General features: G+C 44.0%; 2 protein-coding genes across 9 annotated transcripts in view; both read right to left on the reverse strand.

Moving 5' to 3' along the window:
- Window positions 1-27,894: 27,894 nt before the first annotated feature.
- WNT5A (Wnt family member 5A) lies at window positions 27,895-51,035 on the reverse strand. Of its 3 annotated transcripts, none has more exons than XM_004615159.2 (5): window positions 50,564-51,035; window positions 44,254-44,387; window positions 42,768-43,018; window positions 37,856-38,148; window positions 27,895-33,921 (listed from the first exon to the last, which is right to left on the reverse strand). In XM_004615159.2, the coding sequence occupies exons 1-5, from the start codon at window positions 50,567-50,569 to the stop codon at window positions 33,463-33,465; spliced, it is 1,143 nt and encodes a 380-aa protein (XP_004615216.2). In that variant the 5' UTR covers window positions 50,570-51,035; the 3' UTR covers window positions 27,895-33,462. The 3 variants fall into 3 exon arrangements, with proteins under 3 accessions (XP_004615216.2, XP_054992882.1, XP_004615217.2); XM_055136907.1 differs by lacking the exon at window positions 50,564-51,035 and adding an exon at window positions 45,769-45,837; XM_004615160.2 differs by lacking the exon at window positions 50,564-51,035 and adding an exon at window positions 44,796-44,823.
- A 19,945-nt stretch (window positions 51,036-70,980) lies between these two features.
- The window catches only part of ERC2 (ELKS/RAB6-interacting/CAST family member 2), a 1,118,394-nt gene continuing 1,117,285 nt past the window's right edge, over window positions 70,981-72,089 (reverse strand). For all 6 annotated transcript variants that reach the window (XR_008629737.1, XR_008629734.1, XR_008629735.1 and 3 more), the window contains one exon: window positions 70,981-72,089. This exon is cut by the window's right edge and continues 1,874 nt beyond it. The gene's annotated coding sequence lies outside the window, so the exon portion shown is untranslated.

The following is a 72,089-nucleotide window of genomic DNA, read 5'->3' on the forward strand; positions in this document are numbered from 1 at the left end:
CTGTAGTTACTAGATGAGAAACTAAGGGCAAAATGCATAACATGGTAACTATAGTTGATGGCACATTATTGTATAATTAAAATATGCTAAGAGTGGAGAATGCAAGTGTTCTCACAAAAAAAAATAGCACTGTGTTCATCAATTTGCTGGCACAGGCACCAGTAACGTCTCCATTTTGAGACTTGTTGTTACTGCTTTTGGCATATCGAATATGCCACGGATAGCTTGCCAGGCTCTGCCGTGTGGGTGGGATATTCTCCATAGCTTGCTGGGCTCTCTGAGAGGGATGGAGGAATTGAACCCCAGTCAGCCATGTGCAAGACAAACGCCCTAACCACTGTGCTCCCCCCAAAAATCAAATCGATTTTTAAAAATAAATTAGTCCTTCATCAGCAAATAATTCCCATGTTTTTAAAGAATATACTTTGGGTCATGGTTTGCTGAAAATTGTTTAGTTCTTATGTAACTGTCTTTATATATATGTATGTATGTATATACATATATGTATGCATATATATATATGTATGTATACATATGTGTGTGTTGCCTGGCAAGCTACTCATGGTGTACTCTCTATGCCAAAAACAGTAACAATGATGGCCCTCATTCTCCTGATCCTGAAAGAGCCCCCAATACACCATTGAGCTACACTAGTACATGACAGGGAAAACAAATGGAGACATTACTGGTGCCCAATTGAGCAAATTGATGAACAATGGGATGACAGTGATACAGTGATGTGTGTGTGTGTGTGTGTGTGTATGTGTGTATAGTCTTAGGAAACATGTTTGAAGACATTGGCATTTACAATATGTTTTAGTTCATTCATCTTTTCTACCTTTCGGGATTTTGGGTATGAAGTAAGAGGTAGAATCTAGGGCTGTTTTTCCCTCAATTCAGTTTCCTGAGTTTTCTTTAAGTCTTCCACATGACTCTACTGATATTCAAAGACACAAACCAAATGGCTTCATTCTGCTGACCAAAGCATCAAATGACCGCCAGTAAAATGACCACAAGGCAATTAACAGGTTCCATCAAAAATTACAGAGGAGAGAGCCAAATATTTTCCCTCTGAGAGTATTATTAAGAAAAGTATTTTGTCTTTAGCTATAGCAAGAGGGGACAAATGCTACTGGAAAAAAAAATCAGAGAAATGTTTATTTTGAGCTAGTGATCATGATGCAGATTAAGAGACACAAATTATACAAATGTCAGGTGGGACTCAAGGGTTGATTCCCATTTTTAAAGACCAAGAATAACTTTCCTCTTAAAAGCACATAAATATCAGCTAATTCACATGCTAACTTCCTTTGCCAGGATGAAAAGTCCATGACCTTTCTGTGGATTAGATTTCTGACAACCACACTCAGTTGCTACTTAAGAAGGTTGTACAGGGGAGCTAGGGCATCTTGCTTGACTCAGAAGTGTCTCTGGGCCTTGAAAAATACAGGCCAGCCATACCCCAATGTTGTCCTTGCTACAGGCAGAATGAACAAGTCAACACTCAGATATTCTTGCTGGCAGGTCTCCACATACATCTCAGACAGCTCTTCCATTCTTTCTTGGTTGATCAGTCCTTGTTTTCAGAAACTTGGATGGGTCTAGGTTTGAGACCTGTCTATTTATCTCTAGCTAACATCTCCTTTCCCTTATTTCAATCCTCCAATAATCTGGGCACATACACATGAGAACAGTTGTGGCATTGTCCTACTGTGATGGACGAGACAAATCGGTCCCCTGATCCTGGAGGGCCTACATTCACAACTGAGGCCAGATACTACTGTCTGTACAGCCTCTCAGAGTGCCCCACTCCCCGTGAATTTGGAAGTTCCCAGGATTAGAAAGGGATTTCTTTTTTATTCATCTTTAAAGATTTTTTTAATCAAAAGAATATTTTGTAAAAATGTGAAAATTATATCCATTTCAAATTTCCGTGCCCACAAATAAACTATTGGAACAGAGCTGCCTCCATTCACTCACGTATTACCCAATTGTGCTCTTCACATGGAGACAGCAGAATTGAATCATTGTGACAGAGACCTTATGGGCACAGAGCTTAAAATATTTTCTATCTGGAAGGGTTTGCTGTTCTAGAAGACAGACTAAACAGGAAAATAAAATGATTACAGCCTGGGGAGACACTCTGGAGGACGCCATGGGGTGGGAGGCAGGGAGGTGCTCATTGCTGGGCTCAGGGAAGGTGTCATTGGAGAGACGTGATTTGAACTAAGACCCCCAGGCAGCAAAAACTTAGCTTGTCCAGGGGAGAAAAGTCCAGGCAATGGAAATAGCAAGGATAAGAGCCTGAGGCATGAATATTCAGAGGCAGGAAGCTACAGAGATGAGACTCAGACAAGACTTAGTTACTTAAAGAAAGGATAGCTGAATGAGGAATATAAAACAACAGAATGGGAGACTAACACCCAAGAATAGTAGCAATATGTACCAGGAGATTTGCTCCATGGCTTTGAAGCCAGCCTCACGTGCTGGGGGAAAAGACAGCTCAGATAAAGAAAGGAACACCAACTAAAATGTGGTGGAGGATCCACTCGGATGTGAGAGACGGGTTGAAAGCAGACTATAGATTGAACACGATAGCCACCCTGTACCTCCATTGCAAACCACAACACCCAAAAGGAGAAAGAGAACAAAAAGGAATTCCTTATCACAGGGGTTGGGGGGGGACAGGATGGGGGAATTCGAGGGACTCTGGGGCCATCGGTGGAGGAGAATGGGTACTGGTGGAGGGATGGGTACTCGAATAATGTATGACTGTAACACAAGCATGAAACTCTGTAACTGTGCCCTCACGGTGACTCATTAATAAAAAAAAAAAAAATTTAAAAAAAAAGAAAGGATAGCTGAATACTCCAGCAGGTCAGAAGGAAAGAAGCATGCAGGGCTTGGGTGGTATGGAAATGTAGACCATAGTGAAACCACAGCATATTTTAAAGGTGGAGCTCATAATATAGTGCTAAGCTAGGTTAAGAGCTAGAAGCCACTTAAACTCGGCAATCAGTGATAACTTCAACTGAGGAGAGAACAGGGGAATCTCAGTCTGCATGGGGGTAAGGGAAGAAACTGCAAAGTTGACTTTGAGATACTTATAGAAAGATGTCAGATGGAGTGGAACTGAAGGGTCTGCCACTCAGGGGAGAGGGTGAGGATGAAGCGAAGAAATCTGCCCCTCTGAAGTGGTGGATTTAAAGAAATTCATCCCAAAGATGCTGGTCAGAATCTGGTATCTTCCCTGCCAGCAGTCCAGTGTGAGGTCTCCATGGCCAGTGCCGCCCGCCCAACTCGCTAACCCTCGCCTTTCCAATCAGAGGAATGCTCTCTGCACATCCATCTGGCCATCTGACAAACATTTATGAGCATTTTTTTAAAGCCCCATTATCTCTTCAAGTCCTATACGTCACTCACTGCCTTCTGTCCGCAGGCATGAAGCAGGGCTCCTGGAGGGAGGACGAGTTTTTATTACAAGAGGTCGCCACACCTCATTATACAGGGCTCATGAAAAATGCTTCCTGCTCGACTGAAGCAGCTCTGGGCCTGTGAAAACCCACCTCCTGATTTCAGCAGGAGAGCTTGACTTGGAAATGCCAAGGTAGTTAGGTAGACCAGAGGGCTCTTTAGACTTCTGCAAGCATTTTGAGTCACTGGGTCACTGAAAAACCATTAGCAAGGTCGCCTCTCAGGCATCACTGGCACCAGTTCCCCATCTTTTTGGCAAGTTCCATCTTGTAAGTATGCAAGCATAAAATTACCTAATTTGTACCCCCAGAGATCCCCTCTGCATTCTTTCTGTCTGGAAGGACCTCCCAAGCGCTCCCTTAGAGAAGTGCTGACCGGCAACCAAGGTCCAGGGTAAATCCCGAAGGCACAAACCTACCACCCCCCAAGTCTTGGACACTCAGTGAAGACTCCCAACAACCAAGAGAACCTTCAAGTGACTGTCCTAACAAAAATGGGAGATTTCATGGGCTGTCTGAAAAAACACAAACTTGATCAAGATTAGCTGCTATTTCCATCCTCCTTCCCCCACCAACTCCTCTCCCTCACAGCGCCTCTCCCTCCCGCTGATCTCAGGCTCCTTATCTATCCCAGGAAGGAGTTTGTTTCCTCTTTCCGAGGTACCTGATGAACGTGGTGCTCTGCCAGCCTTGGGAACGTAGGTATGAGTGGAGCTCAGTATTAGGCACATCACAGGGTTTCATACTTCAGTCCCAAGGAGGCACCTTCACCACTCCAAATTTACATGGGGAAACTAAGGTGCAGTGAGATTAAGCAACACATCCTAGGAGGTCCCATAAGCATACCTATGCCATTACGTCCTTCCCCGAACTGGCAGACACAGCAAGTAGAGGCAATGCCAAGGTTCAATCCCAGAATTCATCCAGTTGCCTCATTTGAAGGGCTACTCAGTCAGGCATATCTCCCCAGAGAGGATTCCTCCTGCAACTCTAGCACCAATTTTATTTATTCAGGCCCTTATGTATGTACTGAGTACTTTCCCTTTCCTCCTTCCCATCCCTTCAGCAGCCCTGCTGTTGAGATGAGGGGCATTGCACGTGGAGTGCTTGCACACAAGTTGTCCAGGGCTCAAACTCATTTGGTTGTGTTTTTTGTACACATACTTGATTGCAGAGCTCACTGGGGGCCATCAGGGTGCACTTATGCTGGAGAGTCCCTGGTGTTTCTTGAGATCTGATACTTAAGCGTTCTGCAACTTTCTTATCACCCCTGGAGCCTGGGAATAACATGGTTAGACTCTACAGGGAGCAGGTGAGTGATGGCCAGAATCTTTGTGGAAGTTCCACACGGTCTCATTCTAGCTCGCAGGCTTTGCAACAGATCGTTTATTTTATTTTATTTTATTTGTTTAAATGTATTTATTTTTTAATTAGTGAGTCACTGTGAGAGTATAGTTACAGATTTACATATTTTCGTGCTTGTGTTTCCTTCATACAATGTTCAAGAGCCCATCCCTCCACCAGTGCCCATTCTCCACCACCAATGAACCCCGTATCCCTCCCACCCCCCAATCCCATCCCCCCACCCCACCCTGCCTCTGTGGCAGGGCATTACAATTTGTCTCTCTCCTTTTGAGTGTTGTGGTTTGCGATAGGGGTATTGAGTGGCCATCATGTTCAGTCTCTAGTCTACTTTCAGTATCCCTTCCTTCGAGGGATCTCCAATCACATTTTACTTGGAGTTCCCTTCTCTATCTGGAATGACTTTCCCCCAGCATGTGAGGCCAGCTTCCAAGCCCACCTCCTGGTATTATATACTACTATTCTTGGGTGTTAGTCTCCTACTCTGTTATTTTATATTCCACAGATGAGTGCAATCTTTCTATGTCTGTCCCTCTCTTTCTGGCTCATTTCACTTAGCATGATACTATTAATCTGGCACCTGTCCTTAGGCAAAAGTAGTGCAGCACCTCACTGGACTATTGTGAGGATAAGAGAGGCACCCCAAGGGTTGGGTATTTTATTTGTTGTGGTTATAAAGGTAAAATAGCTTACATTCATATTGAAAGTTGCTTTATAATGCTTTAAGTTGCTTTATAATGCTTTAAGACTTATAATGTTTCTGTGCCATAGCCACGTCCAAGTGCCCCAAACCCTCTGTAACTGGTCCCTAGGTCAAGTTATCTTTTTAAAAACACTTATGAGGAGCTGGAGCAATAGCACAGCAGGTAGGGCATTTGCCTTGCATGCGGCCAAACCGGGTTCGATTCCCAGCACCCCATCCCAGACCGTCGATGCTCAGGCGGTCCCCTGAGCACCGCCAGGGGTAATTTCTGAGTGCATGAGCCAGGAATAACCCCTGTGCATCGCAGGGTGTGACCCAAAAAGAGGGGAAAAAAGTTAAAAACACTTATGAGAACTTTCATTTTTTATTAAATTTTTTTAATCTGGGCTGGGTGAAGCACAGGTGCTGAATGCATGCATGGATGGGATCCCGAGTTTAATGCCCAGAATTGCCTGTCCTTCCATTCAGCTCTACTAGGATAGCCCTGGTGATTCCACAACACTAAAGGGTCTGAACATCACAGAATCACACATCTGAGTACATAGCCATCTGGCTCACAGCACCAGGCTACATATTGTTGGGAGTTTACTCCAAGGCCATAAAAAAAATCCACTATTTTTGCCAATTCTTTTATTATGTATTTACTTGCTTTACTTTGCTTCCCATCCACTTCTCCTCAAGTAACATTAATTCTAGTTTCTATCTACGCTAGCTTCTCCCTCCTTTTTATTTTTAATTTAGTCACTATGAAATTGCAAAATCATTCATGATTGAGTTTCAGCACCCAATGTTTCAACAACAATCCTTTTGCCAGTGTCCATGTCCCTCCACCAATGTCCCTTCATCGCATTTACCTCCTATATGTATATATGTACATATATACACGGTATATGTATATATGTATATATACATATATATGTATAATGTTTTCACTATGGTTTACAGACATAATACTACACCATCTTTTAACATCACCTTCTCCTCCCACTTGAATGCTTCTCTCTACCCTAAACATTGTCCCCTCCTTGTTCTATCCCCCACCCCTTCAAATGGCATATTTTCTACTAAATACCAATTCTCAAGTTATTTATTTCCATTGCCTCTGGGTATTCCTTATTCTGCTGTTGTGTTTCTTTATGTTCCATATATATGAGAGATCATTCTGTGTTAATCTCTCTCCCTCTGACTAATTGCACTTAGCATGATATTTTTCAGGTCCCTCCATGTAGCAGCAAATATCTTTTCTTATGATGAAGTAATATTCCATTGTGCATATGTATGATAGCTCTTTTATCCTATCATCATTTTTGAACACCTGGGTTGTTTCCAGATTTGGGCTATTGTGACTAGTGTTACAAAGAACATAGGGATGCAAATGTCTTTTCTCCATTTAGTTTTTGGCCCCTTCAGCTATATTCCAAGAAGTGGGGTTTCCGGATCAAATGACAATTTGGTTCCTAAGGACTGAACTCATTTGTGGAGTATAGAATAGTATCACATGAGGCTGACACCTAAGGACAATAGATACAAGGGCCGGGAGGATTGCCCCATAGCTGGAAGACTGCTTCACGAGCGGAGGGGAGAAGGCAGATGGAATAGAGAAGGGATCACTAAGAAAATGATGGCTGAAGGAACCAGTTGGAATGGGAGAAACAGGCCAAAAGTAGATAATGGAACAAACATGATGACCTCTCAGTGTCTGTGTTGTAAGCCATAATGCCCAAAAGTAGAGAGAGAGTATGGGGAATATTGTCTGCCATGGAGGCAGGGGGAGAGTGGGAAAGGGGACGTATACCGGGGATATTGGTGGTGGGGAATGTGCACTGGTGGAGGGATGGGTGTTTGATCATTGTGACATTGTAACCCAAACATGAAAGCTTGTAACTATCTCATGGTAATTCAATAAAATTTTAAAAAGGAAGAAAAAAGAAAGCTTGATTCCTAGATTTTTTTAGGAATGTCCATTTTATTTTCCAGAAAGGCTTGGCCAGTTGACATTCCCATCATCAGTGAATAAGAGTCCCTTAATCGATGCACCCACACCAGCACTAGCTGTTTGTTTTTTTAGATGTGTGCCAATCTGTGTAGAGTGAGTTGGTATCTCATTGTTTTGACTTGCATCTCCCTGATGAATAGGGATGCAGCTTATTTTTTTTCATTTGCCTTTTGGCCATTTGTATTTCCTCTTTGAGGAAGTTTTTTGTTCATCTTTACTCATTATTTTTGCTGGAGTCTGATTTTCTTCTTGTAACATTCTACCAGTGCCTTATAGATCTTTGATATTAACCTCTTAGTAGATGAGTGTTGTGTAAATAATTTCTCCCATTCCATTGGCGATCTTTGTATCCTGGTCATCCTTTCCTTTGAGTTGCAGACTCTTTTTAATTTAATGTAGTCTTGTTTGCTTATCTTTGCTTCCACTTGCTTGGTCAGTGGTATTTCATCCTTGAAGATGCCTTAAGTTTTGATGTCATGGAGCAATCTGCCTATGTTTTTCTCTATATACCTTATAAGTTCAGGTCTGATATCAAGGTCTTAAATTCATTTTAATTTGTCTTTTGTTCATGGCATTAGAGATATGTGGGTTTTTTTTTTGCATGTAGCTGAACAGTTTTCTCAGCACCACATATTGAAGAGGGTTTTCTTGCTTCATTTCATATTTTTTGCTCCTTCATCAAAGATCAATTGATTGTGTACCAAGTGTCTGTCTCAGGATATTGAACTCTATTCCATTGATCTGGGTGTTTGTCTTGATTCCAAAAACATGTTTCCATTATTACCACTCTGTAGTACAGTTTGAAGTTGGGTACAGTGATGCTTTTCATCTTTTTTCCCAAAGATTGTTTTAGCTATTTAGTGGCAGCATGGGGGTGGGGGTGAAAAGTGAGGAGATGGTATTGTTCCATATGAATTTCAGGAGTTTTTAGCTTCTTTCTTTGAAAATTGTCATGGGTATCCTTATGGGGACTGCATTGTATCTGCACAATGCTTTGGGAGTATCTTCACTTTGATGATATTAATAAAAGGAATGTGTTTTAATTTTTGTGTCCTCTTTTACTCCTTGAAGTAGTATTTTTGTAATTTCCTTTATAGAGGTCTTTTACATCTTTGGTTAAGCTAATTCCGAGATAATTGATTTTCTGAAACACAATTGTAAACAGCCTTGTTTATTTTAATCTCTCTTTTCTTTTATTATTTACATATAGAAGAGTAAAATCTTTTGCAGTTTAATTTTGGCCTGTTACTTTGCTATACAAATCTACTGATTCTAAAAGGTTTTTTGTACTCTTTGGGATTTTCTAAATATAATATCATGTCATCATAAATAGTGAGAGCTTGACTTCTTCCTTTCCTATCTGGATGCCCTTACTATCTTTTTTCTTTTCTAAATTCTATGGCAAGTACTTCCTATACTATATTGAACAGAAGTGGTAAGAGTGGACAGCCTTGTCTTGTGCCTGATCTTAGAGGGAAGGCTTTTAATTTTTCCCCATTAAGTATATGTTTGCTATCAGTTTGTAGTCAAGTGGCTTTGACTATGTTCAGAAAAGTTCCTTAAATTCATGTTTTGTTGAGAAATTTTATAGCGAATGGGTGCTGGATCTTGTGAAATGCTTTCTCTGCATCTATTGATATTATTATGTGCTTTTAATTTTTATTTTATTGATATGATGCATTATACTGATTGACTTTTATATATTAAACCATCCTTGCATGTCTGGGATGAATCACACTTGGTTATATGATATATGATATATGGTATATGATTATATATGGTATATGGTTATATGATACATGGTATATCATATTTTTTGATGAGTTGCTGTATTCTATATGTGAGTATTTGTTGAGGATCTTTGCATTTGTGTTCATCAGAAATATTGGCCTGTGATACTGTCTTTTTTGTGTAATGACTCTCTCTGGCTTTGGTATCAGAAGGAGGAAGAGGTATAGGATAAGGAGGAGGAGAAGGAAGAGGAGGAAGAGGAGGGGAAGAGGAGGAGGAGGAAGAGGTAGAGGATGAAAAGGAGGAGGAGGAGGAGGAGGAGGAGAAGGAGGGCAAAGAGGAGGAGGAAGAGAAGAAGGAAGAAGAGGAGGAGGAGGAGGGCTAGGAGGAGGAGAAAGAGGAGGAGAAGAGGCAGCCTTCCTTCCCTTAGAACAGTCCTCCATTAGAGTAAACCTTTAGACCCAACATGGTGCTATAAACACACAGCTTTCGCCTTGATCCTGTGCTTTTCTGAAGTCTTGCAAATGCATCTGAAACACATTAAAAAGGGGTCTGATTGGTTTGCAAAATGCATGAGTAGCACTGGCCATGGAAGAGAGACCTGGAAGCTTGTAGGGAAGAGTATGATCCCTGAGAGAGCTCAAGGCTCTGGCCAGTAAACTACTACCTACCACCCATCCAAGTCCAGGACCTGGGGCTCTGGTTCTATCTTCAGTCCTCAGAGACCCCTTCAAAACTCAATTTCATGCAAAGACATCACATCCTACTTTCTCCCCATTAACCTTCTTCTGTTGCCTTTCTTGACCCAAACCACAAATTCAGACCGGGCCCTGCTCCCTAAAAATTAAGAGTCATGACAGGAATAATAACTATAAATTGTTTTCCATCTATTGGCCCCCCATGTTTTAGGTAAAGTGCTTTACACATATCCTCTAATTTTATCATTTGAATAAGCACACAGGTAATACATAGTCCATGTTTCCACTTTACAGGTAGGGAAACTGAGAGGGAGATGGGTATTTTAACTCCCCATGCGTATAAAGCTGAACCACAAACCTGAAATTTTGTTTGCCAAACAAAACCTTGTTTGTTCATAACTTCTATCACTATCACTGTCATCCCATTGCTCATTGATTTACTCGAGTGAGCATCAGTAACGTCTCTATTCCTCCCAGCCCTGAGATTTTAGCAGCCTCTCCTTATTCATCTTTCCCAATGATTGGAGGCTCTTTCAGGGTCAGGGGAATGAGACCTATTGTTACTGTTTTGGCATATGGAATAAGCCACAGGTAGCTTGCCAGGTTTTGCCCGTGCAGGCGGGATACTCTAGGTAGCTTGCCGGGCTCTCCAAGAGGTATGTACACACACACACACACACACACACACACACACACACACACACACAGATATGTGTGTGTATATTACTCTCTATGATTTGTTGACTACTGTCTGAACTCCATCAAATATGGTGTGCTAATTATGGAAAATGGGTAGGAAGTGTTTATAATATGTCGCGCAGCCCCGAGTGAAAACAGCCTGGCGCAGAGTAACTTCCATACCATGCCAATAACTCAGAAATGAAGAAGCCTTGTCTCAAAGTATATTCCAGTTCCCCCAAATCAGAGGGATTCATGAGCAGCTGCGAGGAGGGGCCTGAAAGCAAAGGAAATTTCCTGCCCTTGATACTGGGTTACTGTAACAGAGTAATACCCTGACAATTAGCACAACCATAGTCTCTCAAACGCCCACTTCCTCTCCTGGCCCAATCTCCCAGAAGCCTGGAGTCCTTCAGAACTGAATGGAGTTCACTTTCAAAAACAATTCCCCTCACGTGGGTTCACCCTAGAAATGCAGGATTAATGTTTAACTCTGGGCATGCAGTGGGCACAGCCCAGCCCCACAGGCTCAGCAGAGCAGAGAGGAGAGGGCGGTGTGCCCCTGCCAGGGATCCTGACTGAGGGGGAGCACAATCCTCCAGGCCCTCACTTCTGAAACTGTGGTCCTAATCCCAATAGGGATCACCTAATAAGTGAGGTGAGGTCATGAAAAATCTTGACCACTTGTTTTATTTTTGGGGGAGGCGGTCACACCCGGCAATGCACAGGGGTTACTCCTGGCTTTGCAATCAGGAATTACTCCTGGCAGTGCTCAGGGGACCATATGGGATGCTGGGAATCGAATCCTGGTCAGCTGTGTGCAAGGTAAATGCCCTACCAGCTGTGCTATCACTCCGGCCCCTTGGCCACTTATTTTAAACCAAATTTCTTTATATTTTATCTTCAGTAAATGTTTGATTTATATACCTATTTGCCTATCCAGCCAGATCAGAGTAAAAATATTCTCATGTAAAAGATGGTTGAGAGTGATAAAAAGTTTAAAGGCTGTTCAGGGCCACATAGTACAGGGTGATAGTGCTTATAGTGCACACTGTCTATCTTAATTCATCCCTGGCTCCACATATGGTTCCCCAAGCACTTCCAGGGGTCACTCCTAAACTCAGAGCCCAGAATAGACCCTGAGCATCATCAGAAGTTGTCTCCTCCAAAAGTAAATTTTAAAATGGAGCGCACTTTAAAAAGAAGGCTTATTCTCACTAACCCTCTGGTGGTATGAAAAACTTGGGGGAAAGTCACAGCTTCAGACAACTACAAAGACACTGATCGCTGGTCTCTATCTGAGTTCTGATGTCCCAAGCAGAGCAGATGCCTTGTGTGAAAGATACTCTGGACCACGAAGACTTCACACAAGAAAGGTATGAAGTGCAATAAATACATTCATGTTGAAGAAATGTTAAAAATCAAGATTCTTTTCTTACATATATTGGGGTAAATAAAATACATGAGGAGATTTTCACTTTGTTTTGGGGCATGGTGTTTTTGTTTCTTTTTTGAGGGGGTGGAATCACCACTTTTGATGGACCACTGCATGGTGGTCCTGCTTCCACTGGACTGGAGAGCGGGCTCTGCCACTCCCAGGGACTAGATGCCACTGGAGACAGACATACCTGGTGTTTCTTCCTCCCTACTTAGCCCCACCTGCTGTCACCAGACACACCTTCTCCCCTATGAAGCCTGCCCCTCCCTGGTTCCATTGTTCACCAGGGCTCTCCATTACGGGTCACATCAACCTTAAGCCACCCTGCTCGCCTGTCAGGCCGTGAGGGTGACTCCTGACCCTGCCCTGGCCATAGTGACCTGGGAAGTCTCACTCTTTTCCATCCCATCTGCTTTCCTGTAATGTCAGCTGGGGCCCAGGCTGAGAGAAATTTCTCTGTAGCCCCCACTCTTCCTAGCCTTTTCCTTCATAACTTTACATGAAATTGCTCTTTCCCCTCCTCTCTAATGAGCTCCTGGCTCCCGGGTTGCAGGTACACTGACTCAGACATGTCTGGGTGTGCAACAGTGGTGACCCAGGCATACCCACCTCACCTGGAGCAAATGCCCAGCAGCTGTGAGCCCTCTCCCCCTCACACCTGCGAGCCACTGACAATTGCACCAGCTACAGAACCAGCCTGTGTTCCCCACTCCCATTTCTTCTCACTCGGATTTCCTATGTTCTCACGCATCCTCCTGCCTACCGGCTTTCCAAGATTCTGGCTCTGCCTCCTGCCACTTCAAGATTCAGTTCCATCAGATCTACTGAGACCATATTGTATCTGGGACCACCAAAAACACTGACCACAGCAGCAGGAGTAAGTCCCTGCTGTATTCACCATGCACTTTCACCTGTAGTATTCAACCCTTGCAACAAATCTATGTAGGAAAAAACCATGCCCATTTTACAAGTGAAAAAACAAGGCTGAGAGTGAAGGGATGTTACTCTGGGTCAGGCGGAGCCATGTTCTGAGCCAAGCTGTCAGTGTCTACATTGTCATACCATTTGGTGTGGCTAGAGAGAGCAGATAGAATCCCAGATTATCTTTTCAAGGTTCATGACTTTGTCTTAGCTGCTTTAATCCCTCTGTGCTTCACTTTTCTCCTCTGTATAAGTCAATAATTATCTTTGGGTTGTGAGAATTCAGTGTGGTAGGACTTTGAGAATGGTGCCTACCAGTGCCAATACCCCATGTTCACCAACAGTAGCTGTAGGTGGGAATGAGTGCCAGGTACATTCCCAACTTGGCTATAATTTCAGTGTGGTCCAAAATAAAAGATAAATAGATAAATAATTTATTTGCAAAACAAATTTTAATGGGAGAGTAATAGTTCATGTTCTGGTTATATCATACTTCACCCATTTCCCTATTGATTGCCATTCAGTCATTTCTAATAACACATTGTCACCAATAATAATGCAGGGGGCATTATACCTCTTAGTATACCTTTGTCCACCAACCCCTACCCTTAAGAATATCCTTATGGTTGTTTTCTAGAAGTAAAATTACTAAGATTGACTACATAAGCCATTCTGTGGCTCAAGATCCATCCTGAGTGGCCTACACAGGAGAGTACCTATCTCATCACAGACACTCAACAGTGACTGGGCAGCCAGGACTAAGTTTTCTCTAGAGCCCATTTTCCTTCCACTCCCCAGGCTACCGTGTTGCCAATGAGTGGACAGAAAGATGCCTTGATTTGCAAGTCCCTTAGCAATAAAAACTATCATGTTCTTATTTCACAAGACTCTTCAATAAATGTGTTCCCATAAAATAGAAGGAAAGACCTTCCCTTGGAGTTACCTAAATTATCTTTTAAAAACAACAATGAATTGCAAGTAACCTTTCATAGTTGTATGTTTTAAAATTCTTAAAATGTATATGAAGGCTAGATGCCAAATTTAAAAGTCCAACATAGGATAAAGATGTAATAACAAGGAATTCCATTCACAGAAAATGAAACAGAAAAGAAAACGTATTTCAGAATTGTAACTGCTTTTTGAAATCTGTTTGCTCTATGATAAAAGCATGACTATTTATATTATATCTAAAACTATATCTATATCTATCTATCTCTATATATACATACTTTAAAGGCTCAGAGGGACTGGGAAGATAGTTCAAGTGGTACAGAAGGTAGCAGGCAGGTGTGTGGCCCTAAGTTCAATGCCACATGGTTAACCAGGGACCCTCAGGGATAGCACCACTGCAGCTCAGCCTTCAGCAGAAACACCAATACATCAGGTTCACATTGCTAAGTAAATAGCCAGGAGGAGTCCTGTACACTCTTTTCTCAGGACCACTGAGAGTGACCTCTATGAAAACAGTCACAGGCTCATAGAAAATAAAAATGACTTTTCTCTGAAATAATTTGGAACCACAAATGTGAGTCCACTTAGATTATTTGCAGATACATCCCAGAACCTCGAAAACATTGATTCCAGAGAATGGGAAGAGGAACACGTTGGTAGTTACTCTGAAGAAATGAAACAGGCACCTGAGAGAACAGAACAGCGAACGGCTGGCACTAAATTCAACACTTTTTGTTCAAGCACTGTGAAAACTAACTCAAGAAACACATCTGATCATCCATCTTTCTCTTGGTAAAGTAAACCTCAGCAAGTTATCTTCCTTTCAAGAATGTTCCAGATAGGGAGCACAATTATAGTTCTGTCTACAAGAAAAAATTAGCCTGAGAGCATTGGAACCAGATGCTTTGTTCATATTCTCTTTACCTTAGGAATCAAGTTGGTCTGATTATCTACCTGCCTTTCCTTTTTTCCCCTTCTTTCAATGATTCTACGATGAATCACAAATAAAAATAAATAATTTTTGTCTCAAACCTAAAATTTTATACATAAGTTGCAAGTTCTTCATCAATGTCAGCTGACCCCCTTGGCTCAACTTGGTCTTTGGCCACATGTAGCATTTCTCAGGCTCTCAGGGTGCTGCTTCCCTTTTAGGTCTTCACCTGCACTGTTTCCTAGGGGTGGAATAATCTTCCCTGACCCTACACTCTTCCTAGTTTGCCTTCTCCAAATACCTCCAGCTTACTTACTAATCTCATAGTGAGTATAAATCTGAGCTCAGTTTTCATCTCTTGGAAGAAAACATTCTCTGGTTCCTCACATTGGATCATACTCCCACTTTCAAATACTCAGAGTGTCAAGAGTCCATCCTGTCTGTCTCCAGCTCACCTTGACATTTATCTGTATGATAGTTTGATTGTTTTTCCAGCTCTCTGGTTAATCCCATGAGAACAAAGTCTACACTGGCTTATCCTAATTCTTCAGTATCTAGCACTAAGCGTGGCTATCATAATATTTGGTCAGTAAAGGGAATGGATGAATAATTGTCATTTGATACCCAGGAAAACTTCACTAGAGATTGATGGTCAAATGAAGATAAAGTCAATGAAACAGAACCTGAGATAAATCCTACCGACTCACTAAAAGAACTCTGAAAACCTGCTCTTCAGGCAGGAAGAAAAATGAATTCAAATCACAGGAACATCTAGGAGACTAGAGGTTGGAAAATGTGTTGAAAATAAAAATCAACATTTATTATATAAAATAATAATCGCAATGTCTATTTTAGGGTGTCAAGTAACTAATATATTGGAAAAATAAGAGTAAATATATTTAAGGTCAGAAAGATAGTACAAGATGTGTTTGGCTTGCACACAGCTGACCCTGGTCCAATCCTGACACTTCATATGGTCCTTGAGCACCCAAGGAATTGTCTCTGAGCAAAAAATCTTTAATAGCCTCTGAATACTGCCAGATGTGACCCCAAACAACAACAAAGAAAGAAGTATATTTGAAGAACAGTGGGAATTTAAAGAATCATAGAACCTTACATTTTTTAATTTTTTTCATTAGCTTTTTTGATTTTGATTTTATTTTTATAAAGTAATTCACAATATTTGATTACATTTAATGTTCAAACACCAATCCCACCCACCACCATTACACCTTCCCACCACCATATTTTGGATGTTTTCATCCTGAACCCCAACCCCTGCCCCAAAGCAGAATTGAAATAATTTATTTTGTACTCTTTGTTATGAATAAAGCAATATAAATGATTCAAAAAAAAAACTTTCTTTAGAGGAAAGTGTGTGAAGATTGTTGCATTTCACCCAGGGGCATTAAGCCCTTCTATAAGAGATTAGTAACATATTGTTAAACATTGAGCTTTGTGTACTTTTATATATATATATGTATACATATACATATATATATATTCCTCAAAGATTGGTTGCCTTCTACTTTAAACCCCATCAAATGTGGTGTGCTACTCTTGAAATATTACTGGTGTGATGTATGAAATGTCACACAGTCTCATTTGTGGCGGTGCGGTCCAGGAATACATTCACTCGTGGATGAGGCTCAGCCCCAGTGTGTAGAGAGCAGCGGTGAACATGGTGATGGTTGAGTTCTGGGGGTTTGGGGCGGCTAGGGCTGGGTCTTTACATTGTTTTAGATCAAGGTATTAATATTAGACTTCTATTAAATATAAATTCTTAAGCACCTAGAGTACACATTTTTCTAAAGATACAAAATATTGCTTTCACTCTAAAAAAAAAAAAAAGCAAAGAAACTTTAACAGAAGAAAATCATGTAAAAGGATAAGAGAATGTGATAAACAAAAGTAACTAAAGGGGCCAGACAGATAGCACAGCAGGTAAGACATTGGCCTTGCACTTAGCTGGCACAGTTCAATCCCGTGCACATCCTATGGACCCCTGAGTTCATCAGGATTGATGCCTGAGTGTAGAGCCAAAGTAAGCCCTAGCAGAGTCTGGAGAAACCCAAAGTAAAAAAGCAATAATAATTCATTAATTAAAAGGTAGGACAGTAGGAAAAGTATCTCAAGCAAAGGTCCTAATCAATAAAATGAAGTATATTTTCTAGCTATAAACAAAAATTGCCAGACTAAAACAAAAAAATCCAAATCTTGAAATTTCAAAGAAATAACCAAAACCTAAAAGTATAGAACAGTGGAATGAAAGAGCAGGAATAGATTAATGTTAACATAAAGGAGATGACAGTAACCACATTCATGACAAACTCAAAAAAACTGCAGATGAAAAACATGATTAAATAGAACAGAGACACCATACAATCATATAAACTTTAATATTAAAAAAAAATCTTCTGAGACAACCTGAACAAAGAGCTAGCAATTCATTTCACATCTTAACGTCACCAGAAAAAAACTCTGTATTGCATGGGACAGCTAGAGGGAAGCCTAGAGAAGACCTATACCCCCAACTAAGAACAGACCCCCAGGCCAGGAGCACCATATCCCTCTTTACCATGTGCCTCCACGGAAAAACCCACCATGCTCACCCCGGTTCACTAAGTAATCCAACTTTTGCTACTGTTTGGCTTAGTTCCTTCAGTATCCTCTCTTAATGCCACAGCAGTTGACCTACATGTCAACGTCCTTTGTTCTTTGAGTTGAAAGAAACCTAAATAAATGCTCTGTATTAAACATCCAGCCTCTGATTGGCTTTCTTCCCCAGGCTTCACTGTGTGAGTCTGACAATAGTTCTTCTTCCATTCATTCAACGCTTTTGCATACTTACTAGCTGCTGGGCACTGTCCAAGATATACAGGAAAAGCTTCTTGAGAGTCCCAGTCTGACCCTCAGAACTACCTAGAAGATCCTGTTCCTATCACTCCTGGGGCTGGAAATGTGTGATCCCAATTGCCAAATTGTTGACAGTCCTCCACCCTTGGAAACTAAAACTTGTCCAGGTTTCAAGTATGTCAGTTAACAGAGATCTTTTTCCATAGTTTTCATCAACAGTCATTATAAATATGTCAATCATTATTTCACTTTTCTATTTTTTATTTAAAAATGACTTTTATTGCCAAAAATTTCATGTTCTTCATTTAAAAAAATAAAACTAAATAACATTAAAAACTTATTCCGCCTCTTCAGGAGAATTGCATAAATGCTTTTATAGAATGCTGCTCTAATCTTTTATTTATACACACACACACACACACACACACACACACACACACATGCAAGAGATAGTTTTACCCATCCCTTTCTATTATGAAAGCAAGCAATTAGTTTCAGAAAAGAAAAGAGACAATGACTCTCGTATATCACCAAGTCAGGAACTTGAAATACCTTTAAAAATAAGGACACATCCAGGATCAGAAAAATAGTACAGTTTGATCCCTGCATCACATATGATATGCCTAGAAGTGAACTCCTGAGCACAGAGCTAGATTAGTTCCTGAGCACTGTAGGCATGGCCCAAAACCCCACTCCAAATAACATATTCCCAGAATTAAGTGTTGTTTGCAGACTCCTGACCCTGTGCCTGGCTGTCTTCACCAGGGCCCCTTGGATCTGGGGAGGTTGAGTTTCCCTCCCCACCCCAAGCAGAGACCCGGCAGCCAATGACCTCCGGAACCCAGCCACAGCCATGCTCAAGGTCACTCTCCACATGCTCAGACGAGCCTCATGCATGAAGGAACCAGCAGAGGAACCCAGGTGTTTGGGAGCCAGGGCTGAGATCTCCAAGCCTGCTTGGATTGGACTGGGCCTCCTCCACCCAGATCACCCATTTTCCAGTAGCTTGGCAGCCACACCCACAAACTGCCCCTGGTGTGATGTAATCCCATCAAGGGCCAAGATCCAGAGACTATAAAACAATGCTCCCGGAAGATCAAGGCCACGACTTCTTATTGTCTAGAACCCAGCAAGCTACTGAGAGTATCCTGCCCATATGGCAGAACCTGGCAAGCTCCTCATGGCGTATTCGATATGCCAAAAACAGTAATAATGATAGGTCTCATTCCCCTTACCCTGAAAGACCCTCCAATGTGGCATTGCTGGGAAAAACAAGTAAAGAGAGGCTGTTAAAATCTCAGGGCTAGGACGAATGGAGACATTACTGGAACCCACTCGAGCAAATCGATGAACAACGGGATGACAGTGATACAGTGAAGTGTTGCTCACTGAAAAATTACCCAAAACATAAATTAAATAGTAAGAGAAATACTTTTATGTGTCTCCAAAAGAGAAAGAAAGCTTTTTGTATGGGTTAGATATTGCTGCATAACAATTGCCTCACCACTTCCTATAAGTCTCAGAATAAAGCAATGAAAATGGCATTGCCTCTGCAGTCCTATGTTCTCTGAACACCTCAGCAAAATTATCTTACCTCTTCCTTTCCTTGATTTAGCACACTATCCCCTCCCCTCCCTACTCTCTTTTCCTTCCCCTTCCCTCCCCTCCATACCCTCTTTCCTCTCCTCTCTTCCCCTCTCCTTCCCTTCCTTCTCTTCCCTTTCTTTCTTTAGCAGTGCACAAGGGATCACATACTCTGTTAAGGTACCAAGAGTCACCGTGGCAGAGTGGAATTTGCTGTGATATTAGGAATGTGCCAAGACTGGAACTTAGAGATATGGCTGGAACATATTATGGATATGCCAAGGCTAGAAATCAGGGATATGCCAAGCCTCAAACCTATAAGGTAAAGGCTGTACTACTTAGTCACATTCCTAGGCTGTCTCATCTTTCTGTGTCTTTCTCACTCTCTTCCTCTCTCTCAACAGAGGAAATAATTACTAACACGAGTGACCCCGTTAACAAAAATTATTAGTGTGTTATTATTAAAAATAATAAATTATTGAAAGGCATTGTTATTAACTCTGGGTAAAAATTGTACAGAAGATCTCTAGAATATACTCCTCTTTTTTGACTGAAACTACATCTATTGAACAGAGAACTTCTGCTTGTTCCGCTCTCCTCACATCACCTGGAAACCACCATTCTGGTTTTTCTGTCTGAATTTGAGACCATGAGGAGTAGTCATGCCTTATACATCCTTCCACAGGGGGCTTATTTCACTCTGAAGCAAATTTACAAGGTTCATACATTTGTAGCATAGGGAAGGACTTCATTTCCTTTTTGAGGCTGAATAACATTCTGTTGTGTGTTTCTACCACACAATGTGCTAAATGTCCTTTCTCCATTCATATGTTTTTTTTCTTTCTGCTATGGTTGAACATGCTTCAGTGAACATGGATGTTCAGAGAGGTCTCAGAAATCATGAATTCAGTCTTTTGGATAGTCTTCTGGAACTGTGAGTACTGAATTTGGATTCCACTCCCCCAAGCCCAAACTCGGGCTTGAGCCTTGAGATTCCACTCTCACCCCCGCCCCCATACTGATTGGAAAATGAGGAGACAGATGAACCAATCAGATCCTCTGGTGCTAAACACGCCATTCTATCTAATAGACACTACAAAGAACACAGGCCTAGAGATCAGGGAACTCAGGTTTCCAGATGGCTGTTCAGTCTCACCCAAGGGACCTAGAAAAATATACATTCCCAGGACTCACTCCAAGCATAAGGAATCTGAAAATTCAAAGGGGAGATATATGCTCTGTACTGTATAAATATCCCAGTTGATTATGCAGTTGTGTCAAATTTGGAAAGCACAGCAAAATGTAGGTTCATGAATTCCCCCAGAGCCACCTCCAGGACTCAGTTTGTTCGTGGATTTCAGGGGTTCTCAGCATCTTCTAGTGAGCTCTATTTGGGATGAGTTTGGTCCCAGCTGGAGTTGGATTTTTCTGATTTTACTTAAAGCAACCTTAACGAATACCATCTAGAACTCTTGGCACTCTGAACACCTATTGATGATAGCACTATATTTTGTGTATATATATATGTACATATATATACACATATATACATATATATAGGGAGAGAGATATGTATATGATATATATATGTATATATATATGTGTGTGTGTATATAGAGCTACCTTACTGTAGTGTGTTCCCCACCTTCGGATATTTTACTTACAGGAAGATGTATCCTTAAGAACCAAGACAACAGAACTGTAAATTTCTAATTCTAAATTCTGGATGAATGATTTTCCATAAGAAGTACTTCTCAATTCAGCTCCCTAGTAACTGTAAACCCTTGGTCTAGTTAAAGGTGTTGGTCACAGTTTCTTTTTTAGAAGCCTACAGAGCATTTTACAGATATAGGTATGGCTCTGGGCCAAGGCTTGCAAGAGAATATTCCTTGATAGGTGACCAAACACTCTCTAGCTAGCCCCATGGTTATTTCAGATATATAGCTGTTGAGCTCTGGGAATGTAGTGTGAACAAATAAAGAACTCAATATTTTACTTTATTTTAATCCACTTAAATGTCAGTAACCAGGTTCATCTAATGGACTTTAGCCAGGTATATAGCTAAAGTCCCTGTGTATAGCAAGTGCAGTGTCTAGGTATTTCACGCAGCTCTTTACTCCAGGCAAGAAACTCCAGCTGTGTTTCACTGATGAGAAAACTGATACTCCGAAAGAGAAGATGACACACCTCCAAGGGTGAGACGAGGCAAAGATTCAGACCCAAATTCCAACCTCAAGTACAATAACAGCCTCCCCACCCGCACACATACACACACACTCATGCATGTACACACACTTATATTCGCAATGTATGTGACGGTAGATAGTGTATGAAATAGAACTGAACCTCCCATCTCTGAAGCATCAGCTCTGTTTTAGTTACAAAGCCAAAACAAAGAGAAAAGCCACAGAGCAGGAGGCACACTATCAATTCCACTAACCATGGAGACGTCCGGCCAGCAGGCTTGGCTGTCTCCTCCCGCCGTCCTGGCTCGCCTCTGCCTTGTGGTGGAGCATGTTTTATTGCATGCCGAAAACTCCAAGATAGCTCGGCCTCTAAGAACAAAAGTGATTGTGGGGTAAAGAGGGAAGGGGGCCAAGAGGTTGTCCCTGCCTTCTCCCAGGGTGGACACCCTCGTCTGACAAGCCCCATTCAAGCCTTTAAAATACTGCAGGACGTGGGGCGCCCGCTGTGCTGGAAGCCCCCAGCCGCCTCCACTGATCCCACGCCCAGGGAAAACTCATGTCTAACAGTTACGGTCAGCCCTTTAAATCACATTACACTGTAAGTGGATATACAAATTGTCAGCCCTAATGAAATTTAGGAGGAAGCAGTGGGAGAGGTGAAAACACTTAGAACTGGTTTCTTGGTTTTCGAGACCCGGATTCAAGTGGTTGAAACTGTTCCTTGCAAACAGCCTTGGAGTGTGGTTTTCCCGCCAGGCAAGGAGGCTCTCATGGGAATCCACAGTGGCGTCCTCTCCCTCTGCTTAGCTCGGAACTGCCCCACGAGGCAGAGGTGGACACCGAGCCACTAGAGAAAGGAGAGGGTCTTGCTGACTTCTGCTCCTCCTCGGCAAAGGCCAGCCCGGAGAGGCATGTGGAAAAGGGGGGATGACAGACTGAAAGCAGACAGCCTCCCAGCCTCTGCAGAACCCAAAGCACAAAAGAAGCATGCAAGTTAGAAGAGCCCCCAGGGACAGAAGTAACCTCCATGCCAAAAATCCTTCCTTAAAGACTGCTGGGGATGGGGCAGGTAGAAAACACTTAACTTGGAGAAAAAACAGGGCTGAAAGCCTACTGAATTAATGAATGAATTAGCAGTCATTGAATTAATGAATAATTATCAGACTTTCCTCGGTAGGGGAGGATTTGTGGGGTGGAGGAGGGCATGGGGTTGAGGATTAAGACAATAATATAACGTCCATGTTCAGAGTGGTTATCTTCTACCTGTCCTGCACAAATTATATCCTCATCCCCATCACAGAGTCCCTGCAGTGGACTATGATGTGCCCCTTTAGAGGTGAGGAATAAAATGCTCAGAATGGTCAAGAAATGTGCTCAAATGTACCAGAACATTGTACTGGTGTTCCTGATGCCAAAGGTTCTCCTTGTCCACACTCAGCTCATTTTGCTTTGCAAGAAGGGGCATCTGCTGAGCTAGCTAAAGAGGGGTCTTGTGGAGTACTCAGGAAAGCATACCAGGCAGAAGTTGCCTCTGTGTTTGGTATCCCCTACTCAAAGCAGCTTTGTCCAGATTTTCTTTGCGTTTTTTTTTTTCATGCCCAATAGCATGAAAAAAAATGACACCTTCTCCTCCTCCAAATGGAACTTGATACTTCTAGATAGCAGAACACCAACTTCCAGTAATGTGGACTTGCTGAATAGGCGACTACACTCACTCACTCCAAGGACTCCCATCCCAACCCTTGTGCATGTGTCAGGGCATGAGGTCCAGAGAAAGCAAAAAGTTTGTTCAAAGTCACACAGCAAAGTGGTAGCCAGAGTGGAAGTAGATTCCAGTCAATGATAATCCTAGGGACTGATCAGAGTGCCCATGTCCAGGGTTCTCCTGGCCTTGGTTCAAGTGCAAGGGAGACTCCTCATAGTTGTACATGCACAAGTGAGCGATAATGAGCCAGAATAATAGTAAAGAGGTCTGGCACTTACCCTGCATATGGCTGACCTGTTTCATTTCCCAGCACCCCATAACCATAGAGCACCAGCAGGAGTGACCACTGAGCAAAGAACCATCCTGGTGAGCCCCAAGCACCACCAGGTGTGGCCCCCAAACAAAAATAACCAAGAGTGAGATCTTAAAGAAGCCCTACAGTGGCCTCACCCTGAACACCAAGAGAGTAACTAAACTGGAAATGGAATGTGGGTTTGCTAGCATCCAAATAGTTTCTTTCCTCTTCCTAGAGGTGCGGAGCTAGGATTCCTGAGCTTTATAGCACCCCTTTCTCATGCTCACCTTCCCAGACTAAGAGGAAGGATGGCAGAAATCAGAGAGACCTGGCCTTGCTTCTCATTGGCTCTGCAGTACAGGGTGGGAGAATTTCCTGGGGCTTCCCTTCAGTAAAACTGGCCGAGTCTTCCCTGTTAGCATCAGATGCATGGGATGAAGGGCATTTAAGACACATCTAAACCACGCAGCACTTTTCCATGCTTCCGAACAGAGAGCATTTCAGATAAATCTGTTTGGGAATTTTGGAACTGTGTTATGACATTCACAGGGCCTATTTCTTCCACTTTAAAGATGAGGCCTCTTAAACTAGTGGAAACTCCCTGGCTCACCCAGGGGTGGGGGCCACAGGGAAGCAGAATAGAGTGGCCATGATGAGGATGGGTGGGTAAATACTCAGTAGCAGAATCTGCTCTGCAAATAGTGAGTAGTCCCCACTATCCCTGCTCCCACTTTGAGGCCAGAGAAATAGTATAGTGGGCAGGGAGCTTGCTTTGCACTGCTAACTCATATTTAATCTCTATGGTCCTCTGAGAATGGCCAGGAGGGATCCCCAAGTGCAGAGCCAGGAGTAAGCCCTGAGTGCCACTGGATGTACCAAAAACAAACAAATAGGAGGTCCCTGTCATGTCTGTGACTGTCTAAGACATGGGAAAGTTTGTCACAGTGTTTCCCAAGAACAGGGGAGTAATTGGAGTGTCTGAGCTGAGACTAATTCCACCCTCTGCTTCCCCAGACTCCACCCAACCAGGAAACTTCAGCAGCTTTCTCCAAGGAAGCACCCTGCAGTTTGCTGAATTAGGGAAGGTCCTAAGTCCTTGAAAGCAATAATGGACGCGTGGCTGGCCTGTCCCTATGCCAGTGAATGCCGCCACAACTATCATCATCCTGACTATTGCTGTTCCATGCCAGGCCCTTTCATTTATTTTTTGATTGATTTTTCTGTCATTCTATAATGTCATAGTCTCAGGTTACACAAAACAATCCATGTAGCTCAGAGAGGGGAAGTAACTGCCCCAGGAACACACAGCCAATAAAAGTAAAGCTTGGATCTAGGTTTTCTTGAAATTTTTTTCATCCTACCTCTGCACCATCTCATGGTGGATTGCTAGAGATGAGAGTGAATACCCTACATGAAAGATGAAGTCTGTTTTGTTTTTGTTTTTGTTTTGCTTTTTGGGTCACACCCTGCAATGCTCAGGGGTTACACCTGGCTTTGCACTCAGGAATTACTCCTGGCGGCGCTTGGGGGACCATATGGGATGCCGGGGATCGAACCCGGGTTGGCCGCGTGCAAGGCAAACGCCCTACCCGCTGTGCTATCGCTCCGGCCCCCAAGATGAAGTCTGTTAATCCACCTCTTTGCTTCTGAGCTGTGCTGAAGCTCACTTTAACACACAGAACACAGGCAGAGTCATAGAACATGATTCTGCATTCAGGCCTCAAGAGACCTTGAAGCCCCCATTTCCACCTTCATGGGATGTGGAGCCATAATGTGAAAGATCCCAGGCTAGTCCCTCTAAGAGACCACATCGAGAGCAAGGCTGGCCCACAGCCAAATGCAGCCACTGAGGTATGAGTGAGGCATCTCGGGCTCTTCCACCCCTACGACTGTCTGCCACGTCACAAAGACAGTCTCCCATGAACCCTGCCCAAATGCTGAGTTCACAGAATCCAGCCCCCAGGAGAGATGTAGGAAACCCTCCTTCTTCCTCATGTCTAAGTGGCAAAGCTATAAATAAGTTGGAAGGGTCCCTCCAGAAAAAAACGTAATGAAAAGGAAACCAGTGTCTCAGACTTGCCCAAGTTCCACACTAATGAAGTCAGAAAAGCAGGAAAAGGCTCCACCTTTACTCATGAGGCCTCTTTTTCCTAGATGGTTGGGGGCGACCCAAGCTGACGGGTGGAAGAGGCCTCTGATAATAAATGCGGAAGAGTCAGTGCTGGTCAATGCCTCACAGATGGTGGAGTTCCAAGGGGAAGTGTATGCTTCTTAGGAGCCAGTGGCCCTTGGCAGTGGGGTACAAAGACACCCCTTCTTGGCCCAGGAATCTGCCTATGGAATTCCCATTGTGTGCAGGGTCTCCACGACAGGACTGGATCCTGACTGGGGGCCTAGGAGAAGAGAGGCAGAGTGCTATGTAAAAGTGTTTCTCCACCAAGGGCCACAGAGCCTCTGTGAGTCCCCAGGATGTGACAATGTGGGACCATGTGAAAATTGTGTATATGAGGGATCACAGCACAGAGGTAGAGGGCCAACTGGAAAGATGGGGTGCCAGAGGAAGGAAGGTCAGAAAGGGACCAGGGTCAGACAGAAATGGACTGACATCGAATGATCAAAGTGCTGAACCAAACTCCTCTGCTTAATCCCCTCGGAAAGAGATCATTTAATCACACGAACACTGAGGGAGCATCTTTGGCAGGTGAAAACCAACCGGGGATTCTTCCACATCATGTCTCCCCCAGGCACGAGCACTTCAGATCCCTCTGCTTCTGACTGAGGAGGGAGGAAGGAAATGGAGAATTCACACCAACTTGTCTGAAACCTCAGCTTCCAGAGGAACGTCCACCACTTCTGTCTGCTTTCCGTGCGTAGAAAGTAGTCCTTTGGCCACATCTGGTGCAAGCAAGCCTGGGAAATGGGGCTTGACCTGGGTCACCTCCTACCACATCCAATCTCGGTAAATAAAGAGCATGAATTTTGGGTGGACCTGTGGCCACTTGGGTCTGATTTAATCTCTGCAAACTTCCATTTCTTCCTTTATAATGTGAAAACATCACCTCAGAAGATTCTAAAAGTCTAGCATAAATTGGTTGCAAAAATTCTTTTAAATCCCTCTATCAAATACCAGATATAAACAAATGTCAAATATTATGTTTCTATTCCACTTTTTATTATTTTCTGTTTGTGGAGGGGGTCACACCTGACTGCTCAAGGATTTACTCCTGGCTCTTCACTCAGGGATCCCTCCTGGAATACTCTGAGCTGAGCCTATAATCTGGATTGGCTGTATGCAAAGCAATCCCCCTACCCACTCTACCAACTCTCTATCCTATTCCCCACTATTATATTAAAAAAAGAAAAAAAGACTAGAAATGCAATTTTTTTCTAAAGTGATCGAACACATCTGTTTTTTCAGAAGTTCCCATTTCCTCCTTTTGCTTTTTGCATCTCTCTCTTGGCTTCTTTCTACCCTTCTCTGTCTACCCTCACTCTCTCTTTTCCAATTTGTGATCTCAGGATGCCTCAGAACTTTGTTTGTTTGTTTGTTTGTTTTGCTTTTTGGGTCATGCCTGGCTATGCTCATGGGTTACTCCTGGCTCATGCACTCAGGAATTACTCCTGGCGGTGCTTGGGGGACCATATGGGATGCTGGGAATCGAACCCGGGTCGGCCGCGTGCAAGGCAAATGCCCTACCCACTGTGCTATCTCTCCAGCCCCACCTCAGAACTTCTTTGAACACATTCTTACCCACCCTGCAACCCAGGCTATTATTTGTATACCTGTTTTATTTACCTATATACTTAATGTTACATAAAAATTTCTTGGGTCAAATGGGGTTATTACTTGAAAAAGTTTAAGAAGCAGAGTTAGGTGACACAGTTACTGCCCCCAAAACAGCTTTCTGGACTCCACTGCTTGTTACTGCAGGAGACTCTGTATACCACGTATCCAGGGGACCGGCTGGTCCCAATTTTTAAACCAGAAATCCAAACCTGAGAGAGGAAATAATAGTCTAAAGGTTAGCAGCTCATTTTGTGTCCTTTTTGAATGCTTTGTCCATCAAGCAAAACATATCTGGAATGCAGTGGAGACAGTCAAGAGCAGGTGGGCAAGTGTTCCCCAAAAGTTTGGGGTGCCTCTTGAGAATGGAGCTACCTGCTCTCGGCTATGCTCAGCATCACTGCCCATACTTCTTGGGCTGAGTCTTCAAGGACAGGACATCCTGCCTCACTAACATTTGTGAGCTCTTACAGTGTACTAGATCAGTGATTTGCAATTGCTGATTTAAGGAAAAGGGCTAGTCTGTATGGAGAAATTCCCTCCCAGTCAGTAAAACAAAAAACCTATTGCTCCTTAACCTATTGCATTTTAATACTTTTCTGGCTCATGTAGCAGCAGTATTATAGTGAATAAATATACAATCATAGCAAGCATATCATATCATCTCATTTTATCAAATGGTATTTATCGTGTCATGATAGATATAGGTGAATATTTTTATACATAGTTTTTTTGCCTTCATGGTCCAAAACCACATTTCTATTTCCACTGGTCAACTGGTGGAAATGTTTGAAAACAGATAGAATATGCTCTAAATACTCTGTACACATCAACTCAATTTGAACTTTACAACAACCCTAAAAGATAAGTATAATATAAAATACTCTCCTGTTTTAAAGACGTAGAGCTCAGGGGTGTTGTACAGTTTTTCCGAGGTGACACAGAAAATGACAGTACCCAGACTCGAACCTCAGTAGTCAGGATTGAGGGTCAATGTTCTAAGCCAGGTTCCCCTGTGGAAAATGTCACATCTCCATCCTCTGCACAAGGAATCCTAAAGGGACCTATCCATCTCTTTAGTAACCCAGGGAAGTAACTGTCTATCATCATCATTTAGCCTGTATTCCCCAAATGCTCCAAGCCTAGGTCCCTTTACCTAGTCCCATTATTCCCAATTGAGGGTGGTTTGCAATCTAGGATACATTCTGCAAAATATGGAGACATGTTTGGTTATCATGAATGGGGATGGGGTACTCTTGGCATCCACTGGATAGAAGGCAGGTATTCTGCTAAACATTGCACAAGATAAACTTCCATAATAAATTAACCATTCTCAAATGCCAGTGGGGCTAAGACTGAAACACCCTGACCCAAATATCTGACTGGTAATCATTACAACATGCAAGTTGCAGAATATTCCAAGGGATTTATTTTATCTAGACTGTTATTTTATTTCTCTCCTCAAAGAAATCCATCTATTTCCTCTTTCCCTGGAACATCCTATATCATTTGCTATGTTTCGACATGGAGTAATTTGCTCCATACCTCACCAAAGCAGAACACAGAGGAATGAAAAGATTAGTAATAGCAAAAGAGGAGTATTAAAATGTAAAATAAACCCTTGAGATTTGACCACATTGCCACCTAGGTGCCTGATAAAGTTATTTTTTGTCACTCTGGATGCCTTAAGCCATCACATATGCTCTAAATACCCTGTACACATTAACTCAATTTGAACTTTACAACAACCCATGCTCCATACCCATATCAAATTTCTATTGTCATAAATACCATCTCTGCTAAACACACACATGACTGCACCAATTTCATAAAATTATTTTAATAAAAAATTACAAGATATGAACAAAATAAATAATTTTATCTCATTTCTAGCCTGGCAAATTGTACACTGCATATAAAACTGGTCTAAGATGCAATTTTTCTTGTTCCCTTTGAGATACTTAGATAGCATTTTAATCACCTAGTTCCAAACTGATATCATTTAGCTCTTAAAAATCACTCCAAACATTAACTGTTCTACACCCATTTATTTTGAAAGCTGACTAGTGATGTTTCACTGAAATACTTTCCAATCATCAGATTTAAGTATGAAGATTGTGCAAACAGGTAAACCAGAAGATTCCTTTACTAAATTTCAATTATTTTGCTGCTGAGTGCTTCCTGTATTAAAAGCTCATTTCATCATTCTACTTTCAAAATACAGCATCTGGTTTTTGCCATTCCAGAGAAAGTGGGGACTAAAACATATTTTAACAAAATAAATATTTAAAAGTATACTTTACAGTGACAGTGCAGTTTTTTCAGATCTATGTTTTGGTGCATATCTGCATCATATATGCTTCAAGTTATAAGCACCCTTTCTACCTATGTCTTTTATTTTATAGGCCACTCAGTTTGGGAGGACTGCAATAGTTAGTGCCAAGGATCTCTTGAAGTCAATGAGTACCAGTCACTAACTGAGCCTGCTAGAGTGTCCTATTTCATAAGCAAGTGGCTTGAATAATGTTTTGCAAAAGCAAGTTGAAAATTAGCATTGGCAAAATTTCTCCAATGATACAGGCTTTGGGTAGACTAGTAAAATATGTGCAAGGCTAGTCTCAGGAGGTCAAAAAACTGAGAAGATATACTGGACAAAAAGTTTAAACAGTCTCCCTTTTACTTGAGCCCATAATTACTGTTTTGAACATGGCTCTGTTTACCACTGCCTATATATAAATTTTTTTGTTAATTTTCCATTATTGGGAAGATTTTGAATGCACTCCAGGATGAAAAGAAAAAATATGCTGACACTCCTAAATCAAGTATATGTTTTTGCAATAAAGAACACTGGTCAATATACAACTGAGGAAAAACTGAAACAGATGTGAGTCCTAGAACCACAAGCGTTTGAATTTGCCCAGAAATGCTATTTTAAACACTCTATATGTTGGTCTACTGTTTTTTTGTGGAATAATGCATTCTTGGCATCCTTAAAAGGTTTCAATATGTTACAAGGTTATCCGGAAAGAAAAAAAAATGCAGAAGGCTAACATATCAATCTGCACAGGGTTGGCTAGATTTGGGTGTACATTTTCGAAAAGCTCAAGAACTCATATTAATTGCACTAAATATAAAAAAAACCTTTAGTTTCCAATGAGTTTTCACTCTGCAGATCGAGACTAGGTTTTCATAAAACTAACAGGATATATAGACAGTCCGGAGTAATCTCTGCTAGATAAGTGCAATTGTTGCAGTGGTAAATACAAATATACTTTTTCAAATTAAAATTCTAGTCATGGATAAGAGCACAAGCCTTTCTCAGTTCTTCCCTGAGCTGCTACAATAGCAACACGCTCTAAAACAATTAAGTTACATGCATAATGCTAAAAGAATGTGAACAATCCTATAACCAGCTTTAAGCCATCTGCTTGATTTCTGTTTTGGAGGAACATATATAGGAAAAGAAAATTCCCTTTTGTTCCGTTACATATAGAAATCTTTTGAAGTTTCCGAATAGTTGGGTTTTGTTAAAAATCCTCCACTATCCTATTATTCTGACATGTAGTCACCCTAAACTATCCCTCATGGTTTCTCAAAAAATCTCCACATGAAATATCTGAAGGACAACTGAAACCACTTACCAATATACAAGTAACATTTTATTTTATATTCTATCTTCCATTTGGCAGAAGCCTTTCAATGTTTGCTTTTTAAACCAGTGAAATATACAAATCACGCAAGACAGAAATATGTACAATTAAAAGTACAGAATAAAGGCCATAGAAGATATACATAATATCTGAATGACAAGTAGAATATTTTACATTAAATAGTTTCTTTAAAAACTAGGATTGTTAAACTCAACTCTCTTCATAAACATGAATCACTAAAAAGGAACAAAATCTGGTTTAGCAAATAAAAAAATTACTTCATGGTTTTTGTATAATAAAAACCAAAAAAGTGACATTTTAAGCTAATTAGTGCTTTTCAATTTCAAGATCTTTGCTCGCAATTCACTGCAACCGAGAGAAAGTGAATATCCTTGTGCAATAAATTAAGAGCCACAGATGACTGAGGTGATATGAAGGCCCCCTAGCCTAGAGGGTTGCAGGAGATGTGTACATTTCCAGACTTTCAAAGCAACCTATGTCTGAGATAAATATATATATATATATACATATATATATATATATAGCTGGATTTTCCTTAGGGACTTGAATAAATACTCCCAGATCTACTACTATGCACTGGTCTCCAACTCTGCACAGTGAACTAGCAAAACCATGACAAATGACAATGGTTCTGAGTCTGGAACATCTGTTCATTTCCAAGTCTAAGACAAACAAGTAATGCCCTCTCTGGAAAGTGTACAGAACAGAGATTAAAGAGAATGGGGTCGGGCAAGATTGAAAAAAAAAAAAAACAACTTCAAATCAACACGCCTGTCAGAAAGACCTTCCAGACTCCTCAGAAACAAGGCTGCATCAAGGTGTGACCCCGCATCAGGGCTGCAGTACCAGCTCAGCTCAGAAGCCCTTTGGAAAAATACCAATTGGATTGCAGTGAAGGACAACGATTCTCTAGACTGAGAAATAAACCCACAGTAAACTGTCAGTCTAAATCACTGGCTGCTCTGAGATATAACTATATTTATAATAATATATATGTATGTATATATTTATATATGTTATGTACAAAAGACTGAGATATCAGGCACCATTAAACCACATTTCCCCCCTTATAAATGCAACTGTTCAAGTACACTGGGAACAGTTTTCAGGTACACCTGCAGTATAATAGGAAAAGCTTGAGCAGATAGTCTAAACACAGGATCCTAACGGCAGGGCTGCAACACCTCCGTGGACAACGTTTGAACTAAGTCAATGTCATTAACACACATAAAACTACTGTTCCTCAAAATAAAAGGTTTAAGGGGGAAAGGTCCCTAAGTAGTGAATTCTTTTCCAAGTGGAGCTCCTAATGTTTCATTTCCTGTCCTAAGGTCAAAGGGGACCGAGTGGAGCTGCTGTTTGGACACGAGGCCAGCCCTGTGCTGCAGGCTGCAGAAGGACAGGCAGGAGCAATGGAGAAACGGGGGGCGGTGGACAGGGGGAAAAGAGGGTCAATTGAGAGGGCAGTTTCATTTTTTTTCCCCTAAATAACCTAACCAGCTTTCTGCTCTGGTGCGGTGCAGAACAGCACAGGATTACCTTGTTCCCTGGACTGAAGATCTGAGAGTGGAATTCACATTTCATTTTCAGTCTTTGTTTTTTCATTACCCAATACCCAGATGAATCTCTACCTAGTTTCCTTTCACATCTAGTATATTAGTCCAGGCCCCTTTCAAAATATAAAATCTAGTACCCTGAATGATTCAGGGATCCTTTTCCTCTCTGGAAACCTAATTTCAATAACAACTCCAAATCACTGTCTTCATGACATTTTAATTTTGTCTCAATTTTAGGGACTTTCCTTCTCTGCTCCCCAAGTTTCAGTAGCCACGACAAAAGAACCATCTGCAGAGGAATGTTTGAGACGAATGAATCACGGTTTTTATCTTTTTTGCTTTGCGAATGAAAAGATTTGTATTGTCCGATTTTAAATAACCATTCTGATAGTTTCGGGCTGGCAACCTTTGGGGGGGGTGGGAGGGGGTCTCTTTTTTTTTTCTTTTCATTTGTTCCTCAAGACCTTTCAGCTTTTACCAGAGCGCTCACAATTCATTTTGATCACAAAAGCTGAATTGTGCGTAAATTTGCACCACCCTCTTGCACCTAGATGCCACCAGTCCCATAGGACCCCACAGCTGAGAAAAGAAAGCATATTTCCTTTACCTTCTAGATTTACACACAACTAAGTTAGGGTGTTTTGGCCCCCTCATTCTGTACTATGAAAAGAAGTCTTGCCTTACCTTTTAAAAGATCCACAAAATAAATATTTGTCATGGTTCCCACCTCCCCCTCCCCCCGTCCCATTACTGCCAAATAATAATTATAATATTAATAATAAACCACAGAGTCCTTAGATGGGAACAGAAAAAAATATGGTTCCGGTTGCAATTCTTGGGGAAAAATAAAACAATATTTTAAAAAAACCAGAATCACTGTACTTTCTATAAATAAGTGGGTCCTGGGAGTGGGATGGGGTGATGGGTAGGCCACGGGTGCCCACTATTTGCACACGAACTGGTCCACAATCTCCGTACACTTCTTACACTTGACGTAGCAGCACCAGTGGAACTTGCAGTGGCAGCGTTCCGTCTGCACCGTCTTGAACTGGTCATAGCCGCGGCCACAACACATGAGCTCGCAGCCATCCATGCCCTCTGAGGTCTTGTTGCACAGGCGGCCCTGTGTGCCCAGCGAGCCTGTGCTCTCATTGCGCACGCAGTAGTCGGGACTGGGGTCAATGTAGACCAGGTCCTGCGTGGTAGGCGAGTTGAAGCGGCTGTTGACCTGCACCAGCTTGCCCCGGCTGTTGAGCCTCATGGCTGCAGCGCTGTCATATTTCTCCTTTAGAGCATCGCCCACCTTTCGGAAGTCAGCCAGCTGAAGCCAGCAAGTCTTGAGGCTACAGGAGCCCGACACCCCGTGACACTTGCAGGCCACGTCAGCCAGGTTGTACACCGTCTGCAAAGAAACAAGGAGAGTTGCTAGGATATATACTCCTCCAGGTGCTCAGAGGCAGTCAAACCCACCTGGTTTTAGAAAGCCATGGCCCCCAGCTAAACCAGGTGGAATTGCTTTCTCCTCCAACTGCCATCTTGTTTGTTTTATTCTGTTTTTTTTCTGGTGGGGGGAGGGAGGGGGAGAGCGGTCACAACTGCATGTGCTCAGCACTTAGGTGACTATGTTCAGGTGACCATATATATATGATGTTGGAGACTGAACACAGGTGGGCTGCATGCACGGGAAGTGCCTTAAGTGCAGCACGATCTCTCTGGCCCCTTGCATTACCATCTTTAAAAAAAAACTTCCAAGCACGAGCTCATGCCTCGTTGAAACATCATCATCATTATTGCAGCAATAAGCAATTGCGGTTTTGAATGGGGAATGGAAACAACATAGTTCCAGTTGCTTCTTTTTCTACAGGGAAACATGAACAAACGATAAGATACCCTGAGTGCTCCTCCCAGACACTGCTTCTGATTCCTGGTGTGTGTCCCTCCTGAATTCATCCCCACAACTAATCCCTAAGGTGACTTGCCACGATCCTTCCTACTTCATACAGAAGAAAAGTGAAGCCCGAGAAAGGGAGTGACTTACAACAGCTGAAAAGTAGGGGGTGGGTGTCACAATGTGAGCTGAGATCCACACTTGGGCTCAGAGGCTGCCCTTGGACACCCAGCAGGTAAGTGGTCAAGTGAGGGGGTTCAGAGCCTCACACACTGGTAAGATTATGATGTTCACTTTCACCACGCACCATCATGTGAATGCAAACTTGATCCCACTGAATCCTCCCAGCAATGCTACCACATGAGCTAGAACAGCTGATGGCGGAGTGATATGGGAGGATGGGGTAAAGGGACCACATCACTCACACAGCTACTACAGAAGCAAAGGGCTAGCAAGCTGGGCAGGAATCCCAGCTATTCTCACTTTTGTCCTCACATCGCCCTTCCCTATTGCCTAGGTTAAGATTCAACCCACCATGGACCCTGGCAGATGTGCGTTCTGTCCCATGAATTCAGATCAGGACCATCCCTTCCCAATGTCTCTTTTCTATCTGTGCCAGGAGCTGAGAAATCACAGAGAACTGTTACAGAATAAAATTAGTGGACACAGGGAAAGAGCTGCCCAAGCAGGATGCAATCAGGAAATCTGTGCACTCTCGGGGGCTGAGGAGGCCCTGCTTATGGGCCCTTTTACTTTGGCCTCCCAGTAGCAGTGCTCACAGTGCTGTCCCCCCAGGACTGGACACTCAACAGCCCGGGAGCTGGGGGTTCTGTATTTGGAGTCCTAACTACCCACAGTTCCCATGCCAGTGACCCTCCAGTGTAGGCTGGGTGCTGGCATGCTGCAGAAGGCCTGTCAGGAGCCTGAAGGCTGGAGTGAATGAGAAATCTTCCTCCCTCCAGCCAGCCTCGCTGACTTCTTCCTCCAGGGATTCCTCCTTGGCTTTCTTTGAAAGGAGGCCAGGAGGCCATAGTGTATTATTCCCTTCCTCAGCATTAGGCACTCAGTCTGAGGGAGGGCTCTGCAAATGTTTTTAACCTTTGCTTGCCTTTTTTTTTATTTTTATTTTTTTTTTTGCTTTTTGGGTCACACCCAGCGATGCTCAGGGGTTACTCCTGGCTTTGCACTCAGGAACTACTCCTGGCGGTGCTTGGGGGACCATATGGGATGCCGGGGATCGAACCCGGGTCGGCCGCGTGCAAGGCAAACGCCCTACCCGCTGTGCTATCGCTCCAGCCCCAACCTTTGCTTGCCTTTGAGGGAAAAAAAAAAATCTAATGCCCCTAGGAGATTCTAATACCATTTCCTGGGGAAAGGTCCAACTTCCCTCCCCCACTCCATTACCCTGGAGAAAAACTGTCCTCTACCCGCATCTGTCAGGATCCATGCTTACTGCTCAAATAATGGTCACCACCATCAACTGCCCCCCTCCAAAGAAAAACCTCATTATTAAAATATGTAGATGTTAAATAAAACTTCATAATACTAAAATTTCTTTTCCCACACTCTAAAATTTGTCTAGATTTGGAAAATAAATCCCTTGCCCCTCTGGCATTGGTGTCTCGAGCCTGACAATTTCTCTACATAAGGAATTTCGAGAAAATCCTCAGAGACGGATACAAACACCAAACACAGCCCCCACAGGGCCTGGGAGAGTCTGCCAGGCCCTCTTGCCTTGCAGATATTTCTGGTAGGAGGCATGAAGCCCGCTGTATGCAGAGTGAGAAGATGCTGGCGGGTGAAGGAGCAAGCATTTGAGGTGCTGGCACACTGTGGGCACGACCTTGGGCATCCCCGCCATGGTGGGGAGACCTACAGAGCAGTAGCCCAGCAACAGAGGACCCAGAAGGGAGATGTCTAGATCCTTCTGGGGCAGTGATCTAACTTCTCAGCAGCTCAAACAGAATTCTGCAGTTTCATCCTCCTGCACGCCCACTATTTAACATCATATTTGAGGAGAAAATAGGTTAACAGGAGGTGTCTAGATCATCCTTGGCTTCTGTATAAGCCTGGCTTCCTAATGCTTAGTAATTAAATTACCATTTATAAAGCACTATTAAGCTGACAGCATTCAAATAACACTTGTGTTTGAGTCATACAAAACTTATTTTGGTTGGCCGGCAGCAGTCAACTAGTGGTCATTTCACATGGTTCAGTCTACTATATGATTTCAGGCATCTCAATGACCCCATGAACAGATGTGGAAACTGAGGCTCAGAAACAGAAAAGGGAAAGACAGAACTGAACTTCTCATTCCAAATCATTCTTCCTTCCACTGTCTTTTTTTTTTTTTTTTTTTGAGACCCGGCTTCATGATCCTGCTTCATCAATCTTCTACTATATCTTGCAGTGGTTGTCTAAGCGTCAGGTTCCCAATCTTTGAAATGAGGGTGTGCCACAGGGGGTTCTAAGGCTCCTTCCAGTCTTCGGTATTTTACTCTGTGATTATCTTCCCTTTTCCTCACCCCAAAATACAGAAGAGTAAAATCTCTGACCAGAATGTTCCTGGCATCCATCTACCTTGGGTTCTGTGAAAAAATAATGGCCCTGGTTTTCAAAGCTGCCAAAGTTAAGCAACATTTTCACCCCTTCATTTTAAAGCAGCCATAAAGTGCCATGTGTTTAACCACAGAGGGGAAAAGGGGTATGCGTGTGTGTGTGTGGGGGGGGGGGGTCTTTGTAACTATTGTGGAGAAGTTTTTCATACCCCACCAGGGGAAGGAAAAGAGAAGAGAGGAACTCATGAGGGCTCCTAAATCTCTTCCTCTCTGGGCAGCTGAGTGGCCCCTTGCTTCTCTCCTAGCCCCATAAGATAGGCCTGTTCCATGCTTCTAAAAAATGCTTTCCTAGAAAAACTCTAATTTTACTTCCTTGAGAATCCAACCGGTTTGCTATTTAATAGCAAGCAGAGAGAAAGGAAGAAGGAAGATCTCTCACCTGGGGTGAAAGGAAGCTTTTCTCTGGGTGCTTTTTAAGGGGCCTTGGGGGCCACACCCAAAGATAGAGGTTTCTTTCAGGGATCATTCCTGGCAGGGGTTAGGGGCTGGGGATCAGGTGGAGCATCCTAGGAACTCACTATGCGATGCTCGGGCCCTCCCAGGAGGTTCTGAGAGGGCAGCGGGGGAATGTTTCTCAGGCACACCTTGGCTGTCTCACTCAGACACCCCCTCTCCCCCGCAGAGGCCTCTCGGGGAAAGGGGGAGGGAAAGGGGGTATCCTAGCCACAGAGAGCTTCCCTGCATGAAGAGAGACTCTCTGTCTCCAGGTACAGGGCCAAGACACAGAGATGAGAGAAAGGAGAGCAGCCAGAGGGGTGGCACCGGGAGAAAGCCAGGGGGCGCAAAAGAGTGGGGACGGGACATGGGGGGTGGCAGGAGGGGGCACTCACCCTGCGGCCAGCCTCATTGTTGTGCAAGTTCATGAGGATGCGCGCGCTCTCGTAGGAGCCCTTGGCGTGGATGCGCTCCCGCTCGCGGGCGTCCACGAACTCCTTGGCGAAGCGGTAGCCGTAGTCGATGTTGTCGCCGCAGCCGCCCCACAGCCAGTCCCGCGGCAGGTCCTTGGGGCGCGCGGCGCGGCTGCAGCCGCAGGTGGACAGCTCGCCCTCGCGGCACGCGCGGCTCATGGCGTTCACCACCCCGGCGGCGCTCACTGCATAGGTGAAGGCCGTCTCGCGGCTGCCTGCGGGCGAGGACGGGGTCACGCACCAGCCCAGCGACCTGCACACCCCCACTCCAGCAGCCAGCACACCCCCCCACCCCGGCCCCAGCAGAGGCCTGCAGGCCCCTAACTCCCCACCTGGCCCCAGCACTGCCCTGGAGTAACCAGAGGGTCCTTCCACCCCAGCCCCTACTTGGTAGCAAACACAAAGGAAGCCACAGATGACAAAGCAAGCGGAAGCGGGTCCCTGATCTCCTGCCCTCATGCTGCCACTTCCAGTTCAGAGGGAGCCCAAGGCGGACCTCTAAGAGGTGGCTGGATTGATTTTGTCTCTTGGAGGCTTTTTGAAAATATCCAAAACTTACTTCCAAGACAGGACATGAAAGAAATCTTTGAGAGCACAGTCAGGATTTGGGGAGAGTTTCTTACATTCACTTTACCAGTGGGCATGATTTTCACGTTGAGTTACTAACAGGGCAGGAGCCTAGAAGTGGCTAGGCCTAAGGGGAGAGTCTCTGAAAGTCTGAGGGCCCCAGTGGCACCCACACATGGCAGCAGCTGCGGTTGTGGCCACACTCATGGCCGGCTTCCCCCTCCTCCCTTGGCAGTTATGGCCTGGCTCAGCTTCCACCTCGCCCTCATGCCCAGGCGGCCGGTCTCCTGTCTCAGACAAGCCTTTACTTTCCAGGGGACAGCTCTAAAAGGGTTCCTCGAGAGTTAAAGAAGAAACTGGCCTCTTGCTAAATCCTCAGCTGACTGGCCTGATGCTTATCATTTAAGATGACTGCTCATTTTGAACATAGCCGGCTGTGTTAACGTCACTTCAATTCCCTGACCGCCTTTGCCTCCAAGTACCAGAATAGTAGTAAGAAAGGGAAAGACACATTCTAAGGGGAAAGGAAAAAATAATTTTCTCTTTCTCTGTACTTACAAAGATTATGCCCAAGAGAACGAAGTTTTCGTCTTCTCTAAAATATGTAAAAAAAAAAAAAAAAATCCCTTCCTGTGAAGCCCTGATACAGGAGTCCTATTTGCGAGCAGGAAAAAAAAAATGGAGGCAATCATAGATTGATTACCTTAGTCTCCACTTGTAGAGAGACATTTCTACACGTAACAAGAAGCCACTTAATAAAAAAGCGGTACAACCAACGGGAAAGGGCTAAGACCTGGCCAGCTAAAGTGGGTCTGAGAGAGGGCTGAGAGGGCTTTACTTTCCTCTACTTTAAAATAAGGGTATTAATCAAATTCCTAGAGAGGGGAGGGTCTCTTCTGGCTCTGAAATCCCTAGACCAGGATGGTTTTCTCGTACACTTAAAAGGTCTTTCTAATCATCTTTCTTTGGGGTGGGTGAGAACAGAGAACAAGTGACCACAGGACCCGATTCCAGTCCAAAGGGTCACTTTGCAAGGGCTGGCTATGCCTAGCCCGTACTCTGCAGGCCTGCTTGGCCCCTGCCTTTTCCTCAGACTTCTCCACACTTGACTCCTTAGCCATTTGACTGCCCTGCCAGGAATGGCGCTGGTTTTCATTTACCACAGACTTTTCTTCTCACATTTTAAAAATGAATAACTAGAGAAGTGTGCTGGTGTTTGGCAATGAGGACCCAGAAAGTTCCTGGGGGTGGGGGTGCTATCTCTAGCTAGCTCAAATTAGAGTGTCAGAGAGCATCATCGGGGGAGTGGAGAAAAATGAGGAGAGAAGACAGATTCTGAGGGAGTTATCTGAGGATTAACACTGATAATACTGAAAATGCTGTGGCCTGCACGGGAGATGTGTAGAATGAAGAGGTTATAGCCGGAGGAAGAAGAGATCAACAATCCTCTGGAGAGAAAAAAGAAGGTCAGACAGGTTCCTTTGAGTTACAGAGCATAAAAGGTAATATATATATATAAAATATAGTAATGCTGCTTCCCACACCCAAGTTTGTCTTGAGCATTTCCTTTTTTTGCTCCAGAATGCAAAGCTGGTTAAAAAAAAAAATAGAAAACTCTAACCTAACTGGTCGCTACAGGGGAAAAAAGTCAATTTGAAAAGTGCTCTAGAGCCAGTGACCTGTGGATACAGTCATCCTGGATGAAATCCTGCTGATTCAGGGAGGTTTCCCCTCTCTGTGAGATCTGCATCTCCTCAGCTCCTCACAGTCCTTAAAAATGGTGCCTTTCTGACTTATCTTTTCACAGCATGGAAACAAAGAGGAGACAGAGACAAAAGCTGGGAGGAAAGGGTAGCACAGTGAAAAATGAGAACGTTTCCAAAAAGAAGAGCAGGCAATTGTGTACTGTGCCTATAAGGAAAACTGGAGCCCTAAAAAAAATGAGTGAAGGGGTTGGAGGTGGCGGCCTGAGCTTCTCAGACCCTGGTCCCATGCCAGGGTCAGATTCTCACAGACAAGAATTTCTCCCCAGGTCCCTGGTACACTAAGCACTTTGGACCAGGCATACACACACCTTCCGCACCAGGGAGGTTTTATATGTTTCCTTAGCTCAGACTCTCTAAACAAACCCTTAAATAGAAGACTCAAAGCTAAGTAACTTTTCCAGTATTCAGGCTGTGTCTGTGCTGAAGCTTCAATAAAATCTGACACTGATTCTGTCCTTCTCTATTTCTGTTTAATCAATTAAGAGAAAGCCCCATTAGGACCTTCTCCAGTAGGACACCCGGTAGGAGCCTGCTTTCTAGAGGCCCCAGGGACTGGACATGGGGCAACTGTTGGCAAAGGAAAAGGAGGACATGTTATCATCTTCTCAAGCCCGCAGAGAGCTAGGTGACAGTATTAGGGGGCTCCTATGTATTTCTGGAGGTCTTATATGGAACTTCCATCCGTCTCTGTTCTCACCACCCTAGGCGGTGGTACCCCTCAACTGAGGACCGGAGTTGCATTTGCCAATGACAATTAAATATAGGTTTAGCACCAAGGGTTCTGTTTGTTCCCAGAGGAAGCAGGCTCATTGAATCTTGGATCTCATTTTAAATAAATCTCCAGCAGTACTCAAATCCACTTAGCAAATGATAACTTATTGCGAACATTTTGGCCTCCAGACACATGACTACATACAAAGAGAAGATCTTAAATCAAAGCTGTGTTCAAGTGACTACACAGCAAAATAGTTCCAATTGCAGTTTTCCTTCAGAGAGGCATGGAGTTTTGCTAGTTCATATATAGGGGGAAACAGTGATCCCATGATCTGAGAGAAAGACAGTTTAGGAGCAACATATGAGGCAAAGGTGAAGGGCAAAAGCTGGCAACTTACTGATTCTGATATAGCTAAAAGAAAACTTTTTAGCTCACTCACAAGACCAGGAGAATTAAATTTCCATCAGAGGCCAAGTTAACTGCACAAGGCAGCCCATAGTCAGGGAAAACTTGTGTTCCTGAAGCTTAACTCCTCAGTTCAGATCCCAGTATATACATTAGCACATTTTAATCATTAACAGGAAGGACAAAGCCCTATGAAACTTTGCAGGCTGAAGCTGCAGAACATTTTCCCATTCAATTAGAGGAATGGCTTCCAGTCCCTGTATTATTTTAGTTTATGAAGCTGCTTGGCTCAAACATCCACTGACAACTCTTTTTTGTTCTCAATGAATGCACTTTTCAGGGGTTTTAAAAAAGCATTTTATCCATCCATGATGGATATTAAGCCAACTTTTAAAAAAAACTTCAGTAAGTATAAACAGTTAATTGCTTTGAAAAATTGCCCCTTATTTTAGGAGACACTGAAGTCAGATTAATTATACGGGCTTGTTTGCATAAAAGTAGGGAGACCTAAAATATTCACACTAGAAAACAGACACAGGGGCCATGTCTGTGAGAGTGTATCCTGTGCTCTTAAACCAAAATAGAGGCAAACTAATTTTTTCAAGTTCTTTGCTTTAGCCCAGTTGTCATGGCATCTCTTCTCTGCACAGAATATACAGCTCAACATTATATTTTTTTAAAAAATGGAAATTGTGAGTGATACATTTAATTTTTCGAAGTTTCTACTTTGAGATCTAAAGCATGTTCTTTTATATCAATTGCCCAAATCAGAAATGTAAATTGGATCACTTCTAATTAAAATTCTTTCTGGGACTAAAAGTAAAGCTTTTAACATATATATCTCCATTGCCTCAGGAAATATCGACATTGAGAAAATTAAAACCTTATTTGCTTCCAACATACCCAGCATTCTGGAAGATGACAATTTCTAGTTTGATGCGTAGGCCATTTGAAATGAGGTTTAAAACTTAGAAAAACAATTACCAATTCAAAGTTATCAAGTTTGAAAGGATATAAAGGACTCAAATTTCCTCATTAAGTTTGAAAAACCAAAGTGAGTGCTCTGCTTCTATTTTAAACAACCCACCCCCCTTTTTTAGAAAATTTGCCTGTGCAAAAAAAAAGAAAAAAAGCCAAGGTGTGCCCTCTTGTTTTGATGAAAGAAAATCCAAATCACAAAATCAGGTGTGTGGAGGGGGTGGGGGGACTGAGACAGGAATTAGCACCCACAGATAATCATTCTTTTGGAAGATGATTCTTTTGGAAGATGATTCTTCCCTCCTTTTCCAGCTTGGAATCAACATGAAAGTCAATGTTTCTTCCCAGAGAACTTCCCAGAGAAGTTTAGGTGTGTTTTTAAATATGTGAAATGGTTTCCTACCTATCTGCATCACCCTTCCAAACACCGAGGTGTTATCCACTGTGCTGCAGTTCCAGCGCCGATGTCGGAATTGGTACTGGCACTCTTTGATGCCTGTCTTCGCACCTTCCCCGATATACTGCATGTGGTCCTGATACAAGTGGCAGAGTTTCTTCTGTCCTTGAGAAAGTCCTGCCAGTTGGCTGCAGAGAGGCTGCGCTCCTATGATATATACTTCTGACATCTGAACAGGGTTATTCATACCTAGCGACCTAAAAAGGGCGGGGGGAGATGTGCATTCAAGATTTACGTGAACTCTTGAGGTAGGCCCCAGGAAAACATGTCAGCAATACATGGTTTTAAGCACACAGATGCTTTTTCTCTCCTGCTTGTCCTCATGACAAAGTATGAGAAGGGCTTCATAAAACTTCTCTGTTTAAACTCCACTCAGAAAACGGAGGTATTGTGCAGTCCTCATCCCGCCAGCTGGCTCCTTCCTCAGAGACTTCACTCCCTGCCCTGCCCTTTGCCATAGACTTGAACCAGCATTTCCGAAGGCGCTTGGAGAAGGGGGAAATGGTGGTTTGGGGAACAGGCCTCTGACATGAGAGAAAGTGACTTACTCTGCTCCACTAAATTGGACGGGTCTGCCTTGGTAAAAGTATGAATACTAATGCTGAAAGCAGACACAATTCGACACGGGTAGGGTAGGAGGGAGCAGGTCTCCGTGATGATGGCAGAACAGGGGGACAAGTATACAGATGGAAGAAAAATCCGCCATGTTCTGGACATTTTAAAAGGGCTCCTTATATGATTGTGGAGGACCCAAGACAAGGTATTCAGTGAACAGAAGTCATGTTTGACAGTCAGAAAAACGCTGTTCATTCACAGGGAAAGAATATCCAGAACCCCGTCAGAAATAATCTTCTGGATATACTGCAGTCTATCTGCAAAGGCCCCTACCAGAAAGCAAGTCTCATGAACAGACTTTGGACTACTTCAAGTCAACCTTCCTTCAATCAAATTTCAAGCCACAGACTTTCCTTCTTGGAGTCTAGCAACCTCATTAGAACTTTGCCTGCTCCAAACCCTGAAGGTTCATATACTCAAGTGACAGAAAATAGAAAAGCTGGAACTCTCATTTACTACCTAGAGGTGGCAAAAAGTCCATTGGCTACATTCGCTCAGAATTATTCAAGAACTGGATCTTAGTCGCCTTTCATGAAGAAATGAACTAGCAGCTACAAGCATACATCTCAAACAGGGCCACAGATAAAGAGGTCTAGAATTACAGGTTTGGGTTCCCTGGGAGCCAAATAAAGATACGTTTTGTAATATTAGCAAATCAAAAAAAAGGGGTCTGTTTAAGATTGATTTTTTTAAATACTACATACGTAGTAGACAAAAGCACCCAAACTCACTGTTCGGTTTTAGTTATTGCCTCCTACGAACAAGTCTCTAAAAAAGCAAATTTAAAATAAAGACCAAGCACGGAAAACGAACTTACCACCAAGAATTGGCTTCTATTACAACCTGGGCGAAGGAGAAAAATATGGCCAAAGCCATTAGGAAGAACTTGGAAGACATTGCCCTTCCAGCCGTCCCCAAAGCAACTCCTGGGCTTAATATTCCACTCGACTTCTGGAGAGGGAAGAAAGGAGCAGATGTTTATTGCCTCTCAGATAATTTTCAAGCATACAAGTTTAAACAACGGAAGCATCCGGGGTCTCTTAAGTTTACTGTTGATTGACTGCGCTTCTCCTCGGTGAGATTTTTGATGGCAAGATATAGGCAGTTTCTTTTTCCAAATTAATCCACCCACGCAACCTCACCAGGAAATCTGATTTCGCTGGGATCCTGCGCGCGGGGCACGCCAGCGATTACAAACATGTCTCAATGCTGTCCAGTCAAAGCGCCGGGGCCAGGAGCTGCCTCCTTCCTGCTGGCGCGTCCCGCACCCCCTCGCTCCCCTCTAGTTTGCGCCGCGTTCAGTCCCTCCTCGGGGATTCACTCGGGCACCCGCCTCGCCACCCTCGTCCTCTCCCCGACCTGGGCCGAGCAACAAGTGGAGCCGGAATTAATTCCATGGGCGAGAGGATCGCGAAGGCGAGTGAAGCGCGCCGCCGGAGGCTGCGGAGGAGGCGGGGTGGCCCGCGCGCAGGGGTGGGGGGTGGGAGCAGGACGCGGGAGGGAAGGGCAAGGGGTGGGGGGTGGGGGGCGAGGCCCCGGGGAGCGGCGCGCGCGCGCGCGTGTGCCCAGCTGGGAAATGCAGCTCCGAATTAACATCGTATGCTTCCTAATCAGTTCACGGGCCGCTCTGGGGGAAGCCACTTCCAGAGGGGGAAGGGCAGCCTGGCTTTCCCCACCGCCAGACTGGAGATGGAGAGTGCTGGGGGGAGGGGATACTGGGGAGAGACATGTGCTCCCCCAACCTAGGAAACAGCGACTACTGGGTCTCTGCCCCTGGTCGCCGTCGCCTTCTCCTCCTCCTTGTCCTCTTCCTGGGACTCTGTTCCTACGGGAAGAGGTGGCATGTCGGGGCAACGGAGGAGGTCTGAGTTCCGCTGTCCCGGGAGAGGACCCTGCCCCCCTTTCAATCACGCTCTCCCCAGATTCTGAGTGTTCACTCTCCGGATCTCCATTCCGGGAAGCTGCCAGGAGAGAGGGAGACAGGAGGTCAAGGGAACCCCCGTTTCTTTTGGCCTTGACCAAGACTTGTAGGTCCCTTCTCCAAGGCAGCCCCCCGGGGGTCGCCTGGCTCCTGCACCCGGCCACCCCACCCACCTCCAGCCCATTCTGGACTCCGTTGGGCCGGCCCGGACTAGAGAGCGCGCCGAGGACCGTCCGGCGGCTCGAGTGGCTCCCCGCGGGACCACAGATGCGCGAGCTCCTGCAGCCCGGCTGGCCCCTGACTCAGAGCGCTCCGCTTCGTGTCGGGAAGAATTTCGGGGGCAGGGGGGAAGCTTTGGAAGCTTCCGGCTGCCGTTCGCCTCCCCCCACCCCCAACTAGTGACTTCTCCACCTGTAGGCGGCTGCGCGGCGAGGCCGTGGCGGGTGCGGGTGGGAGGAGCGGGTTTCCAACTCCTTTCTTACATCTCCGATAACCGTAACCCGGCTGCGCTGCGCCGCCCGCAGTCCCCGAGGGAGCCCCTTTCTCGAGAAAGGAAAAGAGCGAACCTCCTCCAGGCAGCCAAAGGGCCTGCCTGCAACCTGCGGGGGGTGTGGGGGGAGTGGTGGGAAACGGGAAGGGGTGCTGGGAGCGTGTCACGGTTCGCCCCCCCCCCGACCCCCCGCCGCCAGCAGCCCTTTGGCCCGGACACCTCGAAGAGAGGAAATGCTTAAGTGGTCCCCAGTGTCGGCAAAGCAGGGCTCTGCGCCCGGGGCCCGGTCGTCTCCCCAACGCCGCAAAGCTGGAGACGAAACTTGGAGAGCAAAAACTTAGGGTTTCCCCAGTTTGGGAGCAAGGAGACTCGGTCTTCCTCCCCACCCCCGCCCCAAGTGTCAAGTTTCCTCCAGGGGAGGGGGTGGGCTTCGCCGACTGCCTTCGCGCGCGGCCCAGGTTGCAAAGTCTTCGCTCCCCGCCGACGGCCAAGGCCGAGAGCGCACACACACCCGGGCACACACTCAGCTCAAGTCGCACACTCACGCGCATCCACACGCGCGCGCTCCGACGGGCTTGCGGGAAGGCGTCCGCGTTCGCTGCGGGCCGCGCGCACTTTCCGAGTTTCCCGACGGGCGGGGCGCGCAGGGCGGGGCGCGGGCGGCGGAGAAATTGATAACAGATTCGCCGGATTACGGCAGATCTCTTTGTTAGAGGCGAAGCCACACAAACCCAGCACACCACCCGCCCGACGACCCTGGGAAGAGCCCACCCATTCCCAGAGGTGGGAGTGGGCCATTGAGTCTCCTGGATTCGGGGGTTCCACAGCTCCAGGCTGGGGTGGGGGCCGGGGAGGGGGGTGGCCGGAGGTTTCCCAAGGGGATTAGGCAGGCGAGGCCAACGAGTCCAGTTTCCACTTAACCCTGAGCACTTGCCCGGAAACACCTTGGCCCTCTTCCCGCTTCAATCCCGGCGCAAACCTCAAAGCCCCCCCCCCCCCGCCCCCCAAGTCTGAGATGGAGGGCACGAGCTGTGAATGCACTCAAATGCATGGACTCTGTGGGGCAAATGCACGGATCGATTGACGAGGAGATGACACTTACAGTAAAAACAATTTAAGTTAAAAAATAAAACTTTAAAAGCCATTCCAAAAAGAGACTTTTCCCGAAAATAATCAAACCGGAGAAAACAAAGTTCTGAATTTACCAAAAATCGGACTGAATTTTTTCGAACACTGTCAAGGCCGGGGAAGTCAACTTTGTTAAGGGTCCCCGTAAGTCTCTACAGACGGTGGGGCCGAGGACAAGGCTGCGGGCATTTGAGAGGTTTGAGCGCTCCGAAGGGGTGAGGTGGGGGTAGGGCATCAGCGCACCCTTGTTTCCAATCCAGAGCTGTTCAACCTAGAGGTTGCCTGTTCTCGCCTCTCCTAAACCTTCGCAATGAATTGCAAAGGTTTCTAACCCTTTCTACTAGGGTTCGGGCCTGGGATTTGAGAGGGCAAAACGTCATGCTGGTGTAAAGATTTTCGGGGATGACAAAAAGCATCTGAAAGCCCGCGCAAACACGCATGGCACCCAAATTTGGGGGCCCTGGAGTCTGGAGAGAAATTCCTCAAAGGCATTCTCTGGCACTGATGCTCCCTCCTAAGACCTGGGTCTCCCCCTCTCTTGGTTCTTTTTCTTCATTCAATCCCCCACTTTCTCTCTCTCCCTCTCCTTCTCCTTCTCTCTCTCTCTCTCTCTCTCTCTCTCTCTCTCTCTCTCTCTCTCTCTCTCTCTCTCTCTCTCTCTCCCTCTCTCTCCGCCCCCTCCCACCGGAAAGACTGAAGGACACTAACTAGGAAAGACTGGGAGACACGAACTATGAAAAAGGGAGATAAGAAACGTCAAGATTCTCCGTTCTTGGTAGGAAATATACTTCATACCCAGATACCCCACACCCCTTAACGCATACCTCTAAATGTACTAGAAAGTGGGGAAACTTGTGATAGAAAAACTAAGGTGTAATCATAAATGTGGGGCATCATAAAGGGTGCAAGGAGGGGAGAAGCCGAAGAGCAGGCCGATGCATGCCATGCGATAGGGCTAGGAGGGCCGTTTTAGCTGGGAGTAGACAAGGAGTCTCCACAGCCACATGCCTCTTGTTTGGACAGCCGCAAAAGATCCTGATGAACCCACAAAGCGGGGATGTGTCCACAGCACTGTGGGTAGAAGGGAAGACAGCTTAGAGGCAGCTTCTGGAGGCAGTTTCTGGAGCCCAGTGCAGAGTACAACGACTGAGCAGATCAAGCTGTCTCAGACCCCCTAGGACTCCGAAAGGACAGTAGTTCTAGAAATAGGCAGGTTCCAAAAGGAAGAATGGCCATGCCTCATTCTGTTCCATCTCCCCTGATTCATCTGAGAGACAAGGCTCTCCAGGCCGAAAGAGGACAACACACACACACACACACACACACACACACACACACACACACACACACCCCTTCTCATACAAGGCTCTCAACTCTGTTCAGAGGAGGAGGGGGTCACAGATTAAAAATCACTTCAACCTCCAACCCTCTTTAGAGACAGCTTGTTTGAAGAAAGAGGCCAGAAGTAAGCAACACTGGCCCGGGACCTCCGGGAGGGTCTGTGAGTCAAGGCCGGATGGAGGCCCCTAGAGAGACTTGTTCTTGCGCCTCAGAGAAGAGGTACGAACCTTTCCTTCACTTCTCCAAGTCCCATTTGTGGGGCCCCGACCTGAGGCCCCTTCCTCGTTACAGTGGCCACGCAACACAGCTCGTCGTCGGGGGAGGGGGTGGTGGTCCTCGGAGGGGCCGAGGGGTAGAGCGGGGTGGTTGGGAAGGATGAGCGCGGGGCCAGCGGGTAGGTGGAAAAAGCGTGCAGCCCGCCCGCCCCCAAGTCAGACTCTGAAGTGTCCTACCTCAAGACAGCCAACAGGGGGCAGCCGGCACCGCGCGGCGGGAAAGAAAAGACAGCGGGTAGTGCCGAGCTCCGAGCGCGGGGTGCTAACCCCTTGTGCACCAGAGCGGTGCGAAGAGGTGAGCGGAAGGCTAGAGACGCTGGGGCAGGGCCTCCCGGGGTGGGTCCTCCTTTGTGGTGTCGGGCGGGACTAAGGCGAGGATGCCCAGGACCAACAATTTAGCCTTTACTACATCGCCACCCCACCCACACGCACGCTTGCATACACGTACTCAGGGCACGGAGCCACACACTCCAACACACATTTCTCCTGCCGCTCCATCGCTTTCGAGCTCTCACTCGGGTCCCCTGGAACTCCCCGGGCAGACGCGGCCTCGAAAGGAAATCTCGGCATCTGGCCAGCTGCAATAGAGAACGCTGGCGGGCGGGCAGGGGCTACGGAGGTGCGATCTCACCGCTGGCTCCAGGGGACTTCCAAACAGCGAACTGTGCATTGAAAGAAAGACTAGAGAGAAAGGACCCCATGCCAGACCGGGACTGGAAAGTAAAACAAGGCCCAGGGGGCTCCAAAGTTGGTTGGCTTCCCCCCACCTCGCCCACGTTTGTTTTAATCACGGGGGGCAGTGGGGGGAAAGTGGAGAAAGAGGGGTTTTGTTTGCCTTTAAGAAATACCGTAATTCTAATTGCAACCTATTCTTTAAAAAACTAAAAACGGAAGAGACCAAGAAAAAGGGAACTAAGTATTGAAGTTTTGGAGGACAGAGACAGGAAAAGTTGTTGGGGGAAAACCAGGCGAGTTAAACTGCAGGGAAGAAATGTTAACTTTTCCTAAAAGTGAACTCTCAGTGACCCTCGGAGTGTGTGACTCGGCTTTAACATACAACTGACAATTAAAACAAACAAGAGTTCACAAACTGCCCCCCGCCCGCTTTCCCAACGCCGAGGCCCAAATGTTTCCAAAGGACGAGGCAGATTCCGTGCAGGGGGCCGGGCGCGCAGTCCCAGCGGACAGAATTAGAGCCACCGCGGCCAGCACTCCCCGCCCCCATCGCCGCTGCAAAGTGCCGGAGCTCACCCAGTGGCGGCTAATAATGCTAATAGCGCGACCCAGCTCCGCGAGCCGGGGTGCGCGCTGGCCCCCCGCCAGGCACTCTTAAAGGCACAGGGCCTCCAGCGCTAGGGTTCCCCCGCCGCGAGGAGCCAGCAACCTGGCCTCCCGCTTCCACGGGCGGGGTAGGAACGGAGGGTCCGCTGGCCTGGCGTTGTGGGCCCCAGTCTGACTGCCGGCTCTCCCCAATCAAGGGCTCCCCTTTCTCCTTCCCCGAGTCCCCCGCCACACACCCTCTCGGTGCCCGCGCAGTGGGTGCTTGGTAAATATTTGTTGAATTGAATCATTATCCTGTGGCTGAAATATACATAGCAAAATTACACGCGAGTTTCTCTGGGTAAAAAAGAAAAAAAAAAAAAGGAAAGTCGTCCTTGAACCGTGCTCAAGTCTTTCTCTTAGCGCTGCTCCAACTTTTCGTCCAAAGTCGTGAAGGTTTGCGGAACGTTTGGTGGGACTGGAGGTCTCCCAGGAGACCGAGGCGGTGCGCTGGGGGTGGGGGTTGGGTCAAAGGGGTAGGGGGTCCCGGCCAGCTACGCGGGGGTTCCAGGCGCTCGGAGAGGTAGGGGGCATGAAGGGCTAGGTAGAGTTGTGTGAGGGGGATCAAAGTATGGGAGGAGGAGAATTTAGTTAACTTCTTGGAGAAAAAAGGAAAAGGGTGGCGAGCGTCGACGGCCCACAGATCACCTACCTTCATGGCGAAGGGGAGGGGGCGCGGGGAGGAAGTCGCCACCCGAGCGAGGGCAGTGGAGGAAACCGAGCGGAGCCGCCGGGTTAAGCCTGGGGGGACGATCGGGCGCAGACTTGAGGGTTCCTCCTGGGCGCGTCGGCGAGGCACAGAGAATTGGAGCGAAGGCGGTCACAGGCGCCTGAGTCTGGGCGCTCGCTCCCGAGTTTCGCTAGGATGCTCCGGGGAACCGAGGGGGCGCAGAAACCCGCCGGCCGGCGGTAGCGACAGGGCCGGGCCGGGGCGCAACCGGGGAGCCGCGGGTCCGGCGAGGGCGCGCAGGCGACTGTTCCGCGGCGAGGCGCTCCCTCTCCAACGTCCATCAGCTACGGCGGTAATTAGGGCTTTCCAACCCCAAATGTGGGCGTGATTGTGCAAAAGACTTTACAACAAATAATAAAAAAAAAAAATTCTTCACAAGAGGGTGAAAAAAAATGCCCCACTGCTCAACTCTGGCCTGGGGCGAAGCGGGGGTGGGGTGGGTGGGGGGGCGATCCTTGCGCCCAGGTGCCCCCAGTTCATTCACACCACGGATTCTGCAAACTCCGGGCGCCTCACTCTTTGCTGATCCCCAGCTCCTCCTCTCCTCCAAGTCTTGCGGCTGAAACGTCTGCGTCCAGGCGCGGATCCCGCGGCCCCGAAGGACTGTGTGGATGTCTGTGCACACACAGACACGCACCGAAACGCACACATACACGCGCGGTAGCTGCGGGGCCGCCGAACAGTCAGGCGCGCGTGGCTTTTTTTCCGGGAGATGCCGCTGAAAACGCGCAAGTCGCCATCCGAGCTGCGAGAGTCAGCGCCAACTTCTGTCCTTTCATTTCAGAGTTTGGCAAAAAGGGGGCGCAAAATGGGTCCAAGCCGTCCCCCGAAAGTTCTGCCGCGCGGTGGGGTTAGGGAGCGATGGGTGATTGCCCCGGGCGCCGGGGAAGACACTGGCTCCCCTCTCCCTAGCCCCTTCTTTCTCTCTCCGGGTGGACTTCCCCCCTCCCCACGCCCCCCGTTCGTCCCCGTCTTCCCGGGGCGCCGAGGCGCGAGGGCACCGCGGGCGCGCGGCTGGGGAGGGGCGAGGACGCCGGGCGGGCTCCGCGGCGCTGCTTCAGCTCCGGCGCTCCGGGGTTGGGCGCCCGGGGCCGTGGAGCGCGAGGGCGAGCAGGCGGGCGGCGGGCGCTCGGGGCCAGGCGGCGGCGGAGGCGCTGGCGGCGGGAGGCGGCGGCGGGGGAGCTCGCAGGGCAGCGGCTGCACCGAGCGGGACTCCAGGCGACGGAGGCGGTGCCGGGGAGCTCGCAGCAGCCTTCCACGCGATCCTGTGCCCCGCAGACAGACTGACCGACCGCAGGGACCGCGTCCCCCCCACCCACCCCCCGGCCCTCCTGGCCAGCTGCCTCCCTCTCTCCCTCCCTCTCTCCGGACTCCTCTTTCCCCTGGTGTTCTCAAAGGGAAAAAAAAAAAATTTTTTTTTTCAGTTGCAGAACCAAAGGCGACTGGAAAGAGAGAGGGGGGGGGGGGCGTAAAAAGAAAGAAAAAACTCAACTTTGCCTATGCGCATGCGTGATGAGGTCGGCCTATGACAAACTCGGCAGGATTTTAAAGCCGTACCACGGGGCCGGGGTGCAGAGGAGGCGGGATACACTCCCTGCTGGAGCCCCCTTCTCTCGGCCCCCCATCCCCCAGGCATCTGCAGAGAGTGAGAAAGGGCCACTCCGCCTTCGTTGCCGGACGGCCGCTAGGCTGTCTGCACTTCTTCCAAAAGCTGCTGACCTGCCGAAGACTGAACCCCAACTTCACAGGCGGGACCCCTTAGGTTGCCCGTCCCGGGACGATCCCAAAGGGACTGCACGGATGCTGCACAGGGGGCACGGAACCCCGCGGAGGACTGCTTCCCGATTCTTACCCCTGGGGGTAGGGGTGGGGGCAGTGTCGGGGGCTGGAGGAGAGGGTGCTCCTGAGTAATTGAGTGTCTGGCTAACATCCCTTGCTTCTAGGACCCTGCAGTAGTGGATCTTTATGGGCGCTCTTAGGTGAGAAAGCCTGCGAAGTCTACTATCCCGGGTCCAGCTACCCCGAACTTGCTGGACGCCTCTAGACAAGAGCTGTTGTCAGCGTTGTTGATTTTTGTGGGCCACCCCTCCTTCTCCATCCGCACACCGAGAGGCCACCCCCAAACTCTGCCTCATACTCGCATGCAATTCTTGTTCTCAAGCCTCCATGTTGCATGCACTTGACCCTAAAACGCTATACTTAAGGTTGATGATTTGTTTTGTGCCCATAGTACTCTCCACCCCTATCCCTTCCATTGCTGTGACTGCTCCGGGAGATGCTCCCGGCTGTTCGACAAAGCCCAGAGCCCTCCTGGTCCTTGTTCTGGTTTACTGAACCCCCTCCACTGGAAATCCTCCTGTTGCTGACACAGCAAACAGTGCCTGAGGTCCGTTTGTGTGTGTATGGGGGGTGGGGGGGAACGGCTTCCCACAAGTCGCAAGAAATGCTTATGCTTTCTTTCTTTCACTAGGTGCTAACTCGGCCATAAAAGGGAGACTCCAAACAGCACAGCTCACTGTGGGACATCTCCCTTTGACTCCGGAGTCCCCATTTCCCCTCACCCTCTGTAGATTTTGACCACTTAAAGATCCAGGGGCATTTTCCTGTCTAGCGAGAGATCTGTCCTTAAGCAAGGGCTTTCAGCCTAGTAGATCAATCCTGGCCAGCAGTCCCTCTGCTGTTCCTTGTGGTAGTGCCTTTATTTTGCCCTGAGCTGCAACCTGGGATACTCTTGGCTACAGGCACATTCATGCCTCCTGGGCTAGCACCCAAGACATGCCCCAAGGGAACAGTTCCTAAGACAAACCTAGCTGGAGTAGAGAGGCACTGAGTAAAGGCAGGAAGTGAGTTGGCTAAGAAAGGTGCTCCCAATGGATGCCTGAGAAGCCATTCAGCACCTGAGTGCCTTCAGGCGGTATGCACAGGATCCTATTCCTGAGAAGGGCCTTTAACCTGAGAATTTGCTGCACCCATACAGCCAGTCTGGAAACACTGGCTATGCCATTTCAACACCCCCTGCTACCACACCCCCCACATTTTTAAAATACTGTACTGTGAATTATCTGGTCAATTGTCTGTTTCCCTTGTTTGTGTAGATAGCCAGGACAGTTTTATTTCCTGTTTTGCTGTCTTTCCTCTGGTGGGGTTAGGTGGTGGTTTGGAGTGCCAGTCCTGAAGCTTGCAGTTCCAATTCCTGTTCTGTCACTTTGTAATGGTGAAATCCCAGCAAGGCATTTAGCCTCTCACTGCTCCAGAATTCTTTTACACACACACACACACACACACACACACACACACCACAGACAAGTATAATGAGCCATGTGGTGACCATGCAGTGAAAAATGACCTTGAACATCAGAGATATTGGGAAGGGATATTGATGGAGCACTTCGCACAGGTCTGGCTTGTTCCAGACACTCACCTCTTGCTCTTGAACGAAAAGAAGTTCATGAAACAGAGGTTTTTCCATTTCATTTGGTGGTAGATTTGAGTCTCATGTGACTTAACCAGGTTGGAGCAAACATTTATACATTTCAGTGGAGAAATATGAACTATGTTGGGTTCTTGGGTGCCTCCCCAGACTCATTAGGGCAGTTTGCAAGCTAAATTATCGTGTGCTTCCAGTTTATCCTTCAAAAAATTTCCAAAATTCCTAACAAACCTATCTGACTTCAAGGACTTCAAATAGGTGAATATGCATTGTATCTGATCAGATAAAGATTGAGCTTGTTAAAATGACAGCCATGAGGAAGAAACACAGTGTTTTTCATGACTTTAGGTCCAATCCCAGCACTTACTAAGCAGGCAACAATATTTTTTGGCTTGCCAAGAGAATGAGTGAGTGGATGGAAATATTACTTTCAGAGGAAGATGTGTATCAAGAGGAAATTCACATTGAGCCCTCAACCACTTCAATCATGAGGTGCTGCTTCAGGAAATCAGACTCAGACTCTGGTTTGCAAGATCTACTACCTCTATGGGCATTGATTCATTTGCTTGAGAGATGAGCAGACAGCTGGAAGATAGGAAATGAAGGACTCCGTCTCTATCTTCTAAGGTTTTTGTTCAACAGATCTCCAATTTGTGGAATTCCGTGTTTCCCCTTGCAAGCCGTGTATGCATTTGGGTGTGTGCACTCAAATTAAGTCATCTGCAGACACACTGGCAAGGCATCTCCTGTTCTGCTCATTAAAAATGCTTTTGAGTCTGTGGAACAAATAAATCAATATTTTTGGCTGCTCTCCCAAAAGGGTTATTTTCACAAAACAGAGTACAAGATAAGGAATTTATGAACGATCACATCCCGGTGCCGCCTTTCCCAGTGGGAGAATGCAGGGGCTGGGTTGTCTTTCTGGGAAAAAGTCTTACCCCCTTTATGCCCAGCAAATAATATTTTATGGCCCCAGGTTTATGGTGGTGTTTTAATGATTGCTGTAGAAAGCGGGAGTTTTCTCTCCAGTCACTAGAATTTGTCAAGAAGGGCAGGGGGCCATAAAAGAGGGATGAACCCCAGGGACAAACAGGCTCCATCTTCTGAAATAAACTAATAAAGAGCCCCAAGATGTTTATTCCTCTGCCTCAGAGTCAAGACCAGTGGGGTTGCCTGCATGGGGCCCTCCCACAGATGGAACACTCAAGAGGACAAAGAAGCCGGAAGGGTCAGGGCTTCCTCACACCACATGGCCACAGTCAAAGTAATCCAGGATATTGTGTTGTCACAAGCCACTGGCCTGGGAGGAGAGGGCTGAGGGGACAAAAGGGCTCTTGAGGTTAGAAGACATTTTTGAATATTAGACTGACTCAAGGTGGCTCCCTCCAAACCTCAGGCTTTCCTTGCCCTGGTTCTATTTGCTGTGTTCATGCAGCTCTCAGCCCCCCCCCCACACCTTTTTTAAGTCAATTACTTTGGGGAGTGGTGAATATGGGCTTAATGGACACTTTGGGTTTTGTTCTATTTTGTTGAGATGTTTTGTATTTTAAGGGGCATCAGGATTAAACAGTCCAGTCTGAATCTCTCTCTGCCTCTTTTTGACTCACTTTCTTTCCCTCTATGAATTTCAATCTTCTCACTTATAAAGTGAAGATAATGAAATATTTTTTACATTCCAACAACTGAGATAGTAAGTATATTAAATGCATTTGTTCCTGGCAATAGCTTCTTAAAGTACTTTAACATCAGGATGTCTGCTTCTGGATGTTAGGTAAAAATTCTGGGTAAAGTAAGGACCCCGATGAGGGTTGGGGCAGTGATCTGGGTAGAGGAGAGAAACGTGGGATACAATTTATGTAATTATCTACCATGTCTTTATAATAGAGTTTAATAAACATGAGGCTAGTGTAACATTCATCTTTAAAATTACAAGACATTACTAAAAGAGTAATGAAATGAAAGACACTTGTGTTCATGAATCAAAAGAATAAACATTATTAAAATGGCCATCTTGCCTAAAGCAATCTAAAGACCTCTAATGAGCCTTATCAAAATACCATTTTTCCAGGAAGTTGAACAAAGAACTCTGAAGTTTATATAAAGTGCAAATGACCCATGACAAAAAAAGAATTTTTGAGATAAAAGAAAAAACCAAAGGGACATACTCCTTTACTTCAACCTATAATACAAAGCAATAGTAATTAAAATTGCATGGCTTTGAGACAAACAGGCATGCAGATCAATGGAATAGAATAGAGAGTCCATACATAATTCCACACATACACAAACATCTAATCTACCATAAAATGAAAAAAAAGAACCCTCTTCAAAAAGTGATCTTGAGGAAACTATACAGTCACATACAAAACAAACCAAAACAAAAAAACAACAACAATAAGGAGGAGGCAGGAGAGGACAGGATGTGTGTGTGGCAGAGGGCGGGGGTGGGGTGGAGTGAAAACTAGATTACTAATATCTGTAGCACTGTAGCACTGTCATTCTGTTGTTCATGGATTTGCTCGAGCGGGCACTAGTCAGTAACATCTCCATTATGAGACTTGTTGTTACTGTTTTTGGTATATCGAATAGAATACACCACAGGTAGCTTGCCAGGCTCTACCATGCAGGCAGGATACTCTCAATAGTTTGCCAGGCTCTCTGAGAGGGACGGAGAAATCGAACCCAGGTCGGCTGCGTGCAAGGCAAACGTCCTACCTACTGTGCTGTCACTCCAGTCCACTAATATCATACATCAAAATTAACTCCGTATGGGTTAAAGTCTTGTATGTTATATTCCAAACCATAAAATACATAGAATACATAGCTCATATATTCAACATCAGGAATATATTTAAAGACTCAATACCAATGGCAAGAAAACAAAACAAAAAAAATAACCAAATAGACAATATCAAATTATAAAGCTTTACATAGTAAAAAGAAACTACCATAAAACCAAAAGAAAGGTCACAAAATTTTTAATTGGAATATGATATTTCTGTCATGTCTGACAATGACTCACAATGGTGTGACTTTCAAAATATACATACAGTTCATACACGCAATAACAAACAAACAAAAAAAAACCAAATAGACAAAAGACTAAAACAGATACTTTCCATAAAACCACACACACACAAAATTTCCAGCATCCCTATTATTAGGGAAATGCAAATAAAATCAGTTATTACCTCACATCAGTGAGATGACCTTTATTAAAAAGATTGAAAAGAAGAGTTGATGATGATGTGGAGAATGAGAAACTCAGTAAACTGTTGGTAGAAATGTCTATCAGCATAACTTCTTAGGAACAGTATGAAATTTCCTTAAAGCGTAAAAATGGAATTATATTTTATTCAGAAATACTATGCCTATGCATAAATATGAAGAATTTGAAAACTCCAATTCAAGAGAATATTTGAACTTCTATTCTCATAGAAAGATTATTTGCCACAACTAAAACATGGACTCCACTTATGTGCCTCCACCTAACCGAATAAAGGTTTATATATATACAATGGAATACTACTTTCCCATTAACAAAATTAGATGGATAGATCTTGAGCCAATAATGTTAACTAAAATTAAAAGTTGAAAGACAATTATAGATGTTTTCACTCTTCTGTGGGGTATGAATAAGGCAAGCATACAAACTTGCCAAAAGAGAAAAAGGAAAACCAGAAAATGAAATCCAGGACTCCATGAAAATTCTAGTGGTTATTGGAAGGAGAGCAAGATGAGAATGCAGACAGGGATCTTTTTGGTGATGGAAGTGGTGAGAATGACACACATTTAAAGGTGTAAAACTAGACCTCTGAAATTCCAATAAAGTTGGAATATTATGAAATATTTTTATAAACCAACTAAAAATGTGAGGTAATAGGTTGGGAATCTAAGTTAGCAGTAGAGCAGTAGTTTCACATACATAAGCTCTTGGGTTCGATCCCCAAAGCCACACCAAAGAAAGTAAAATAGATAAATAAGCTCCTCCTAAAATTAAACTTTGAAGAAATAAGATAATGCTAGCTGCTGAAATAATGAGTAAGAAATGATGATGATGATGACGATGACGATGAATATGCTGCTGATGGTGGTGGTGGTGGTGATGATGATGATGACTCTTCTGAACACAGAACCAGGAATAGCTCACAAACTTTGCCAGGTATAGGCTCAAAACTACTAATACTGCTAGTTTGTAATGTTTATTGAGCTCTTACTGTGTGCTACATGCCAGCTCCTGTCTGAACGCTTTTATAATTATCCTTTGTATCATCCTTACCACTTCAAGAAGTAACTACTGCTATTGACTTTACTATGCAGAAAAAAGGAAACTGTAAAGAAGAGGTCACAATTTCTATAAATCCAAGCTGTTTTAATGTTCAGATCTAAGTGTTGGATCCATTAGCATATGATTCTAACAGAAGCTTAAATACCACACTACCTATAAACAATGTCAAACTGTTTTTAAGAATGATATCTCTAGTCCTCCAATGTGCCAATTTCTCACTTCAGCTTCTCCCTTACTAGGATTACCTTATGTGGAGTCTTTCCTAAAAGCCTTCCATTCATGCGCCAAACATAAATATCACAGGAATCAACACACCAGAAAGTCTGATTCAAGTTTAATTGGATGGAACTTTCAAAGATTTGACTAATTAAATAAATTGTCTTGTTGTGGATGCCACAACTTCCCGACCCTCATTCTGCCACTTCCATCTAGAACTATAGCATCCATGCTCATAACTTTACCTTCAGTTATTTCTGTTGGGGGGTGAGGGAATTGGGGCACATCCATTAGTGTTCAAGGTTTACTCCTGCCTTTGTGCTTGGGGAACCACGTGTGGTTCTGAGGATCTAACCTGGGTCAGCGCCATGCAAGGCCAGTGGCTTACTCACCCTACCTTCAAATCTCTAGTCCCTCACCTTCAATTCTTACCTTGTCTAGGTTGTGTCCTTTGTGTCCTTTGAATGAGCTCTGTTTCATGCTTTTCCTGTATTGTCCTCAAAATGACAGCAGAGGACCTCACATTCCCTTCACCAGTGCCGCTCAGATCATGTCCCTGTTTAAAGTCTTCAACATTTGCCAGGTGAAGTTGAAACAAGTGAGCCTACCCACAAGACGCAGCAGAATACATTCTGGGTATCTGCTCTGCCACTGCCTGAAATATTGCCCCTCTGATCTCAGCACCCTCGGTGGAGGACTATAATGTACATATTAACTAACTGTAGACGATGATACCCACCCCAACCACACACACACACATCTCCACCACAACCAGTGAACTTTTCTAGCGTGTCTGTATGCTTTTCTATTTTAGTCCTGATTTGAAAAGAGCATATCTCATTTACAGGCATGTGAGTATTTTCTGCCTCTCCTCACTAGGACAGGAGAACACGGAGCTCATCTGTCTGTTCAGACCATACCATACAGTGACTGGCACAAAGAAAGTGGTTGATGTGATGAACAAATGAATGATCCTACTGATAGCTACATAATTTCTCCAAGGGTGAATCCTGGTAATCTGGGCTTATCTGCCACACTTTACCTATAAATAGAGGAAGACATATTTGTGGGGGGAAATGTCTCTCAGATACCCAAGTGTGTTCACATTTTCCTTCTGGCCTCACCTACATAAGGAATGGAAAGAGTCTGATAATAGAAATAGTTTTCCTCTAAAGAACATATTCCAGGGGAGATAGTATGATTGGTAGGGCACTTGCTTTGCATGCAGCTGACCTAGGTTCAATCCCTGACATCACATATGGTGTCTTAAGCAATGCCAGGAGTAACTGCTGAGTGTAAAGTCATGAGTAAGCCCTGGAGTGCATCTGGGTGCAGCCCCAAACCTACCACTATATTATATTACTCTCTCTTTAATACTCTTTATTTTGTAAAACTATTCATCTTAGCTAATTTTCATTGTGTGTTGGGGTGGGGGGGGAGCCCCAGGGGAGTGTGAGGGGGCTCAGAGAGACACACCAGGAAGTTCTCAGGGATTAATTTAGGCTCTGTGCTCAGGAATCTCTCCTGGCCATGCCCAGGAGGACTATATGCAGTACTGAGCATCAAACCAAAGTTGCCCACATTTAAATAATACTTTCTTATAAAAGGAAGCTGACATATTATTTGAGGACCACTGGATGGCAAGGTGCAGAGTTTAGGACATAAATGAACCATTTTCTTGACTAACATGGAAGAAGCTGACTTTCTAATGTGAGAAAGAGAAGAAAATTCTGGCATTTAAATTTTGTCTTTATTGTTGACAATTTTAATCTCACATGTAAATCTTTATTAGGGATTGGAAATCTTACATAGCTTTTTATTATCAGTAGTTAATACTGAACAACTCAGTGCTCATGTTCATGCTCAATGTTCCTGTTCAGTGTTCATGATCAATGCTCAATGCATGAACATGAGGACTGAGTTGTTCAGGAGCAAAATTAAGTACCTTTAAACTCCTTGGAAAAAAATGTCAGTTTTTAAAAGCAAGCTTTAAGATGCTTTTGCTAAGATGCTTTTCCTGGAAGGGTAATCTAAATAAGTGTGATCTTTTTAAAATTTTCAACTTTGGTGGGCCCGCAACTAGCTAGCAGAGGAAGGAGATTTCATCATAAAGCTATTAGATAAAGCTCAGATTCAGTTGAAACTGGATTTTAATCTAAAGCAAATGTACTTTTCCAGATAAGAAGCAATAGTCTTCCTTTCAAGACCACCTGTAAAGTCTAACTGGAGAACACATTAAGTGTGGATTAAAATGGTCCTTGACTGAAGAAAAAAAGAATAATGACATCTCAGAACTACTTAAAAATAGGGACATCTATCCTTGTCAATTTTAGCCAAAAGAAATTTAGTTTAAATATGAAACTCATGATAAAAAATGTATTTTTTCTTTATTTTTTTTTCTCTGGAGAGATCAAAATACATATCCAGCACTGACCATTAAGCTCAGAACCACATGGTTATGCTGGGCACCTTCTAAGATATCCTCAAGGCTCCTTCTTTCTGGAATCCCTAACAATAGGGCTGTCAGGATAGCCTCAGCACTTGTGGACAGCACCAGGATATGAACTCTTGTCTTATGCTTGCCAAGCAAGTTCTTTAAAGCACTGAATCATCTTAGAGGCACTAGTGGAGAAAATTTAATAACAGAGTATCTTAATGAAACTCAGAGTTAAGCCATTTAGTCAGTTACTCAGTCTTCCTAACACCCAGATGTATAAGAAACATTCAAAGAGCTGAGCACATCTTAAAAATTTTAGAGTGTTATAACTTATTATAGCAATTTCACAGAACTTTAGCTGGAGTGGCTCTAATATAATTTTTTTGTATGCAAATCTTCTCCACCTCCTTAAAGGGGACCTCAAATAAATCTAAGCCACAAAATTAAATTTCAAGTTCTTTTCATTTTGTCTAACCACTCAGTTGTTCCAATGCCCAATAAAATGATGCTGGTGTGATTTCTTAAATCTGTCTTAACTAATCAGTGAATTTTGGATAAAGTTTTCTTTTCTCTACTCAGTTTAATTCTTGATTCGTTGATACATAAGTGTCCATTAAGGTCAAGTGACAATACTTTGACTTTGAAAAACATTAGAAACACTCCCAGGGCAAAGATCCCAGCGTCAGTGAACATATTTAAAGTAAGTGGTTTTGACTTAAGCAAAGATTTCTACTTAACCCAGAAGAAAAGCAGCCACTCCTTGGAAATACCACAGAATTTAGGAAAGTGAAATGAATAATAGCAGAGGATTAAATTTACCTATTCCAGCCTGTACATATATCTACTGAGTATATACAGGAACACGATGGCTCCACTCACGTGTCATTCATGAACGACCCTCTTCTTCTCAACCGAGAAGCATGATCCTCTCAGTCATGTAGATATGTCATAACAGAGATTAGCTGGTACATAAGCGCCAACCCTCCCCTGTTCTTTATGCTCAATTCAAGGATGTTTGAAAAGATCCCTTTGCTATTTAAAAATGGAATTCAATCCACATGATAGCATCAACTATTTCAAAATTTGACAACAGAAAATAAAAACAAATAATAAATTTTGAGTCAGTTTGTTGGAACAGAATCAAAGCTACAAAAAATAAATCAAAGAGAAGCTTAACACAGAGAGAAAGTATAACAGTCACAGGCATGGCTTCTTGAACATTCATTCATTTCCTCACTCATTTATTCACTGCCCTGTTTGCCCATTCAACAAATGTCTTTGGATAATGTGTAGTGAATCACCAAATATTGATTTGAAAAGCATATATGAGATGCCTATCCACTGTCATCAAATTAATGCTGTTTGTGTCAGACTATGTTGCCTTATTAAATTTAGTCCACAGATATTTATTGACTACTTATTGAGTACTAGACCTGAGCAGGCTCAGAAAGAGAGAGAGTCCTAAGTGGAGGGGTGAAATGGAAACCCCCAAAATATATCTATAAACACATCCCAAAACATTATTGCTTGGGTAAGGTCATTGAATTTCTGGCCTCTTAGCTCAGAGGGTTTAGAAGAGGGGCTAAAAGACTTAACCAAGTTCAACATATGGATCCCTCCTTATGCTGGATAGCCACCCAATAAGTCCAAAAAATCAATTTCTCAAGGAAATTCTCCCACTTCTTAACTTCTGGAATTCCTCATTTTAATAAATTTTAATTTTGCCCGCTTTCTCTGTTCCCACGAATTACAGTATATTCCTATAGCTACAGTTGCTATTTATTAATTTTAATAGGGACAATCTTTCTGAAAGTCAACTATTTTCGACTTTCTAAAATGCCAAGACACAAATTGATTGGCTGGAAATTGCCATGTGCTAATAATTCAGTGAGATGCCTTTAGCACAAATGGGTTGACTTCTAAATTAACTTTCTACATTTGACTGGTCTTGTATCTGTTGGTTTACTATCTATGTCCAAATGTATGTCAAAGTTTTTCAAACTACTGACTGAAGGAAAATACAGCCTTTTATTCCATAAGTTGTATGCATTTTTCCTAGTTCTCTTACATTTTATCATACATGTGAGCTTAGTTCTGTAGGGTAACTGGAAAATTGTTCTAGAAAGGTATCCTTTTTGTATTATTTTCTTCAAAGAGAATCTGCAGTAACCAAAAAGACGTAGCAAGAATTTTACAATTTATCCTGACATTGAAGCTGAGCAAAAGGAAACTCTCAAATATGCAGAAACACTTTTGACAGATCTACTCTCGTAAAAACTATCACATGCCATGCTCTGAGTGTATTAGAAAATGTATACTGTTCATTTTTAGATTTTTCGAATTTCAGTTTCCTTGATCAGACAAACCAGACTCTCAAGGAAATTCTCCCATTCTTAACTTCTGGAATTTCAGGAGATTTGGAATTCCTCATTTTAATAAATTCTAATTTTGTCCCCTATCACTGTTCTATCTGCTCAGCCTTTTCTCATTCATTGGTTTGTGCTGATGTGGACAGCTCCTTCCAGAAACAAACTCGACCTAAGTCTATGGCAGGAATGAAATCTTGCCAATGTACAGACACTGCAAGGGATAGGAGTAATTAAACAGCATCATTTTTCTTCCCCCTTCCCTCAAAGCCACTTTGGGTGTATCCAGAGGCAAGAAATTTCTTTCCTGAGAAGATTTTTACTCCCTTTCTCGTAAACTGAAAACAGGATGCTCCAAAATCAAAGCATCATGAACAAAAGTTGGGGACTCAGGTCTATCACCTGGTGAAAAAATTGTATTGAGCACTTCTGAATGAAGTTATAGTATTTTAATATTTCAGAAAGTCCTTGAATATTATTTTCTTGAATTATTGCCCGTGAAATCTGTTGAAGAATATAGAGCAACATGGCATCATTATTGAACAACCATACTGCAAAATAAACTAAGAAATGTAACTGCACTACTAAAGGAAATCAATCAATCAAACAAACAAACAAAAAAACAGAACCATGTATTTTGGCCACATGCAAAGGTACTGATGCCCAATCAGCCCATGGCTAACCTTAAAGTTTTTCACTTATCTTCCAGATGTGTGTGGCCTTTAGTAAGAAAAGGGTCCTATCTAGTGCAAAGTCTCCCAGTGGTTGTTTGCCACAGTGGTATTAGAACTTCCAAAATTGTTCTAACTAGGCTCACATTTCTTATCAAACAAATTGAGAATGTCTTTCAACATTTAAAAATCTCAGTTGCTTTTTTTTTCTCCAAAACTCTTGCTCCTAACTCGAGTTCATGTGTTTTGTGGAAGTACAAGTGGTAATTACACAAGTCTTTCCTTCCCTGTCATTGGCAACAGTCACCAGGGAAATTTACAGCCCCCAATATCCAGATCTGGAAACTGGTTATTAAACATGGTTGAGGGAAACCCTGACGTGGCAAATGGGATCTGAACAAGGACCAGCTCAGCAGCGGTTATAGTATAAGAATGGCTGTGAGTCAGAAGTTGAGTGTCAATTTTATGTTATTAAATATTTTTGTTTGTGATAATAAATGTAGTGATGTGGCATACAATTCCCATTTGTTTAGCATCGATCATGTGCCTGAAATTGTGGCAAGTGCTATTTAATCCTCAGGAAAAGAAATCAACCTTCTGGGTGGGATTGTAGGTCAGCAGTACAGTACTTGCCTGGCATGTTGGAGACCTGGGTTTCAATCCCTGGCACCATAAAAAGGAGAAAAGAAAAAGATGTGGTGGGGGGTGGGAAGTGGGAATCAACCTTCTGGAATGCATTATAATTTCAGGATGAGGAAACAGAGGGAGGCTAGGTAATCAGCCTACTGTGAGAGGAAGAAGGGTCAATAGGTTGAGATTTCTGGAGGTTGCAAACTCAGGTGTAGGATTCAGTAGGTACAACACTGAGGTGAATTTGGCCAGGCATAGCAATTTAGAGAAATGAAAAAAAAATGGTTCAATGACAAGTGCATATTTTGCCTCTCCTGTGATCCCAGACTCCAAGTCTTCAACTACTATGCTCTCAAAAATTTCTAAGGCACTGTGCTAACCAGATAAAAATTACCTACAGCCTAACTAAACCACCTCAGGAGCCCTAGTTTTCCAGCCGCTGTAATTTAAAGCATAGTTAATATTGACTGACATAAAATATTTTTATGATATTTTAAAATAAGGTATAATATAAAATGCACAAATCATAAGTATGCTACTTGAATTTTCATAAAATAAGCATGTTTTCATAACTAACTTCCAAATCAAGAATTTCTGACTTTGAGGGAGGAGATATACCTAGGGGTACAAAGGGTAGGTAGCCTGCCTTGCACATGACCAACCAGGGTTGAATCCATATGGTCAAAGCGCCCCATATGGTTCCTTGAGCCCAGTAAGAAGTGATTCCTGAGCACAAAGCAAAGAGCAAGCCCTGAGTGTCCTAAAGATGTGAAAGGAAAGAAAGTGGAGAAATGTGTTCAAGATTTCTTGAACACAAGGCCGCAAAGAAACGACAGCAAGGTAGCAAAATACATGTTCAAGGGTTAACACTGGCTTGAAGGGCAAGAACATTTTTTAAACAACAACATCTCTTGGGCTGGAGAGATAGCACAGTGGGTAGGGTGTTTGTTTTGCATGCGACCAACCCAGGTTCGATTCCCAGCATTCCATATGGTCCCCTGAGCACCGCCAGGAGTAATTTCTGAGTGCAGAGCCAGGAGTAACCCCTGAGCATTGCCAGGTTGTGACCCAAAATTTAACCCCCCCAACCTCCCCCCTAAAAAAGCACGTCTCTAGAATTTTTATATCACAGAGAGAGATTTTTTGGCAAAATATTTTTCTAAGTATTTTTTCATTCACTTTCTCTTTTCACCCCATAGTACCTCAAGCAGACTTGTCATAGACATTCTTAGCGTTGTCTTCTGGAACAGAAGGTGCCTACAATTATGTGGCATCCAAAGAGAAAATGTGACAAAGTCGTTTTAAAACTGAGATTTGAGCTGAGGCAACCTGACTACCAACTTGATGCTGTTCCTCCCTGAACACATATTCTGTGGATATTCTCTAGGAAAAAACTCCACTGGGAGGAAATCAGTTCTAATGTTTTACTGTGTGCATGCAATCTCAACATCCACTTTTCTTCCGTGGTGGTTATGAAGTTTCACTTTCCATCCCTCTTCCTTCCCTGCTCCCCTGTTATTTATTTTTCTCTTTGGGTCACACCCAGCAATGCTCAGGGGTTACCCCTGGCTGTGCACTCAGGTACCATGCCAGGGACTGAACCTGGGTCGACTGCATGTGAAGCAAACACCCTACCTGCTCTACTATCACTCCAGCTCCTTCCCCTTTTTCCACCCACAATATTAATACTCTTTCCCTGTAGGATGCACATACTACATACTTTTGGGAAAGGGATATTGGGTCTGGAGTCTCACTGCAAAATAGAAAGTGCTCAAGAATAAATGAACATAAATTAACACAAAGAAAGAAAAAATGAGGAAACAGTGGGAAGTCATTTGAGTACTTGAGACAAATTTCACCTAAAACTCACAAGCTCTGTTTATCTTTTGGCATGAAATCATATACAAATATAAGAGGTATGTATTAAGTTATGATCTAGTTACATTTTATTAATATATTGTTCTTCTTTTGGTGTTGATGGTGGAAATACTTTCTAAAAACAAGGAAAAATGGATACACTCATTCAAATAATACATATATTTTTCTCTTTCAGTCTCAAGGACTGGTAATGTCTTTATGAGCTGCAGGTGTGCAGATACAGAGAATGCTTTCCTGAATCTTCTCTATATAAAGTTACTGTATTGACCAGACTGCAATGTCTGCGTTTAAACTGTGCTAACGACAATATTTCAGAAATGCTGACTTTATCCTGCCTGGAAAAGGGTCCACTTTTGCCATGGATACCATAGATGTTCCCATAATACAACAGAGGCAGACAAGTAATAAGGTTGCAAAAATGTATTAAAATAGAAGGAAAAAATGGTTCAAATGGAACTGCCTGTTGATTTAAACATTTTAGTTTAAGAAATTTTAGGACATTTCTCTTCTCTTACCAGTACATTTTCTGTATTTCCAGCAGAACATTCTATATGAGACAGAGTTTTGTCATTTATTTCTGGAGCCTAACACTCCATCACAAAATGGAGTAGGGAGGACAGTAACTACAGGAGAATAACCTGACCAGCCCTATTCAGTCCTGTAATTAGGATCAAAATTAACAGTGTTGATGTGATGTAATGAGACTGGCACATTAGGACTTTCTCTCATAACCCATTCCCCCTATTTAATTCGAAAGGAAAAGATAAATTCCAGAAAAGTGCAGCTTATATCTGATTTATATTCCTCAACATTGAATATCATAAAAAGAACTTATAGCTTAAAGAACTCACAGTCAAGAGAAACCCAAGGAGATACAAGTAAATGTAATGTGGTGTCACAGATGAGATCCTGAAATAGGAAGAAGACATTAGACTAAAAACTAAGGCACTCAAAATCTTAATCTAGCTAAAACAATATACTGGTGTCCATTCAATTGGTTATGAATGTACCATGTTAATGTAAGAATTTAATACTAGAGAAAACTTTAGGTGGGAGAGAGGGGCAAGTTCCAGGGCAATTCTTTATAGTGTCTGCTCAAATTTTCTGCAAATTTCTTTCCCCCAAAGAGAGTCTATTAAAGAACATCTTTCTTTAAAAATACATTACTAGGTTTATGTTGCTGCTGGAAGGTTTCTGAAAATTCAGAGCTCAAACTGGGTCATTGAAATGATTAGAGGTGCTTTAGGAACACAGTCTTACAAATTCTGAGTTACATGGTTAAATATACTTGTAATGGTTTTTCAAGCTTTTTAATTCTGTAACAAAGAGTACTGAAGCACTTCTCTAACCTGTACCATTTTTCCCTTCTTTATTTTTTTCCAAGTTTTTATAAAGGTATATTTTAGCATTGGTGGATAGATCATTTAACAGTTAAATGCATTTAAATAATGTATAGGTGACTGCATGCACAGCATTGGTAACTAGGCAGATAACCTGTTCAACCAAAGACCAGCTAACAACTGACTATCTAAATGTCTAAAATACAGCTCCTGGAGTTGGGGTCTTAATCCAGCTGTAAGAAAGCTCTAGGAAAGAATATCAGATTTGGCCTTAATGTATTTCTGTTGTGATCAGCAGGCTACTCTCTTCTCTCCTCCCCACCACAAGAAGGTTATCAAAACAGAGGATGATCGACACTGTTCTATCTTCTTTTTTGAAAAGTGAAATTTTTACGTTCAGTATTTTAAACTTTTAATTTTGTATTACTTTTATTTTCCTCATATTTGATGGGGTCTGTCTGGAAAATGGCTTTACTTAATCACCTGTGACTGGGTTGATTTAAATAAAAGGGAACTGTTTGACTTTTAAGTAATTACATAACTAAGATTCCATATTATCTTCAAATGCAACAAAAAACAGGGAGTGGCTTTCAAATTACTGACACAGAATCAACAGTGAACAACTATACACCCATAGCAGTTAGCCTGACCCTCAAGGTCTTCTTCTCTCATGGACACCTATCAGGTTTCCTGTCTCTCATGAGTCTCCTGTGCTCCACCTTTCAAACCCAAGACCAAAAGTGCTGATGTCCAGACACAGACAAGGGGCCTAGTAGAAGAAAGGTCAGAGATAACAAGCATAAATACAGTGTACTCACCTTGTCTAGCTCTCTTGACATGTGACTTGAGTTCCACTGGAATCATTGCCTTACTAGGTGACAGTTCATTTTCTCTTAATATAAGACAAAAGTGGCACTCAGAAGCAATCATCTCTTTTAGCTCTTGTGAACTGTGTTGACCAAACGAGCATCAGGGCAGTACTCCTTGCTAGATTCAGTGAGAGCTGAGTCCCAGCCCCTTATGTTTCCCCTATCTGACCTGAGTCCAATGCATTCCCTAAGTAGAGAAGCTTTCTGTGAGCCAGATTTAAAGACTGGTTACATTCCATCTCTGGGATTCTGGCTGTAATATGTTAGTTTTCTTTTTTTTTTTTTAGTTGCCTTTACCTTGTTTGCAAAGTGAGTTTAATAATAGTAACTTCCTCTTATTTACCTTGAGGATAAATTAGTCTAGAAGTATGTGGACTAGTACAGGTAAGCACAACACTTGCACCAAATCAGCTGGGGGACCATATGGGATTTGAACCCGGGTTCAATCTGGGAATTGAACCCAGGTCAGCTGCATGCAAGGCAAATGCCCTACCTACTGTGCTATCACTCCAGCCCCAGTAATAGCAGTTTTCAGGTTCTAAAAACTGCATCAATTTTAAAGGTCAATTTGGCACATGTACTGAAATGGCATCTATGTGCTTCAGTGGAACTCTAAATCTGTATGAACTGGAAGTTGAATCTAGAAGGGTGAAAGCTGGTACTTTTTCCCAAAGGGCAGATTTGTGGGCAAAGAAGCAAGATTTGAGCTGAGTAGCTGGGTTTATAGAACCTGATCTGAATGCAAATCTACAGCTTCTGGAAGTTCTATGAGGTTAGAAATCCTGGTTCAATTTATAATATCTCCTCCCATTCACCCCTGGCCCTGCCCCCCACAAAAGGCAACATAATGCAAAGGGCAAGCAACTTTGAAGGTTGCCTGAAAATGTGACTATGAAAGAACTTCATATCTAGTGGTTTTAAGTCCATAAAGCACAGAATGAAATGGTAAGTAAAGAACGAGATGGTATTTTCTCTGTGTTTTTAAGGGCCAACTGAGAGAGTTTTTCTCCCAATTTTCTTCTGTGAGACTTCAGGGTCTCATATTCTTGTTTCAGGACCCCTGGGGACAGTTTTGAATTGAAATAAAATTTCCATGTATTCTTGGATTAGTCACTTCTAACAGGATCTTAGTTTTCTCCTTCTGTAAAATAAGGATATTGGATTACATGATGTCTAACTTACTTTCTAGATCTGATAATCAATTAATCTTTGAACCTAATAATAGTAACAACTGGCAATTCAATTCATTTCCTGGAATGTAATTCAAACAGATAAAATAGCCAGGAGTTCATTCTCTGCCATGATCCACAGGCAGCTATGAAGATGGGAGAGAACACAAATGTGTGTGTGTGTGTGTGCATTTGTGTGTGTTTCTGGATAATTTTATGTGTGTATACATGTAAGTACTTCTTGGGCAAGTGATTATTTCTGCCTTTCCAGGTTTATCATCCCTTAGAATGGTGTCTACTTTTTCCATTGGAAAACTGCCTGCCCCCCATCCCATAAGGCTGTCCTTTATCCTTCACCCTCCCAAACCCTTTGAAAAAAGGCAGCTGATTACATGATCCAAGAAAGGTAAATTGCAGTCCTGTTAGGGGCAGATATGAATTTTTGGTATTCTTTAAATTTCTGGAATATGCAATTTTTGGGGGAGACATCTTTGTTACCAAGTGGAAAGAACCTGACAGGGACTAAAGTCAAAGAAAAAAAAAGGGCAAAGGAAGCACAGCAGAAGGAAGGGAGGTGAAGAGGAAATGAGGGAGAGAGAAAGAGTAAAATACTGAGAGAGCAGGATCACAAAAAAGAAAAAATGAGGAGGCTGAAGCAATAGCACAGCAGGGAGGGTGTTTGCCTTGCATGTGGCCGACCCAGGTTCGATTTCAAGCATCCCATATAGTCCCCTGAGCACCGCCAGGGGTGATTCCTGAGGGCAGAGCCAGGAGTAACCCCTGTGCATCGCCAGGTGTGACCCAAAAAGAAAAAAACAAGGGAAGAAAGAAAAAGATACAAATTATAAGAAAATTTGTTACCATGAACCCTAGATCCACTATGATAGATGTCAATTTATCCCTTTCCTGTTCCAGGTAAACAGGAACAAAATCTCCTCCTTTCCCCTTTTTTCTTCAAGTTCATAGATTCTTCAAATAGGGACTCATGATGCAGAAAGGATTAGAAACCACCACAATTGGAGCATTTATTAGAGATGGAATGAACTCACATCAGAAAGAAACAAAGTTTATTTGATGAATATAAATAAGGCGATCAGCACAAAGTACTTCTCATACACATGAGAACAAATTTATGAACTGTACATACCTTGTACATTGTACTTCTACTAGACACAAGGTTACAATGACTGGCTAATACATGCCCACTAGTAGTTTCTGAGGGTTCCTTAATTGAAAATTTTTTTCATATCGAAGTCCATAATCACACGGTCAATATCACAACCCACATGCCACTCACTGAAAGAAATATTACAAGAAGCACTATCAAACTAGGGTCTTGGGGAATTAGATACACTGACCCCTGGCAGAATTCAAATGCCACTCTACACAAAAACATCTCAGATAGAGCTTATGTCAACACATTTGAGGTCGCATCATAAACACTGTTTAAAAAGTAAAGTGAAACCCACTTCCAAGAGAAAGTTGACACGCTGTTAACGTGCACACTGAATACACAAAAATCATTAAATACAAAATCGAGACTATACATACAAATAAAATGGTGTATAAAGTACAGCCTGCTTTTGCACAAAGCAAGAAGACCAACTTCTCTTAAATGTTAGCCTCAACTTTTTATCTTCAATTTCTTTCTGATTCGAGGGGAACCTGCTAACATTTGCGCAGAGGAAATATCTTCCCAACATCACAGTGTTTGTTGTAAACCCAGAGACTATTTTAATATGTTAAAAGGGATTCAGGGGATCATACCCCAACATCAGAGAAATGGTGTTGGGATCATACCCAACATCATTTTTTCCTTTTTTACAAAAAAATGGGAAAGACAGGAGGCAGAATTTGTTTTTAAAGGAACTAAAGAATATGTCCCCATAAAGGTAAAATTAATAATAGTTTAAACCAACAAAATTGGGGAAAGATTCCCCCCCAACTAATAGCTGTAACAAAATTGGCACATACTTATAAATACCTATCTATACATGATTGGTTGCTTTTTCTGTTTTGAGGACTCTACATTCCCTCCCTAGTGGATTTCCTACTTTTTACTTCAAGTATTCAGAGTTGCAGAGTCAGGTTAGGACCTGGTGTAGGAGGCATTGAGGACCACCTCTTTGAGGACACCCAGAATGTTCAAGGGGA

This window comes from Sorex araneus, chromosome 4 (assembly GCF_027595985.1).
Source record: "Sorex araneus isolate mSorAra2 chromosome 4, mSorAra2.pri, whole genome shotgun sequence".
Lineage (NCBI taxonomy): Eukaryota > Metazoa > Chordata > Mammalia > Eulipotyphla > Soricidae > Sorex > Sorex araneus.

Excerpts from the sequence above, each read along its gene's own strand:
- WNT5A (XM_004615159.2), bottom strand. Across the intron at positions 38,149-42,767 it reads TGGAAGGGTGATGCAGATAG|GCAGCCGCGAGACGGCCTTC; the intron begins GTAGGAAACCAT and ends CCTCGCCCGCAG. Across the intron at positions 33,922-37,855 it reads ACAATGAGGCTGGCCGCAGG|ACGGTGTACAACCTGGCTGA; the intron begins GTGAGTGCCCCC and ends GTTTCTTTGCAG.